The sequence below is a fragment of the Tachypleus tridentatus genome, chromosome 4, assembly GCF_004210375.1.
Source record: "Tachypleus tridentatus isolate NWPU-2018 chromosome 4, ASM421037v1, whole genome shotgun sequence".
NCBI lineage: Eukaryota > Metazoa > Arthropoda > Merostomata > Xiphosura > Limulidae > Tachypleus > Tachypleus tridentatus.
The window spans coordinates 8,868,008-8,940,096 of NC_134828.1; the positions used below are offsets into that span (position 1 = coordinate 8,868,008).

General features: G+C 34.7%; 1 protein-coding gene across 3 annotated transcripts; it reads left to right on the forward strand.

Annotated features, from left to right (window-relative positions):
- Positions 1 to 1,188: 1,188 nt before the first annotated feature.
- LOC143248534 (3',5'-cyclic-AMP phosphodiesterase-like) lies at positions 1,189 to 58,994 on the forward strand. Of its 3 annotated transcripts, XM_076496957.1 has the most exons (14): positions 1,189 to 1,775; positions 11,587 to 11,766; positions 29,891 to 29,992; positions 31,685 to 31,740; positions 33,850 to 33,974; positions 38,952 to 39,045; positions 40,824 to 41,020; positions 43,606 to 43,704; positions 45,749 to 45,910; positions 47,478 to 47,577; positions 49,270 to 49,424; positions 52,970 to 53,092; positions 55,473 to 55,655; positions 57,367 to 58,994. In XM_076496957.1, exons 1-14 carry the CDS (start codon positions 1,612 to 1,614, stop codon positions 57,685 to 57,687), a joined length of 2,061 nt encoding a protein of 686 aa, XP_076353072.1. In that variant the 5' UTR covers positions 1,189 to 1,611; the 3' UTR covers positions 57,688 to 58,994. The 3 variants fall into 3 exon arrangements, with proteins under 3 accessions (XP_076353072.1, XP_076353073.1, XP_076353074.1); XM_076496958.1 differs by lacking the exons at positions 1,189 to 1,775; positions 11,587 to 11,766 and adding an exon at positions 19,937 to 20,174 and having other exon boundaries at positions 57,367 to 58,992; XM_076496959.1 differs by lacking the exons at positions 1,189 to 1,775; positions 11,587 to 11,766 and adding an exon at positions 28,349 to 28,487 and having other exon boundaries at positions 57,367 to 58,992.
- The last annotated feature ends 13,095 nt before the right edge of the window (positions 58,995 to 72,089 follow it).

Below are 72,089 nucleotides of genomic sequence, written 5' to 3' on the forward strand. Positions count from 1 at the left end.
CCCCCATGGCTGAAAGGGCGAGCATGTTTGGCGCGACGGGGATGTGAACCCGCGACCCTCAAATTACGAGTCGCACGCCTTAACACGCTTGGCCATGCCGGGCCGAGTTACTATCTAATTTCATGTTTAATTTTACATATTTGGTAAGTAAACCAGAAATGTTCAAAAACATACTTAGAAATGTGACTCATAAACTTCTACAGTTTACACTCTCACTTTATCTATTCCTAAACTATGTGAGTGCAAATGCGAGAATTCATGGTTCGCGACCCTTTTCCGAAGGGGTGAAAAAGCGCTCTGCACTTTGTGTGCCTTGTAAAGAGTGTAGTTAAATCGCACTATTCAATAAGCAAAGCGCATCTCGAAAGTTGGCGGTGGGTAATTTTGACTAGCTGCCTTCCCTCTAGTTTATCAGCTGAAGTTACATTGGATATTGCTTTATGAAAAACCGATTTTGTTTTATCTATAATCTCATTTAACCAACATAGGATTCTATGCGCAACTTTTAATTTTCTTACACTCCTAAAATATAACGGTTTTGAGTAAATACGACTTACTTTCCGTTTCGGTTTGCTCGTGGTACTAACACGTTCTCACAAGTAATTAAATCGTATAATTTGTTTCTTGTTATTTTGCTTCAGTGGTGTTACTTCGTAGCTTTAGTTTTTCGTTACGCAACCTGTTATAGCAACAGCGATAATTATGTATCATTTACAAAAGACTGAATGGGGTGTTAAACGCGTAAACGTGAATTTCTCTGGCAGGAAAATACAATTTCAGACCGTACACACAGCTGAATCCAGTTGGATGCATTTAGTCAGAGATTGATTAAACGAGGAGGAGAAACGTTACCCCAGTGAGGGGTGATCCTATTCCTCTCATGTCTCGTGTGTCTAGGGTCGTCCGTTAAGTTCCTTAAGGGTTTGCAGGGGTGAATTAACGACGCGTTCGTTTATTTCCTAACCAATTTCTTATTTTGTCAGAAGTGCCATAGACTAGTTGTTAAGGTATTACGCAAAGCTGTATTCAAGAACCCACGTTTTATAGGGTGCGGTCGGAAATAGAAAGGCCTCTTCTCAAGAAGGACTTATTACAGAACCACCCCGCTGACGACATGGTAGTCATCCACAGGCAGTCAATAGAGTACCGTGAAGAATACATACAGAAACAGTGTGCCCTGGAGGACTGGGGCGCGCGCCATCAGACCGACTTCTCTCTTCTGTCTCTTGATGCTTGTAAGTCTCGTATTATGACAGAACAAAATAATGGTGGTAAATTATTAAATTGGTACAAACTGCAGATCGCATAGTGAATATTATGTAACCTTCTGCTGAACCTCTCACTGGATAATAGGAAAAAATGGGTGTTCGTTATCCCCCCCTGGATACAAGATTTTTTACACACCCTCTTTACATATGTAACGTAAACCGGTTGTACAATTTGTCAACAATACTCGAGGATGGAAAACACTTGAAATTTATCAACGATCCCTGATGACGGAAAACACTTGCAAGTTATCGACAGTCCCCGATGGTAGAAAAACATTTGCAATCTATTAACAATCCCCGATGAAGGAAAAACACCGTACCTCGGATCCTTGCTTGTGATGCTATGCTCACTTTAGTAGCCCTATTTTTTTCGTACTTTCGCTCCTTGTGTCCGCGAGAGCACGTGACTATCCATGAGAGGGAGGTACACTATTCCCCCGGTCTTCACTCCAGAAAGCGTTCTTCCCAACGGAGTTCGTCTTCTTACATCGATAGACCTTATGCCAGGTATCAGTGCCGTTAGTTTGAATGTGTTCATTTCTTTTTTATACGCGTGTCAATGGTACCTACCATTGGTTTAAGAAAAAAAACAACTTTATTTTATATTATAAAACATAATAGAAAACTGGTAAGAAAACTTGTTATCTATTTCTTAGTTTTCTCTTAGTTTGGCAAAAACGTTTCATTCCAACGTTTCGTAGCCGTCACAATGAATAATGAATAATAAGTCGTACCACGTCTGGCAAAATGATTTTTTTCCTAACAGAATATTACTCTCTCTCTCCCTCTCTTTCAGACATGCGCATAAAAAAAAGAGAATTTCGTTTTAAAATATGTCTCTCGTTTCGTCTGGCTTGTAGAATAAAAACTTGAAACTAACTACACACTGTCGATAGTCGGCCTTTTTTGCTTTAAAGGGTATGCCAACTATTGAACGGCAGCCAATTATAGTAAACTGTTGGGCCAATCTTGTCTGATTGGAACGTAAGATTTAAACATTCTTACGGTGGACTCGCAGCCCCTAAGAATGGCATCACCGCCCGACCCTGCACAACTTGTTCAGTGTTTAGACGAAGTTAATTACTACAATCTGAAACCTAAAATATTTTCCTCTTCTAACGTTCACATCTTTAACTTCTTGTTCGCTAACAACAAATAAAACTTTATATTTGTTTGTTTGTTTGTTTTGAATTTCGCGCAAAGCTACTCGAGGGCTATCTGTGCTAGCTGTCCCTAATTTAGTAGTGTAAGACTAGAGGGAAGGCAACTAGTCATCACCACCCACCGTCAACTCTTGGTCTACTCTTTTACCAACGAATAGTGGGATTGACCGTCACATTATAACGCCCTCACACGGCTGAAGGGGCGAGCATGTTTGGCGCGACGGGGATTCGAACTCTCAACCCTCAGATTACGAGCCGAACGCCTTAACACGCTTGTTGCTTTTCCTCTAGTCTTACACTGCTAAATTAGGGACGGCTAGCGCAGATAGCCCTCGTGTAGGTTTGCGCGAAATTCAAAACAAACATTTCTAAAGACTTAACGTATGCCATCAGTGTTATATAGTTTGTATAGTTTGACATGTATAACTAGTCCGAATAGACGTAATCTGTTGATTTTTCCGCTAGGGATAAATTGTGTGTGTGTATTCATATAGCACAGCCACCTCGGGCTATCTACTGAGTCCACCGAGGAGAATCGAACTCCTGATTTTAGAAGGATAAATTATAAAACTTACATCAATAATTTTCACTTTTTGATATTTAGTATGAGAAGTTTGTGTTTTAACTAATAATAAAATTTGTTCAGATCTTCAGTTTATAATTGGACGCGATATGACGTGTCACATTGTTAGCTTTAAGCATATTAAAATATGCAACAAAAGACATTAACTGACAATCAGGACTTAATCTCATTTCTTACAATACATTTAAAATAAACCAGTGCGTGCAGTTATGGAAGGATGAATAATAAGTGGCTACGGTTGCTACACAGTAGAGCAGTTCTAAGCACCAGATAAAGCACAAGTTTTTCCTCCTTTAAATTATGGAGTCCTGTTGCAGCACGTTTGTTAGTGCGCCGTCATAATTTCGAACCACCGGCCACAGAGTTGTAACAATATTACAAATATGATACATTACTGTTAATTTATTTATTTTTACTTTATTTAATTTGTTATTATTATTATTATGCATCATTTTTTTACGCCACACAGGTATTTAATTACAAAAAGTGGACTTCGATAAGGTAGAAACAAGGCAAACAAACGTAAGCCTAATGTATAATTATTAACCTGGTTTATAATTGTTTAAACTAAGCAAATTAATCCTATTAAACTACTGTACTCTCTGTTTATGTATACATTGAATAGGGTATTTAGAGTTATGTGTTTGCTAAGCTTATTCATGTTACTTGTTACTAGAGCTTTAACAGCGACTCTTGACTGGGAGCTAATTCCGTTTAAAGCACTCTTATGTTTACATCCCCTCTCATATACTCAGTTTAGTGTAGTTAAGACATTATTATTTCTTGATAACATGTTTTACTATCTAGTGTGAGTATAACTGAGTTGAATTGGAAAACCTAATTAATTATAATATTTGTTTGTTTTGGAATTTCGCGCAAAGCTACACGAGGGCTATCTGCACTAGCCGTCCCTAATTTAGTAGTGTAAGACTAGAGGGAAGGCAGCTAGTCATCACCACCTACCGCCAACTCCTGAGCTACTCTTTTACCAACGAATAGTGGGATTGACCGTAACTTTATAACGCTCCCACGGCTGAAAGGGCGAGCATGTTTGGTGCGACGGCGATTCGAACCCGTTACCCTCAGATTACGAGTCGAACGCCTTAACCCATCTGGCCATGCAGGGCCTATTATAATATTTATATGAAATTACGAATAATATTTTCATTTAGAGTCGGTCCGAACAAAGATTGAATTACCCATGTTTGGTTTGTTTCGAATTTCGCAAGAGGGCTATCTGCGCCAGCTAATTCAGCAGTGATCGCCACTCACCGCCAACTCTTGGGCTACTTTTTTACAAACGAATAGTGGAATTGATCGTTACCTGATAACGCCCCCACAACTGAAAGGGCGAGCATGTTTGGTGTAACGGAAATTCGAACAAGCGAATCTCAGATTGCGATGCGTGATTTAAGAGCCCCCAGACTTGCTATCTTAATATTTAATATAAAATAGATAAAATAATTTGATATCATTTTTTATTTTGAATATAGTAAAATTACGTATCTGGTCTAACTATTGTTACATTTGGCTGTCTTTCTGGACGTTAATGTCTTAATAGTTAACAAAAAGCCTATTAATTTACTGTCTGATCGACACTATACCAACCTGCCAAACGAAAGCCTAACATAGTTTTAATAATTTGACATAAAATCGCGCAGCCCAAATGAACTGATCCAAGTTGACTATTCTGTTTACAAGAAAACTCGAAATTAATTTGAATATTTATAAGAAAACAAAATAAAACAGGATTGCAAAGGCTTTGCTTACAATCCTTTTTAACCAGCCTTTGTTCCTCAGTTCTTCTTGTGGTAATAGCCACACAGACATCGAGAAGAAATGTACACATACTTGTATGGTTTTAGGTGCATTGGTAGGACGTAAAATCGCGACGTGATTGTGCGTCTTTCAACCCATATACTGCGAGGATTTCCTGTTGCTCCATATTCACTTGTTTCCACTCTGTGTGATTATTGGTGGTGTTCCTTACCTATTTCACCCGTGTTTGTTCTATGTGTTTGAACACTGTATCTAATCATAGTCTCCGTCTTATTTCATCATTTCTTATTTTGTCTTTTCTTCTTTTCGACAGCTGCCTTTGATGAATCCATAACATAGTAGAGAAGTAAACATCTAAACTTAACCCCTGTACATGGGTTTTCTTTGCTGGACAAACCTACCTGACAGGTAAAGCACATAGCTGGTACGTTGTTGTTGGATGCCCTGCCCACCATGAATATCGAAATCTGGATTCTAGCGTTGTAATTCCAAAACATACAGCTATGCTAGTGGGGAGCTAGCTAGTATAAACTGAGAAAATAAATATAATACTTGATAGGCCGGATGGAGCTTCATAGATAACGTGCGGAGATGAAAATCAGAAGGTCCAAGGTTTGATGCGTGATATGCTGCTGAACACAGTCTACACTTTCAGTAGCGAGCACCTTCCAAGGTTATTCGGTTACGAGTATCGGCATACGTGATAGGTGCTGCAGACCAGCTGCCCTCTGGTCACTAGTTCTAAATTAATAACAGCTTCCCTCGATGGTCCAAGTGACTCCGACCTGGTCATTTGGACCATCGAATAAGTCGCCATTTGTATTCAAAACACTAAGCACCACACGATCGTCTATCATTATCACAAAATATTATTAAAGACCGCTAGCTCAGAGGTAAACTTGATAGCCTATAGTGCTAAAATACGAGGTTCGAGTTCTGTCATGTGCAGAGCACGATAGCATATTTGGCAACTACGTGTTTAACGACAAATAAAAATATATTTTTAATGCTGTAATCCTATAAGAGAATGAAATTTAAGCTTTTCATTATAACAATAAACTGCTGGCATTAATAACTACCACTCGACTCTTAATCCGTAATGATTAAGGCATTCAACTCGTAATCTGAGGGTCGCAGGTTCGAATCCCCGTCACACCAAACATACTCTCCCTTTCAGCAATGGGAGCATTATAATGTGACTTTCAATCCCACTATTCGTTGGTAAAATAGTAGCCCAAGAGTTGGCGGTTGGTGATGATGACTAGCTGCCTTCCCTCTGGTCGTACACTGCTAAATTAGGGACGACTAGCGCAGATAGTTCATGTATAGCATTGCGCGAAATTCCAAAAACAAACTAATAAGTACGGAATGATTGTAAAGAAACCCTCGTGTTTAGAAACGATGTAAAAAAGGTAATTGCTCGAGATGAAATGGATCTCGCCAGTGGCAGATTTAGAATAGTACAAGGTGTTCCAAAGCCTCTCTCAGGTGCTTAGTGTGATTATCACCTCTTGTAATATTCTCCACACTAAGAGATATTTTATTTAAATGAACGTTCTCATGTCTTGTAAAAGTAAGAAGTTGATTAGAAAAAGAAACAATAGCAATTATAGTGGAACAATGTGTTTGTTTGTTGTTAAGCGGAACAATGTGTTTGTTTGTTGTTAAGCGGAACAATGTGTTTGTTTGTTGTTAAGCGGAACAATGTGTTTGTTTGTTGTTAAGCGGAACAATGTGTTTGTTTGTTGCTAAGCGGAACAACCTGTTTGTTTGTTGTTAAGTTTGTTTGTTGCTAAGGAACAACCTGTTTGTTTGTTGTTAAGTGGAACAATCTGTTTGTTTGTTGTTAAGCGGAACAATCTGTTTGTTTGTTGTTAAGTGGAACAATCTGTTTGTTTGTTGTTAAGCGGAACAATCTGTTTGTTTGTTGTTAAGTGGAACAATGTGTTTGTTTGTTGTTAAGTGAAACAATGTGTTTGTTTGTTGTTAAGTGGAACAATGTGTTTGTTTGTTGTTAAGTGGAACAATGTGTTTGTTTGTTGTTAAGGGAACCCTGTTTGTTTGTTGTTAAGTGTTTGTTTGTTGTTAAGTGGAACAACCTGTTTGTTTGTTGTTAAGGAACAACCTGTTTGTTTGTTGTTAAGTGGAACAATGTGTTTGTTGTTAAGTGGAACAATGTGTTTGTTGTTAAGTGGAACAATCTGCTTGTTTGTTGTTAAGTGGAACAATGTGTTTGTTGTTAAGCGGAACAATCTGCTTGTTTGTTGTTAAGTGGAACAATGTGTTTGTTTGTTGTTAAGTGGAACAATATGTTTGCTGTCAAGCAGATAGCTATACACGAGACTGTCTATGCTATGCTTACCAGGGGTATCGAAACACAATTATTTAGCGTTATAAATCTTCATTTGTTTCTGAATCACTAGGTGGCGCTACTGTGCGAGAAAAGCTATTAAATTACGTATTATTATCATTTTGAATCTCTCTTTACCACATTTAGGCTTTCCTAAACAAAACTTTTCACTTCTGTATATCTGTTGTGAAATTTAATTCATTTAGAACATAGAGTGTCTGAGATGTTCTCTTTTTAAAATATTTGTATACTCTAAAGACTGATTACAAAGTTTCAGAAAATGTCAGCTGAACGTCTAGAACCTATTTTCCAGCATATGCACTTAGATACATAAAGCCGAGTACTTTTTAGTCTAGGTTTACGCAGACAATAATTAACAATATTAGGCCTTATATCATCAAACTGTTGAAGTAATTTGTATACATAACGCGTGTATGTGTGAATATTATGTAACATTTTAGGATTGTGGGTTGAAACAGGACTGATACAGTGATGGGATAACGTTTATCAAAAGTCTTCCAGTTTCCAAAGTACAAGTTAACTTAACGAAACAAATCTGAAAAGAGCTTTGTTATAGTGATTTTAAACCGAACTTTGTCACCAGTCTAAACTAAGACACATTTTTAATGTCATATCCTCTGTTGCACGTGGCAAGAACGTTCTAGTAAAAGGCTCAATGTTCCATTGATTCTTCATCTTATATATTCCTGGGTTAAACCAATACTCCAACAAACCGTTCTTACCAAATACGAGTCATAATGTTACATTTAGTAACACAATAAACTCTTTAAATCGATATTCCAGATAATCGACCGTAATAAGCATGAGTCGTGATGTTACGTAGAGTAAATGAATAGATAATATAACATTCTACAAGAACGCTCAGAAACGAAAATGATGAAACAGTGGATAAAGTTTGGATTATATTTAATATTGAACTGGTTAGACTTCTGCACCATTTGACTGAAAAGGAGGAACACACATGTTACTGAATGTTAACACTTGTAACAGCACACATTGAAATAACGGCTCTTTGTTTGTTTATCTTGTAACATATAACAACAGGACATTGGAACTGCAAAGTGACATATCTGTGAGCAAACTGCTGATAATGTTGTCATTCACCGCTAAGAATCATCGATATATGTGCCTATATTTTTATAACGCCATTTATATATACTAAATGTATATATAAGGTTGCTACATATGTATATACTAGAGGTTTGTTTAGTTCTTTTATATATGTATGCTAACTGTACATTTATACTAAAGGTTTGTATAATGTTATACACATATATACTAAGTGTTTATGTAATGCTGCGCGATATATATATATTAATGTGTGCGTGCGTTACACTCAATTTCACTATTCGGGGCCCGGCATGGCCAGGTGGGTTGAGGCATTTGGCTCGTAGTATGAGGGTCGCGGGTTCGAATCCCCGTCGCACCAAAATACTCGCCCTTTCAGCCGTTGGGACTTTATATACCTACGATCAATCCCACTATTCGTTGGTAAAAGAGTAGCCCAAGAGTTGGCGGTGGGTGGTGATGACTAGATGCCTTCCCTCTAGTCTTACACTAATAAATTAGGGACGGCTAGCGCAGATAGTCCTCGTGTAGCTTTATGCGAAATTCAAAACACAAACAAAACAAATTCAGTATTCGGTCATTGACCTAAAAAAATTATAATTTGACGATTTGACCATGTTAGAAATATTACAGACCAAAATCGTATTTAGATAAACTACAATTCTAAAACTACAGTGCCTTCAATCACAACTTGCAGAACCACTGATATATTTTCGGTGAACAATGCAATCGTGAGATTACTATAACATATATATCTAATATTAGATGTTAGGTTAGCCTGTTCCAGAGTATGACATATATATTTAATATTAGATGTGAGGTTAGCTTGTTCCAAAGTATGACATACATATTTTATATTAGATGTGAGGTCACCTTGTTCCAGAGTATGACATACGTATTTAATAGTAGATGTGAGGTCAGCTTGTTCCAGAGTATGACATATATATTTAATATCAGATGTGAGGTCAGCTTGTTCCAGAGTATGACATATATATTTAATATCAGATGTGAGGTCAGCTTGTTCCAGAGTATGACATACGTATTTAATATTAGATGTGAGGTTAGCTTGTTCCAGAGTATGACATACGTATTTTATATTAGATGTGAGGTTAGCTTGTTCCAGAGTATGACATACATATTTAATATTAGATGTGAGGTCAGCTTGTTCCAGAGTATGACATACATATTTAATATTAAATATGAGGTCAGCTTGTTCCAGAGTATGACGTACGTATTTAATATTAGATGTGAGGTAAGCTTGTTACAGAGTATGACATATATATTTAATATTAGATGTGAGGTCAGCTTGTTACAGAGTATGACATATATATTTAATATTAGATTGGAGGTAGGCTTGTTCCAGAGTATGACATATATATTTAATATTAGATGTGAGGTTAGCTTGTTCCAGAGTATGACATATATATTTAATAGTAGATGTGAGGTCAGCTTGTTACAGAGTATGACATATATATTTAATATCAGATGTGAGGTCAGCTTGTTCCAGAGTATGACATATATATTTAATATTAGATGTGAGGTCAGCTTGTTCCAGAGTATGACATACGTATTTAATAGTAGATGTGAGGTCAGCTTGTTACAGAGTATGACATATATATTTAATATTAGATGTGAGGTCAGCTTGTTCCAGAGTATGACATATATATTTAATATCAAATGTGAGGTCAGCTTGTTCCATAGTATGACATACGTATTTAATAGTAGATGTGAGGTCACCTTGTTACAGAGTATGACATATATATTTAATATTAGATGTGAGGTCAGCTTGTTCCAGAGTATGACATATATATTTAATAATGGATGTGAGGTTAGCTTGTTCCATAGTATGACATACATATTTAATATTAGATGTGAGGTCAGCTTGTTACAGAGTATGACATATATATTTAATATTAGATGTGAGGTCAGCTTGTTCCAGAGTATGACATACATATTTAATATTAGATGTGAGGTCAGCTTGTTCCAGAGTATGACATACATATTTAATATTAAATATGAGGTCAGCTTGTTCCAGAGTATGACATACGTATTTAATATTAGATGTGAGGTCAGCTTGTTCCAGAGTATGACATATATATTTAATATCAGATGTGAGGTCAGCTTGTTCCAGAGTATGACATATATATTTAATATCAGATGTGAGGTCAGCTTGTTCCAGAGTATGACATACGTATTTAATATTAGATGTGAGGTTAGCTTGTTCCAGAGTATGACATAGATATTTAATATTTAGATGTGAGGTTAGCTTGTTCCAGAGTATGACATATATATTTAATATTAGATGTGAGATCAGCTTGTTCCAGAGTATGACATATATATATTTATATATTTAATATTAGATGCGAGGTTAGCTTGTTCCAAAGTATGACATATATATTTAATATTAGATGCGAGGTTGGCTTATTCCAGAGTATGACATATATATTTAACATTAGGTGTGAGGTTAGACAGTTCCAGAGTATGACATATATATATTTATATATTTAATATTAAATATGAGGTCAGCTTGTTCCAAAGAATGACATATATATTTAATATTAGATGTGAGGTCAGCTTGTTCCATATTTAGACCATCGAGACGGTCCATTCGTTGCTATGCATTGCCATTTTCTAGATTTCATGATTGAGTTCTAACAGAACAAGAAGGTGAAAATGAGTAAGAAAGGGAACATTTCTTTTAGTCCAGTGTGGGTAGATATCCCTGTAATATAACAATCTAGTCCAGTGTGGGTAGATATTCCTGTAATATAACAATCTTATTTCAATATTGGTCTTACTATATTCACATTTCTTTAGTGTTTGTTTGATTTGAAATTCGCGTTAAGCCACACATGAGATATCTGTGTTAGCCGCCCCTAATTTAGCAGTGTAAGACTAGAGGGAAGGCAGGTTGTCTTTATCACACACTGCCAACGCTTGGGCTAATCTTTCATCAACGAATAGTAAGAATGACCGTCTCATTTTTACTGTCCCGAGGCTGAAAGAGCAAGCATGTTTGGTGCGAAGGAGATTCGAATTCGCGACCCTCAGATTACGAGTCGAGCGCCCAAACCAGCTGGCCATGCCAGGCCTTGTACCACATGGAGTATACACGTATATATAAATTATTGACAAATGTTATGGACTTTTCTAATATTGAAAATACCCGCTTTGTTGAAAATTTATAAGAGTTATTAACAGCACTTTTCCCTGGCGGGTCAGTGTTAATTTAACGGACCGACAACACTAACACGTGCAATAATGTGATAAAATTATAGGAGTAACTCTTTAATGTTTATTTCATCGTGTATGTTAAATCAATTTCAAGACGCTTTTCTGTATCTTTCAAATCAGCTTTGACGTTGACGATGGCAACTCCCAAAATAGAACTCTTTTGGATGCCACAAGTCCGTCTTCAGGCCTGGTTCTTCAGTCCATGCCACAACGCAGAGAGTCGTTTCTGTACAGGTCCGACAGCGAATTCGAGATGTTTCCCAAGTCAGTGTCACGGCATTCCTCAATTGGCAGTGAATCGTAAGTAACAATCTGTTTTTCTTAAAATTAATTCCTTAGTTTACAAGTGGTTCATCTGTTTTTCTTAAAATTAACTTCTTAGCTTACAAGTGTTTCATCTATTTTCTAATATTTATTTTCTTAGCTTAAAATGGTTTCTCTGTTTTTCTTAAAATTAATTTCTTAGCTTACAAGTGGTTCATCTATTTTCTAATATTTATTTTCTTAGCTTAAAATGGTTAATCTGTTTTTCTTAAAATTAATTTCCTAGCTTACAAGTGGTTCGTCTGTTTTCTAATATTTATTTTCTTAGCTTAAAGTGGTTCGTCTGTTTTTCTTAAAATTAATTTCTTAGCTTACAAGTGGTTCATCTGTTTTCTAATATTTATTTTCTTAGCTTAAAGTGGTTCGTCTGTTTTACTTAAAATTAATTTCTTAGCATAATGTGGTTCGTCTGTTTTCTAATATTTATTTTCTTAGCTTAAAGTGGTTCATCTGTTTTCTAATATTTATTTTCGTAGCTGAAAGTGGTTGGTCTATTTTTCTTTTTACTTTATTGTGAATGTGAAAAAAAAACATGAAAAAAAAAAAATCTTAATACCAAAAAGAAAGCAACAAAATAAACACGTAGGTTCATAAACCTGGAAACACATAACTCTAGCGCCACCTAGAAACACATAACTCTAGCGCTACCTTAAGGAAAAGGATGAGTTCTGTTTACCAAAAGCGCTGGGCCTGGCATGGCCGCGTGGTTAAGACGCTCGACTCGTAATCCGAGGGTCACTGGTTCGAATCCCGGTGGCATCAAACATGCTCGCCCTTTCAGCCGTGGGGGCGTTATAATGTGGCGGTCAATCCCACTATTCGTTGGTAAAAGAGTTGGCAGTGGGTGATGATGACTAGCTGCTTTCCCTGTAATCTTACGCTGCAAATTAGGGACAGCTAGCGCAGATAGCCCTCGTGTAGTTTTACGCGAACTTCAAAACAAACAAACATTACCTTCAAGGTGATTATGCAAACTGTGGTGGTGAAAACACAAGTCCCCAACTCTATCCACCCAAGTTGACCAAATGCGCTTAGAACTAAATTATTCAAAATCGTTATTTTATCGCGGCCGTAACAGGGATAGTGCGCGCGGTGCGCCTGCGCAGGGCACGGACCCATACAGGAAAACGTTGGGTCGTTACCAGTTAACTGATATGATTGAGTTGTTATTTCGAATTAAGCACAAAGATATACAATGAGCTATCTGTGCTCTGCCCACCACGCGTGTCGACACCCGGTTTCAAGCGATGCGAGTCTAAAGACACGCCGCTGTGCCACTGTAGGGTCACTAATATGCGTACGGTCTTAATGTATAATTAGCAGTTAATAAAAAGATATAACACTATATTATCTTGTAAATCATTGGATAAATTATATATTTCTGGTTGGATCAACGATCGATACTTCCTACATTTTGTACAAGAAACGAAACATTAACATTTCTATTTGCGAAATAAATATTAATATTTATTTCCGTCTAAGTAGCAGAGGGCCTCAACTTGTAGGCTTTTTTCAGTGTTTGTGTGTTTTCATAGAAAAGCCAAATCTAACTATCTGTTGTGTCCGCCCAGGGGAATCGAACCCCTCATTTTTAGCGTTGTAAATACCACGTTCTTCCTATTTTGTTTATGATTGTGAATGTTATTAGCCCGAAAGCTGAAGTTTATTAAGAATGTCATTCTATTATTTTTATCATTTCATTCAAATTTTGTCCTTGGTGTATAATTTTTATTATTGTTGTCACTTTCGATTTAATTTTGTTAGCTTACATATATATGGTTTTCTCTCACATATTATATGGAAGACAAATTTTTCTTACAAGTCTGACGACATCGAAGTCGGAGACTGGCGGTTTCTGATATACTGATGAGATCATTTTACGTAATCGATTTCAAAGCTTTATGAAAAGCAACCTAAATAGTGCTTTAAATTAACAGTACTTCACACAAGACAAACAAGAGCTGATGCAGCACAAATGAGTGAAAATGTGGCTCAGTTTTAGCGCTAGGGTATAAGCTGATCTCGACCTTCATTGTTGGCCAAAACCTAAATAACATCTATGCGATTTTTCACGTTGACTGTTCCCTGTCCTCACTAAGAGAATTATATGAATTTTCCTCGTATCTCAAGTGAAACATGAATCGTTCTCTAGGATCTGTTTGATTGTTGCTCTGAACTAATGTTTCTTTTGGTAAAAGCAGGCAAAGCTATAGTGGTTCTACCTGCACTAACAATCCTGAAATTTAAACCAGGGAGGGGTAATCAATTTTCTGGATGTTGGTCAACAGTCTTAGAGGTTAGTAAACAGTTTAGAGAGTGATCAACAGACTAGATGGCCAGGTATGACCAGATGGTTAGGAAGCACAACTCGTAATCTGAGAGTCGCGGGTTCGAATCTCTGTCACATCAAACATTCTCGCCCTTTCAATCGTGGGGGCGTTATGATGTGACGGTCAATCCGACTGTTCGTTGGTAAAAGAGTAGCCCAAGAGTTAGCGGTGGGTGGTGCTGGCTAGTTGCCTTTCTTCCCTCTAGTCTTACATGGCTAAATCAGGGATGGCTAGCGCAGATAGTACTCGTGTAGCTGTGCGTGAAATTCAAAACAAACAAAAAACAGGCTGGAAGTGAAACAATAGTCTAGACGGAAGACAACAGTTTAGAGGATGGTCAACAGAGTAGAAGGTAAACAATAGTCTAAAAGGAAGTCCACAGTTTAGAGGATGGTCAGTTGACCAGACGGTAAACAGAAATTCAGATAGTAGACAACACTCTAAAGTGTAATAAATAGACCAGAAGGTAGACAACAGCATTCATTACCAATTCAAATGAATAATGCGATTGGGTTTGTAATGCTATAATACACCCGTGACCTTGAAGTACATAGTGCAATTATGAGTCAAAGAGACGCGAATCATGAATCCAGTATCAACAGTCTAGAACACTTATTGCTCTTAAACTAATGATCTTACAATTTATGGGCACATAATATATCTCAAGAACGTTTCTGGATATAGGAATGCTGCCTTTTAAATAATTAAACCCAAAATACTTTTAAATAAATAGATTTTTTGCTAATTTGTTGTTAAATAACACAATGTGCTATCTGCGCTCTGCCTACAGAGACAGAAAAACAAGTATATTGACGTTTAGAAACGCGAATATTGATTTGCTTTGAATTTCACGCAAACTACAGGAACCAGCCGTTCCTAATGTGGCAGCAAAAGACTAGAAGTAAGGCAACCAGTCTTCCACCGACCACCACCAACTGTTGGGCTACTCTTTTACCAACGAACAGTGGAACTTACCGTGCCATTATAACGCCCCCAGAGCTGAAAGGTGCGAGAATGTTTAGTGGGTTGGAGATTCAAATCCGCCACTCTCAGATAACGAGTCAATCGTCATAACCACCTGGCCAAGGAAAAACTAATTCTTGAAACTACAGGATATTATATGAATAAAATAGTATCTATAGTATCTATATTTTCAAGAAATTTTCAATCACATAATTCGTTTTTAGTGAATTTTAATACCGAGATACGATATATAATTTAGCTGTTAATAAAAAAATGAATTGATATTTTGTCCATTAACTTATACTACAGTGTAATAACTAAAAATATATTCCATAACATTCACGGAAAGATGTGAACACAGTTATGGAAGACCCGCTTACATGTATAAACACCGATTTTAACTTGTTTTTTAAATGTAAATAAAGTCAAAGTCTCGTGCACGCGGTTTCCAGACAGTTTTTAATCTACTCTGCATTCTATATAACACACGATTGCTATAAAGGTGGCTCGATAGTTTCTAACCAATTCGTTCCATTTCAGACACGTTTATTCGAAACGTTGCGTTCTGTAAGGTAATTATTCCTGACATCAAAATAAAAACGAAATTACATACACACTTTTAAAGGTCGAAGTTCAGCTTCGAACTTACCATTTGTTTGGGATTTCGCACAAAGCTACTCGAGGGCTATCTGTGCTAGCCGTCCCTAATTTAGCAGTGTAAGACTAGAGGGAAGGCAGCTAGTCATCACCACCCACCGCCAACTCTTGGGCTACTCTTTTACCAACAAAAGTGGAATTGACCGTCACATTATACACCCCCACGGCTGGGAGGGCGAGCATGTTTAGCGCGACGCAGGCGCGAACCCGCGACCCTCGGATTACGAGTCGCACGCCTTAACGCGCTAGGCCATGTAGCTTCGAACTAAAGATTCATATTAATAAGAACAGACTAATGAACGAGGGCACGCCTCCGGGACTCCTGAGGTATTTTTCGTTGTACATGAACAATGAATAAATCGTTACATATTTCTGAGCGTCTACCATGACGGAAATTTTCCGTGGGGAATAAATACGCAAACCAAACACTCGTGAAAACTGGTAATGTTTGTATCTGTGCGTCGCATGATATTCAAACAGAGCTAAAGTCAGTTTCCATAGACACATTGGTGAACAAGATTTAACATATGTCTTGTATGTATGCAGTTAAATTTAACAAGACGTTAATAGCAATATAGAACTGGTATATACAATGAGTATAATAGCGGATAAATAACCGTGTTTAACACTTTCTCGTATAAAATATAAAAAAAGTGTTTTCTCGCGCCTTATGTTTACACAACAAAGATACACATGAAGATAACATTAATTGTTTTTGTTATGACATTTGCTTTAGTATAAACTTATAAAAATAGTAAACCTCTTTGTTATCCTGAAGGGTCCGGCATGGCCAAGCGTGTTAAGGCGTGCGACTCGTAATCTGAGGGTCGCGGGTTCGCATCCCGGTCGCGCCAAACATGCTCGTCCTTTCAGCCGTGGGGGCGTTACAAGTTACGGTCAATCCCACTATTCGTTGGTAAAAGAGTAGCCCAAGAGTTGGCGGTAGGTGGTGATGACTAGCTGCCTTCCCTCTAGTCTTACACTGCTAAATTAGGGACGGCTAGCACAGATAGCCCTCGAGTAGCTTTGTGCGAAATTCCAAAACAAAACATTAACCTGAAGATGACCTAAGAAGGTCGAAACGTTGTTCTGTATTTGGTTTGGGTAAAAATGTTAATACCCATACCAGCCGTCCAGAAATACATTTTTACTTCAGGTGGCTTCTTGTCATCGCAAATTTAAAAAATAGTCACTTGTTATTGAACAGTTTTAAATAAGAAATAGCATTTGGAAATTTCGTTTTTTTTACCTAAGTTTGGTGACAAATCACATTCCTGAAGTCCTTTATATTATTAATTATGTACCGAAGACAACAGCAGTAACATAGTGTCAGAATGTATTACACAATATTATGATTTTTCTTCACTCAACTTGGATGACCGTAGTTGCTATTATTAAAAGTAAGCGAAGAAATAATCGTAAATCCAGTAACCAAATGGCTGTATTACCTATTAGCGTGGTCCGGCATGGCCAGGTTGGTTAAGGTGTTCAACTCGTAATTTGAGAGTCGTGGGTTCGAATCCTTGTCGCACCAAACATGCTCACCTTTTCAGCCTTGGGGGTGTTCTAATGTGACGGTCAATCCCACTATTCGTTGGTAAAAGAGTAGCCCAAGAGTTGGCTGTCGGTAGTGATGACTAGCTGCCTTCCCTATAGTCTGACACTGCTAAATTAGGGACGGCTAGTGCAGATAGCCCTCGTGTAGCTTGGCGCGAAATTAAAAAAAACAAAACCCAACAACAAGACAAACAACCTGTTAGCGATTTATAATAAATCTACATTTGTTAAGTAGTTAACAGCTGATTTCAGAACTAGCATACTTCGTAGCTGTTTGACAGTCTTAAACGTTTTCAGGAATAGCTGTAACAACTTCTGCTTAGTGCGTTTGGTGTTTTATGGTGCAAAGCAACCAGGCTATCTGCGCCAAGAAGTTCTACTTATGCACTGTTATACTGGTGTTACGTTGTTCAAAAAAACAGTAAATTTACTATAGTACTTGAAGTTAATAGTTAATTTTGTGCCCCCTAAGTAAAGTTTAATTGTTTTATTTTTCTAGTATTATTTTATCAATTGCATTCTTTAGAATCTGTACAAATATAATTGTACATGTTTTTGTCTGTTTAGCAATGAAAACAATAGGATAAACGGTCATAAATTCATGTTTTGACAGTATTACATTTTATAGAGGGTGGTTGGTTTCTGGAATGAGCTTTCTTCAAGGGTGATGAAGACAGAAAGATTAGATGAATACATGAATAATAAGGGTAAGGGGTAGTTGGGAGCTGGAAGGGACATACTTGATGTGCTGATAATCTTTTTTTTTTCATCTAAAATTTTTTTATGAATTTAACTGGAAACAAACCTATATTTCCAAAGTTTAATGTTATATCCTATTATTTTCAGAGTGCTGCTCAAACAAAAATTGGAGGTTTTATCCTAGCAAATCCCTACAGAGTCTTGTAAACAGCAATACTTTTTTTTATCTAGAGAAGATATATTAAGAGATGTTAACCTGTTCGTATAAAATAACACGTTCATTCCCAGAATCCTACACGAATCTCTTCTCTGAATCCTTTCCAGTAAGTCAATATTCATAGCTGTTTAAGGAGACCAGAACTTTACCCAGTATTTCAACTGAGGCTTAACTACTGCAGTGGTGTAAGGAGTTACAAAGTGGGGGGTGCTCGACTAGACATTTAGATTTTACAATGAGAGACTAAACGTATAAGGAGCTGCTAAAAGCAGCTCAATCCATGAGAGTTTGCGAGCATGCCCTCCCCCCCCAGGAAATTAATATAATAATATAACTTACGGGTGCTATAAAAGTCAAATATACAAATGTAAGGGTGTTACAGCACCACCAATTCGTATGCCTTTATAGTGATTTGTATCTACAATCTGTAACCATGTCTGTAAATACACTCTTACAATTCTATTAGTTGTACTAATAGCATCAGAGCTCGAGTGACCTATCCACCACTTCTTCAATGATGCTATTTAGTGGATACCAATCCATATTAAATATATGATCCAAATTATGATAATTAAAATTCATTACCTTACACGTGTTATGACATTTGACATAGAACATAGATCAGTTGGTAAGTTAAATAACTTAACATCCTAAATACAATTAAAAGTACCACAAAGCTCAAAGCCATTAATTATCTTTAGTAATTTATTAATTATGCTCATATCAATGTTATTACTGCAAATAAGTAAAAAAAAAGCCAAAGCCATAACCTCTGACCCCTGATGCACTCCACTAGTTAAAAACAACAACAAAACACAGTCTGATTGGACTCCATTAATAATGACCTTTTACCTTCTGACATCTAACCAAACAGCCAGTCTCTTCCTAACTAGTTAGGCCCGGCATGGCCAGGTGGGTTAAGGCGTTCGACTCGCAATCTGAGGGTCGCGGGCTCGAATCCCAATAGCACTAAATATGTTCACCCTTTCAGCTGTGGGTGCGTTATAATTTGACGGCTAATCCCACTATTCGTTGGTAAAACAGTAGTATAAGAGTTGGCGGGGAGTGGTTATGACTAACTACCTTTCCTCTAGTCTTGAACGGGCAGAGCCTATCTGTAATCTCGCGGGTTCCTGTCGCGCCAAACATGCTCGCCCTTTCAGCCATGGGGGCGTTATAATGTGACTGTCAATCCCACTATTCGTTAGTAAAAGAGTAGCCCAAGAGTTGGCGGTGGGTGGTGATGACTATTTGCTTTCCTTCTAGTCTTACACTGCTTAATTAGGGACGGCTAGCGCAGATAGTCCTCGAGTAGCTTTGCGCGAAATTCAAAACAAACAAACGTAACTAGTTTAAATCTTTATGGGTGTTTATGAATATTACATTATAAAATGCATAGTTATTCAGTAGAATGAGGGTTGATATATGAATAATGCCTGATTAGAAAACAAAGTAAATTTTGATTCATGGGTAGAATTGAAGACCAAAAAATGAGGTGAAAAATGGTAAGGGCTATTTATCTCCCCGGTAACCCCATCTATGTTTTATTTAAATAAGAAACTTTTATGGTTGCCTACCTGTACAGTAATCCTATCCGTGGATAATTTTCTGCTTATAGGCTGGTACACTGCATATATATGATATCTGAAAACAAATTGGAAGCCATCCAGAATAGTCTAGGTATCGAGAACATAATTCGTTGTGTTACTTCTGCTATGTAACCTTGGAAGTAAACGGTACTTACCTGTGTATGAGTATTGCAATAGATGGCTTAAATGCCAGTTAGTAGACTTAGTGGTAGCGTCAAGGTCTGCTGTTCTTCGTGTGTGCACGGCTTTATTCAGAATGGCTGAAGGTGATCAGATGAAGACAATTCCACGTAACTATAGTACGAGTGTCTTGCGAGTGAAAGATCGCTTGTCCTTCTGGGAGAAACTCTTCCAATTGTCAGGGAGCCCTAGGTATACTGTTTGCTATTTATTGTTCTTAAAACTAAAAGTGTTTCTGTAATTTACAAGCTCGGTGTTTAACGTTTAATTCGATCTGACCAAACATATGATTTCTTCATAGTTTACTTAATTTATCAGAAGTGTTGGTATATGTGTGTGTGTTACGGAATTTTATGCTCTAGGTACGACAGCCATCTTACTGTTGTGAGCTATATTTTCAGTTTTAATGTAAAAAGAAGGAACGCAAAACGCTAAATTTGTGAAATTTTAAATAATATGTGGAAACAGTTGCAGTAGTTATACATACGAGTATGATGCTCAGTATATTGAGATTTCAATTATTTATTGATTGATTAAGTGAAGCTGTTTAATAGGACATAAGCAGGTAAGCAGTAAACTTACGAAACAAAAATACCAAGTTTATTTCGAATTGGTATTTGTAATTATTTAAGTATTTTTATGAGTACTTCGGATTGTTATTTGTAATTTGTTAAGTATTGTTATGAGTATTTCGGATTGTTATTTGTAATTTGTTAAGTATTGTTATGAGTATTTCGGATTGTTATTTGTAATTATTTATGTATTTTTATAAGTATTTCGGATTGGTATTTGTAATTATTTATGTATTTTTATGAGTACTTCGGATTGTTATTTGTAATTTGTTAAGTATTGTTATGAGTATTTCGGATTGTTATTCGTAATTATTTAAGTATTGTTATGAGTATTTCGGATTGTTATTTGAATTATTTAAGTATTGTTATGAGTATTTTGGATTGTTATTTGTAATTATTTATGTATTTTTATGAGTATTTCGGATTGTTATTCGTAATTATTTAAGTATTGTTATGAGTATTTCGGATTGTTATTTGTAATTATTTAAGTATTGTTATGAGTATTTCGGATTGTTATTTGTAATTATTTAAGTATTGTTATGAGTATTTCGAATTGTTATTTGTAATTATTTAAGTATTGTTATGAGTATTTCGAATTGTTATTTGTAATTATTTAAGTATTTTTATGAGTATTTCGGTTTGATATTTGTAATTAGTTAAGTATTTTTATGAGTATTTCGGATTGTTATTTGTAATTAGTTAAGTATTGTTATGAGTATTTCCAATTGTTATTTGTAATTAGTTAAGTATTGTTATGAGTATTTCCAATTGTTATTTGTAATTAGTTAAGTATTGTTATGAGTATTTCCAATTGTTATTTGTAATTATTTAAGTATTGTTATGAGAATTGCGGATTGTTATTTGTAATTATTTAAGTATTGTTATGAGGATTTCGGATTGCTATTTGTAATTATTTAAGAATTTTGGATGTAAGTAAATATTTAACATAATACCGTGTCCAAACCAACCTGAATTTTATCAGAATATTGAAGCTCAGTTTTTGTATGTAAGTACAAAGCTACACAATGGACCGTCTGTGCTCTGTCCACCACGGGTATCGAAATCCACTTTCCAGCGTTGTAAGTCCGCAGACATTCCGCTATGCTACTGGGGTTCCCAAGCTTAGTGACTTACAGCGAATCTTCTCTCATATAGAGAAACGAAACCACAAGTAACTTTATATGAATAAGTTATAATTGCATTTGTACTGAAATCAACCAAATGTCGCATATATATATACTCGTAATTACGTAAATACTTCTAGATGTAGTACCTCACATTTCAAAAATTACAAATATATATATATAAAGTTAATCACTTTACACCCGATTTTAAGTGTCTCTCATAACTGTACTATGGCTGTTCGTGACTTATGCTATTCACTGGTAGAGCTTTCTCAAACCGTTCAGGAAATACTCTGCCACTCGTCGTACACCAGGTGATAGCCCTGAATGAAGAACAGGTGTCAGAACGTTAAAACGGTGATATGTTTTGTCATATGAACATCTGGTTATTAAAACTCATGATTGAGATATTAAAATAATGAATAAAATATTCATTTTGCAATTATTCTCTGTATTTAAAACGCACATACTTTAAAGAAGGCTTATAATTTGCAACAAAAGTCGCTTTATCGGTCCTGCATGGTCAGGTGGGCTAAGACGTTTCACTCGAAATATGAGGGTTGTGGGCTCGAATCCCGGTCGCACCAAACATTCTCGCCTTTTCAGCCGTGGGAGCGTTATAATGTGACGGTCAATCCCACTATTCGTTGATAAACGAGTAGCCCAAGAATTGGCGGTGGATGGTGATGATTAGCTGCCTTCCCTGTAGTCTTACACTGCAAAATTAGGGACGACTAGCGCAGATAGCCCTCGAGTAGCTTTGCGCGAAATTCAAAATCAAACAAACAGGTTGTTTTTTATTTAGTTATTCGTATTAGCGGGACGGGAAATGTCCGAAGTGTTGTAAAATTCAAAGTTGTTGACACTGTAGTGCAACTAGAAATATAGTAAAGTAATAAGCTTGTGTTTTTTGAAATTTCGCACAAAGCCACACGAGGGCTATCTGCGCTAGCCATCCCTAATTTAGCAGTGTAAGACTAGAGAGAAGGCAGCTAGTCATCACCACCTACCGCCAACTCTTGGGCTACTCTTTTACCAACAAATAGTGGAATTGACTGTTACATTACAACGCCTTCACGACTGAAAGGGCGAGCATGTTTGGTGTAAGGGAGATTCAAACCCGCGACCCTCAGATTGCGAGTTGATCTCCCTAACCACTTTGCCATGCCAGGCAAATTAATAAGATATGAGTTTTAACATTGATTTAATCTAAGTTATTTTTACATGGCATCCAGTTGTTGTTATGCTTTGTCCGTTGCTACTTAACTTGAAAGACCAGTCACTCGGTAAACTATGTGTATTCAACTTAGAACTAATGTAAGTAGTTTCAAATAATTAATGTTGCTTATATTTCCCTTATAATGAACTCACAAAAATATAGTATTAGATTTTTAATACCAGAATGAAATTTTTTATCCTTATTGTAACAGCGCACATCTGGCAAATGTTTGAAAAGCTCCGGTCCGGTAATGTGCAAACGTTGTTCTAATAAACAGAGTTTGCTTGTTTTGAAACTAAGCACAAAGCTACACAGTGGGCTATCTGTGCTCTGGCCACCACAGGTATCAAAACCCAGTTTCTAGCGGTGTGAGTTCGAAGACATACTGCTGTGTCACTAAGGGGCAACAAAAGTGATGGTTTATCGATTTACCATCTTCAGTAGCTCGTACTTTACTAATCCAAACCATCACATATTGTCAGTAGATGTGCGCTACTGCTGTCCTACTTCTTGTACCTAATTTCAAGGCGATCCAATAAGAAACACCAGAAGAAATAACATCTGCATTTTTTACTAAATTTCGTTTCGTTTTATTCTTTTCTTTACATGAAAAATACCGAAACTGTTATCTGATAAAAAACATATTTAACTTTAATGGATTTTTTGTTTGTTTGTTTGTTTTTTTAAATTTGGTACAACTGGAAGTCTCATTTGGTGCAAATGTAAGGAACATGTGCAAAGTTATTCATCAAAAACGCTCAAATTTCTCGATTTGGAGCAGCAAAATTATAGGATGAAAGGAAAGGACGTGCAGATATATAAGTATTAGTTAGGGCCAGCAAATTAGGTTATCAGTTTCTAGCTCAAGTTTTTCAAACTAATCACACGGGTGGACGGCCATTATTGATTATTCGTTGTCAGCTTTTTAGCATACATTTTCTAAATTTTACGAAATTATCTTAATTAAAGACAGTTTAGCTTCACGTTATATTAGCTTACGCAATTAGCATAAGTATTGATTGTATGAAGTGATGACAAGAAACTGTTCATTTAAATTCCGTGGCGTTACTATAAAGGAAGTTATTAACACTGTTTTCGAGAAGGTAAAGCTACAACATATATTTTAAAGAATAATCTTGTTTGTTCTGTAAAGTACAGGTCTGTTTCGTACAATAGGTTTACGATCTTAAAGCTAGTGTTGAATGTAAAAAGTAATGATGTATAATGAAAAACACCTTAGGTGTTAAAAACAGAGATGCGGCCAAAACATAATTCAAAGTGCATCTTAAAGAAGTTAAATCAAAATTGGCAGCCAAACTAGTTGCTACACTTATGGCATTGGTGAGAAATTTGTAGCAAATATTCATTAATTAGTTAGCTAGTCTGCCTATTTTGTTTTACTCACAGTGGCGGCGCCTGGGGGAGGGCTTGAGCCCCCCAATATTGTTACCTACGTATATTCATAAAATATGGAAAACACAATCGTCGTTGTAGCTTAACAATTAACATCAAAGAGACATAGATCTGCGGAACTCAACGTCTTAATTAAGATGAAAGATAGTTAGCCTGATAGTGACCTTACTTTTCCTCAGAGTGTATTAACTTCACATGGGATAATTCGTTTCTGCTTTGTAAACTATGTCTTTATGTTATATTTCTTTTGATTTGTAGCTTTACTCTTAATGGTATATGTTCAATCTAAGCTGATCTTGATTTTCTCTATTATTATGTATTACCTTGGGTGGAATTTAGGTGAGCTTCCTCTTTTACATATACGTATATTTTCATAAACAGATTATTTCTAATTTGTAATAATGAATTATTAATCAGAGTATGAGTTTCCAATGAAAACTACATTGAAAACGCAGTTCAAAATAGCACACCTTTCTGAAATGTACCTTGGTATTTACATTATTATAATTTACCATCTATACTTCATATTGATGGCATTTTGGGAAGCCCCCACCTCCCAACTAAAGTATACTGGCGCCGCCACTGTCTCAACTTGAACAATGCCGGAATGGTAAATCGATTTTTTTTTTCTCACTTAGGGTGTTTTTGATTAAAGTTGAGCTACACCACTGCCCTTATGTAAAAGGTCAAACTAAATAGAAAAGGGCACTTTAGTATCCTTGGTATTTTGATGACCCACCCTGTGTTCACCGTAAGCCTAAACGGTGTTGTGATGATCAGTTAGCTTATGAGAAATTATATTTTATAACTTATTATTGTCGGATATACAAGCCTGTTTAGTTTAAAGAGTTGCTATTTAGTGACCTAACATTCAATGACTATTTAGTTCTCATAATAAGATGTTTAAAGTTAATTATGTTGAATGACAAATTCGTAACGTGTTGTACTTTGTGTGTGTGTGGTTCAATTGTTGCAGGTTGACGTCGTATTACTCAAACCTTTTCTGTTTTGCTCCTTACCTTGAGTATTGTTTTGTTACGTCATACCATATCGTAAAGTTCTCGCCCTCTTGTGGGCAATATATATATATATATGTTAGTTTCGCTATAACGGGCAATATTTAAAGTAGGTTTCACAATTTAACAGAAATAAGGAGAATAGTTTGGCTTGTGAAAAGGTGTAATAAAATAATTAAACTCACCTGTGTGGATTTTTTGAGAGAAAAAGGAGACAACTATTTAAAGTTCTGGACACAACTGTGGTGACCCACAGCGTAACGTAAGTAAACTTATCACAGATTGTACAGTAAGAAATAGAGTAGAGAACAATAATTCGTCTTGTCTGTTGAATCACTGTGTGTGTGTGTGTTTCTTATAGCAAAGCCACATTGGGCTGTATGCTGAGTTTACCAAGGGAAATCGAGCCCCTGATTTTAGAATTGAATCAGCCAGAGTGGACATTTGACAAGAAAATATTTTTAGAGTTTTAGATACAAGTGTGATATCTCCTAGAGTAAACAATTTTTGCTCAAGTATTTCACTTTTTTGAATATATTATTTTAAAACAAGTGGAATGTATGCTGTTCGTTTATTATTCGACTTTATTGCTAACAAATCACAGACACCTATTGTAAAAGAATCCCAGTCCAAACATAAAACCTGACAATTACTTATAAACCCGTTGCGAGAAGGGCTTCACGCTAGTAATTTTCCCGTTTAGAAGTCAATTAAGTGAGTGAGACAAATCGCGTGTAGAGTCATATCTTGTATCGATCATTCATAATCTATTACTTGCACACGTAGCTCATTTATAGGGTTGCAGCCGATATTTGAAAAAAAATGAACGTAAAAGCAATTACACATTTGGCCTGTTTATTTATATTTTTTATTACATGAACAGTAGCATGTGTATAATGTCATATCAAGGACATAAGCCAATAACATTTTGATATATATTTATAACCATTCCAGAGACCTGCTTTGTCATTGCCCATAACGAAAATTTTCTAGTCTGTTGAAACGATATGTCAAAATCCTAATAATAATAAAAAATTCTATAGTAACAAGATGAAACATTAAATAACATTAAAGAGAATAAATTGACCTTCAATACCAGTGGCCGAAATTTTTCGGAATATCGGTCTGTTTTGTTTTTTTTCAGTTTCAAGTGTTTTTTGTATAGATGGTGTATCTTTTTTTGTTGTTGCTGTTGACCCCACAGTGGTTCACTAATATCTGTGGACTTATGTTAAAAACCAGTTTCGATACCCGTAATGTGTTCAGCACCTCTAGTTCATTGTGTAACTTTGTGCTTAACAAAAAAAAACTCTTCGTTAATAATCTATTTTAAAATTTAGTGCATGTTCAAGTAAGCTGGTACAAATAAATTCATAGTTTGATAAAAAAAATCCTTGTATAATTGTTATTCACAAAACAATAAACTGTCAACTACTCATATCACCATTATAAGAGGCCTAAGTGTAGCTCTTTGGTTTGCGGGAAGGGGAACATTGTTCATAAAAATAATCAAAACAAGCCGGCGACCACATTGTCATACACGAGTGCTCCTTTCACCTACCTCAGTATAAAGCTGAAAAGTCGTACAGTAATACATCCCTCGTCCAGTCCCGTCTTCCCTTACATCCATCATCAGAAAGAACCACCCAGAAACAACAATCTTTACCCCACCACGCACTGCACCCTCCAATTTAATCCGAACACCCAAAATTCACGGACTAATTCCATCCATGAACCAAGACAACACAAGATCCCCTGGAAACCAAGAATAAGTTAACCGTGACAGACCATAAACAACTGTAACAGTTAAGACCATTCAAACCAAGCCATATGATAGGAGAAAAGCTACCCACATCCAACTGCCTTCACAGCCCACCAACATTTCCACGGATAACATCTTCCAACGTCTCTTCCCGCCTTTCCATTACGAATCTTCCACTGACTGCCTTCTTTTTGATTCGCTAGCCTCCCAACCCACAGAGCAGATAGATACCACCGAATCCAGACCACATTGCTCTAATCAATACTTCTTCTGTTGCTCCTGACCCGGCATGGCGAGGTGGGGTAAGCCGTTCGACTCGTAATCTGAGGGTTGCGGGTTCGAACTCCCGTCGCACAAATCATGCTCGCTCTATCAGCCGTAGGGACGTTATAACGTGACGGTCAATCCCACTATTCTTTGGTAAAAAAGTAGCCCAAGAGTTGGCGGTGGGTGGTAATGATTAGCTGCCTTCCCTGTAGTCTTACACTGCAAAATTAGGGACTAGGGCAGATAGCCTTCGTGTAGCTTTGCGCGAAATTAAAAAAACAAACAAAGAATCCATAGCTCCTCCATCAGCGAAGAAGACTTGAAGCAAGATATGACCACACCTAGCTAACTACAATCCTTCAACCGCCTCCATACCAAAAAAAAAATTCCTGCTCCACTAGCCAATCAACGACAATAACTCCTACGCTTATAACTTCTCTCTTTTTCATGCCACTTCTATATCGAGCACTGGTCATTTGAGTTATTCGGCGCCTGCTTAGTGAAGGCAGGTTTTCTCGCTTCCACTCAATATCTAAGTTTCTAGAAATTAGATTTTTAGATTCCCGCCGCCACGAAGGACAGCAAAACCGATAATGGCCGTGTTTTTTAGATAAAACGAGCTCACGTATGATATATTTCATAATTTTCCGTGCATATCCCCTTACTCGAATCTCGAGAGGGGTGAAGAAAAGCAATCGCATTTCCCTCACAAGAATATAAATAAAAAAACCTGCAGTGTAAAATAAAAACTTTGGTTTGATGACTCAGTCTGTGCTGATTGGCATTGAACAGCCATAAGTTCAATCCAAGGCAGAGGTCCGACAGATGAAAGAATATATTAAAACTCTAACATCACAGATTATATTTTTAATTATTTTTCTGTTGAGAATTAAAGAGGTTGTATCGTAATAATTAACTAGAACGTTGACGAAAAGTAGATCATCGCCGATTTCACGTTAGGCCTACTTTCTGAAAACGCTCTAGTTATCGCGTTATTTGTTTCGTATGTTATTAGTTTGTATCTCAGTGTAATAGTTGGTGCATAGAGGAATGTCTGTTGTTTTATTGTGTTTATACGTAAGCAAATCAAATAAAAATCACAACATTCAAAGGAATAACGAAAAACCATGGTGTGAGCTATGTTTAGAAAATTTTAGTAGAATGATAATATATCTCCTGCTGAAAGATAATAAATATTACACACATTGAGGATTAAGAAGTCACGCTTCTGAAACTGGTATCTTTAGGTCATTTCAAGTTTGTAGGTTGTACATTATTGAAATGCCTATTGGTATAGTGTATGCATTCTCTCATATTTTTATATTTTAATTCTTTAACTACTCATTATGGATTTACAAAAAAAAAAAAGAAATGCTAAGTAGGACAAAGTTACCATTTTAGCCATGGGACAATCTTCTGATTTGTGTCAACGTATATATATAATTTTTATTTTGGCATTGGTGTCAGCGCAATTGTTAATAAAGTGCTATTAGTTTGAACTGAATAATATACATGTATAAAAAACAAAAAAAGCTTAAAGAACCTTCTCTGTCATAAATGAAAGACTTGCTAACTTAATCTTTAACAGGTTTTAAGTTACATGATATACTGTATACCACATAATATTTCAGTTTTACCAGTAGGTAAAACCTTGCATACAAGGCCATTAAAACATAACAATTTGTTGGATTGATGTTGTGGCAAATCTATACACCTAAGATGAAAATGAGTTCATTATATATAAACATTTTTAATTACCCAGTATACAATGTATTTTGTACATTGTAAGTGCACGTGATTGTGTTCAGATAATGTAAACACCCATAGGTTTTTATTGTAACATGATCTTGTTCACACATGTACTATATGTAATGTTGGCTCTTGATTGTAACAATGATGTTGCTTAAATAGGAGCCGTATGTAGGTACTAAGTGCTGCATGACTTTTAGTCATGTATGTACAGGGTGTGTGAAAAGTCAGGAACCATAGGCATTTTAACTAAGTTTACAGAAAGTGTTCCACATACTGGCCTTGTAATACAATACAAGTTTAGAAACAGTCATTTCATTATATTTTAACAGTGTGAAGATGTTCATATCATTGTCAATTGTCCACAATGCCATTCTCCCTGAACATAACCAGAAAGTTCCCTACAGTACTGTGAGTGATGTTTTTCTCTGGATGGTTTGTAATAAATTAGGCAGAAACTGTAAACTATGACCAATATTCTTTGCCACACAGCAGGATTAACTTGACCACATCATCCTTTGACAGCACCACAATCGGTCACACATATGAATTAAAAGAAAAGTTACAAGTCACTCATGTGGTTTTTGACTTTTCAGACACCCTGTACCATATGTAATGTTTACATCTGTATATTTTAAGTTCACACAACTGTTTGTAAGAGTCAGTATTGCTTACATTTTAATCACTGTTTTAGTTTGTCAATTCTTAGAGGAAACATTGATTCATTTGCAAAGAAATAAAACAAAGGAAAACAAATTTTGTATAATATCTGTGTTTGTATTCCAGATATGGGGAAGACCTGATTGTTACTCCATTTGCACAAGTTTTGCAGAGTCTGAGGAATGTTCGAAATAATTACATACGCATCACCAATGTTCCTGCAAATAAGTAAGTGTAGCTTGGGGTTTATAGGTTTCATGTACGAGGTAAAAATTAAAAGAAAAAATTTAATAGGTGGCTTTTGATGGCATGATTTACATCAGGAGAGATGTTCTAAATGTGATTAATTTTATGTATATAGAATAAAAATATAAACACACACATATTAATTTTCTTTTCTGATAAAATATAGCATGGATGTTCTTTGTAAGCACTGATCTATCCTCAAGTTTAAAATTTGTTAATTAAAGCAAAATAACCTTCAAGCAAAAATAGCATTAAAACTGATATAGCAAAGATGGAGCTGTCTTTGTACTGGCAACGTAATAAATTATACAGAAATTGTTCTATGGTGAACTCTGGTGTGCTCTGAGTTCTGATTGATTCAAAACTGGAGAAGCTGCAAATCTTTGTCCAGGGCAATATTTTACTTTCAAATAGTTCTCCATGTTTGCATGAATGTATTGGTGGACCAGTCTGCTGTGCACCAGAGGGATCTTCTCAGAGTAAGTTATGATATAACTTATGCAGCAGCTAGCTCATCCGTTAATTAACTTTGCTTTTATGACCTTGATACGTGACAACAAACTTGTTTATCTTTTGGGAAGGTGCAGTTAATGAGGTTTAAAATTTTCATCTTGCTTGGAATGTACAGTTAGTTATAGTTGTTTCAGGTTAACAGGAGGATGTATGAAACATGGTGAATTACAATTTTTGATATCCTTTACTGTGTATCTAGGTATATCTGGAGAAACTGGAATTACTTTTGTTGTTTTTATATTTACATTAAGACTTAGTTAAGCAAATAACTTGTAATATTCTAGTTTAGTGAAACTAAAGTTACATGAACACACTTCAGATTTTTTTTATTACAAAATAATATCATATTTTGATAATTGTACATCCATTTACAATGAATTCCACACTATAATGCTGCGGGTATGTTAAGTCTTTCTTATTTACATTTTGAATATCTGTGTGCATCAGTTTTCTGTACTTTACTCAACTCTGCTTGCACTAAGTGACTTGTGATAATACATAGATGATTTTAAGAAGTGAAAACTTCTCAATATGTTGTAAGTAAATAGCCTTGCACAAACCCAACTTTCTTACATAGTAAGATATTAGACTGTTACACAAATTTTTAAAGTAATCTATGATTTTCAACAACAGTCAATAAATGGGAAGTTTTTAGTGTCAAGATAGCTTTTATGAAACATTGCATAGCTGATTGTTGCCTATATTCAAATATTGTGGACAGTTATGTATATATTTGATTATTCTTAAAGAAAATCAGGACAATTTAAACCTTGACATGATTTAGTACCTACGGTTTATTTTTAAAGTAGTTTGTTTAATAATAATTAGTCATTTTATTACTTTGAAACTGATGTTAATGTGGGCACTTTTTTATTGTTTTTGTGAAATTTGACCAATTAAAAATCCTGTCTTAAGTAAGAAGAAGCTTTGAAGATCACAGATTGTTTTTATGGGAATTTATGTTCGGTGTGAGGTCTTCAAAACACCAATTCCAAAGGGTGTCATGGTACATATCACCAGCAAGCTTATTTTATAGGTTTATCCAACTTTCAGTTTGTTCCATGAGTTAAATAGTGTGACTGTTAGTTCTAATAATGCACGTGTTCCATTCAAACACGAGAAGGCCTTGAAAGGTTAACCATTATTACTGATTTGTTTCAGATCAAGACGGTCATCAGGAACATCCAGTTCACCTTCAACCTCAAACAAGTTGTCTGGTGAGATGAAAACCTGTAGAATAACTAGTGTGCATACATGTGCAGATTAACATTGGAAACGTGTAGATGTACACACATGTGTAGATTAACATTGGAAACCTGTAGATTAGTGTACATACATGTGCAGATTAACATTGGAAACGTGTAGATGTACACACATGTGTAGATTAACATTGGAAATCTGGAGACTAGAGTATATATGAGTATATTAGCAGTATAAACCTCCAGACTGGTGTAAAAGTGTATAGATTTATATATATTCAAGCTTGTAGGCTAGTTTAGATACAAGGACATTAACAGTGAAGACAGTGTAAATTTACTTTTAAATGCTGGAAACTAGTGTAGATATGTGTATATTATTAGTGAGAATGTGTGTACACGTGTGTGTGTGTGTAGATGACCATTAAAAATCTGTAGACTTCTGTATGTATGTATAGGTTAACAATGAAAAACTGTAGACCAGTGTAGATAAGAGTATATTAGCAGTGAAAACCCTTAGAGTAGTGTATATATTAGTAAATTAGTATCAGACTTGACTATATGCCAATATATTAGCAGTGAAAATCTGTAGTCTAGTGTACATACATGTAGAATAGCAGTGTAAACCTGGAGACTAGTGTAGGTTTGCAGCTAAATAACTTTTAAGTAATGTGTACACCTGCAGATTAGTAAATTCTGTAAAATATTTACAGGATCATTTGCATTAAGTTCATTTTCATTGTTGCTTTTTTAATTCGATTGATTTTTTTTACATGCTTTGTCTGATATCACAAACCAAATTATATCGTACTCTAACATGAAATGTGTGATACATGTTTGGATATCATTTAAATTAAAGATAGCTGTAGTTGTTAAACTACTTTCAAAATTAAAATTTTGACCATGGATTTCATATCATTATATCCCGTAATACCTGATTAATCTAGAAAGCAAAGATCAGAATTGTGACGTACAACATTATTTTCGTAAGCCAACTGTTGAGAGTATCTAGTTCACTGTAGTTCTAAAGAAGTAGCTATTACAGTAACAGGACAGTTTTTACTTCCTATTAACTTACAATGATCTGTTCACATGGAGAAAAAGCTTTTTTTTTGTATTAAGCATAAAGATTAGCCTGTAAAGTACATGTGTGGTGAATAGAAGGCCATGGGTACTAGGATGTATTGAGGGTGTGGCAGCACTCCCTTCCTTACAGTTCCAAATCTCCCTGGCAGTCATTTAGGTTTAAAATCTTGCACACCCTGGGGGTTTGCATGACAACCTGGGGTGCTTAGAAACTTTTTTTCTCTTCAACCCTGCATATTTTGTATAGTTGAGTGTTACAGTTGTATTGTGGGTTTGGCACCTGGCGAGCTTGATGTAGGTCACGTGTCGAGAAGAGCTGGGAAGCATGGTTTGGAGAGACCAGAACTCAAAGTGCAGACCTGTGGACAATGAACCCAGCGATCTCGAGATATGAAGTTTGAGCAGTAAGTCTAGTAATGTAGTTTGAAGGAGAGAGGGTGAAGGTAGCTGGATAAGACTAAAAGATAGGCATAAGTAATACTCTGAACTGGTGTACTTGGTCACAGCCTTAGTCCCTTCAGAGATGGCATATTTGGCCAACTCTCTAGTCAAAATCCAGGATGAAATGAGGGTGTGGCAGCACTTCCTTCCTTGATGTGGTTCCTGTTGCTTATAGGGACTACAGTTTTGTTACCTGATTTTCAGCATCTCCACAAAAATAAACTGTTTCAGCATCAGTGAATGAATATTGTGGTATTCAGGTCGTTTGGTTACTGTTGGGTTTGATATAAGATTATAATGTTGTGTAGAGTGGTGGGTATTTATATATGTAAAAAACAAGAACCATTCATTTAATAAAATATATTCATCCTAAATAGAGGGTTAAAACAGTTAATATGCAGGTTAAAAATACTTCTCTAAAATATTTTTTATAATTCTTAATGATAAATTGGTTGATTTGATAATGTTATATATAAAAGGAGATATATTTACCACTGTTATTTATTGACAAAACCCTGAAATTATGTTATATCAAATGTTTCAGAATACAATGTTTTGATGGGAACAGAACAAGAATTAACATTTTGTTTTAAACTCCTTAAGAAATAATTTTAGATGGACAGTATTTACATATGGCAGTGGACACACTGGATGAACTGGACTGGTGTCTGGATCAGTTGGAAACAATCCAGTCTCACAGATCTGTTGGAGACATGGCATCAAGCAAGGTTCGTAAAACACAAGAGATATGAAATACACACACACACATTCATGTTGCTACATGTTGAAACTGAGGATAAAATATAATTAATTTGAGATTTTCTAATCTGGTTTGGTTTGTTTTGTTTTGAATTTTGTGCAAAGCTACACAAGGGCTATCTCTGCTAGCTGCCCCTAATTTAGTAGTGTAAGACTAAAAGGAAGTCTTCACCACCAGCTAGTCATCACCACCCACCATTAACTCTTGGACTACTCTTTTACCAACGAAAAGTGGGGTTGACCATAACATTATAACACCCCCATGGTTGAAAGGGCGAGTATGTTTGGTGTGACGGGGATTTGAACACGAGACGCCATGCTGTGAATTATTTAATGAATTAATCAGGTATATTTTCTTAAAAAATACACTTGATTATTATTGTAATTTTTAAAAATAAATGTATCTTATTTACAAATTATTATGTATCTTAATATTTACATATTTTGTCAGAATGAATATAAGTAGTTCACTGAATCTTTATATATATATATAAAGCACAAACATATGTGTGTCTGTCTGTGTGTCCATTATCTAACTACAACTTCATTACTGAGCCAAGCTCAACCAAACCTTGTGGGATGACAGGTTAAAACAACCCCTCTATCCCCTGTTATTGCTGTTATTGAGCATTTATTAACTTTGACGTAAGCTAACGTTAACTATGTTTACAGATGGTGCTCCAACCATACACAAAAAAAATATTAAATTTTCTATACCACAACTTATACGGACATGGTGGTAGGTCACAGAAACATCTCATTTATCTCAGAGAGTGAACTAACACTTTCCATGAAACAGTGCAATAAAAACATATGACTGCCACTATTGCAATGATGCATAAAGTCAGCTTATGTTCTGCTCCAATAGCCACCATAAGGCTGATATGAAGAGCCATTTCTTTGGTTATACTCACTTTCTACTGTACCAGGCGACTTCTAAACTTCAGCCCGTAAGGTATGTCTGCAGCCAATGACTGTCAATTAATTAGTCATATGAAACACTATGGAAGGACATAAGTTGTGTGTTGAAAGAAGGTAACAGAAAACACCACTACTTTGATGTAACCTCATAATACAAAGTCATTCTGACCATTACAAGTGTATACCATGTTTGAAATATATACATATTGAGTTTTTATACCTTATACAGTGTTTGGTGAGGTAATAATGAATAGTGTAATAATATGTTATGTTATAAATGAATCATTTTTTATATTCATCATAGCATCTAACTCCATAGTTTTGTAAGTTCATAACCTGGACAAACGATGAATACATCATTTTGTCTTACATACAACACTTATCTTGAAAATTGTAAGATATTAAGGACCCTGAACTTGTTTTCTCTGTCTTCTGTAGAGACCCTGAACTTGTAATCTCTGCCTTATGTAGAGACCCTGAATTTGTTAACCCTGTCTTAAGTAAAGACCCAGAAATTATTTTCTCTTTCTTATGTAGAGACCCTGAACTTATTTTCTCTGTCTTCTATGGAGAACCTGAACTTGTTTTCTCTCTCTTATGTAGAGACCTTGAACTTGTTTTCTCTTTCTTATGTAGAGACCCTGAACTTGTTTTCTCTGTCTTATGTAGAGACCCTGAACTTGTTTTCTATGTCTTATGTTGAGACCTTGAACTTGTCATCTCTGTCTTATGTAGAGACCCTGAACTTGTTTTCTCTGTCTTCTATGGAGAACCTGAACTTGTTTTCTCTCTCTTATGTAGAGACCCTGAACTTGTCATCTCTGTCTTATGTAGAGACCCTGAACTTGTTTTCTCTGTCTTATGTAGAGACCATGGACTTGTTATCTCTGTCTTATGTAGAGACCCTGAACTTGTAATCTCTGTCTTATGTAGAGACCCTGAACTTGTCATCTCTGTCTTATGTAGAGACCCTGAACTTGTTTTCTCTCTCTTATGTAGAGACCTTGAACTTGTTTTCTCTCTCTTATGTAGAGACCTTGAACTTGTTTTCCCTGTCTTATGTAGAGACCCTGAACTTGTTTTCCCTGTCTTATGTAGAGACCCTGAACTTGTTTTCTATGTCTTATGTTGAGACCTTGAACTTGTCATCTCTGTCTTATGTAGAGACCCTAAACTTGTTTTCTCTGTCTTATGTAGAGACCATGGACTTGTTATCTCTGTCTTATGTAGAGACCCTGAACTTGTAATCTCTGTCTTATGTAGAGACCCTGAACTTGTCATCTCTGTCTTATGTAGAGACCCTGAACTTGTTTTCTCTCTCTTATGTAGAGACCTTGAACTTGTTTTCCCTGTCTTATGTAGAGACCCTGAACTTGTTTTCCCTGTCTTATGTAGAGACCCTGAACTTGTTTTCTATGTCTTCTATGGAGAACCTGAACTTGTTTTCTATGTCTTATGTTGAGACCTTGAACTTGTCATCTCTGTCTTATGTAGAGACCCTGAACTTGTAATCTCTGTCTTATGTAGAGACTCTGAACTTGTCATCTCTGTCTTATGTAGAGACCCTGAGCTTGTTTTCTCTGTCTTATGTAGAGACCATGGACTTGTTATCTCTGTCTTATGTAGAGACCCTGAACTTGTAATCTCTGTCTTATGTAGAGACCCTGAACTTGTCATCTCTGTCTTATGTAGAGACCATGGACTTGTTATCTCTGTCTTATGTAGAGACTCTGAACTTGTAATCTCTGTCTTATGTAGAGACCCTGAACTTGTCATCTCTGTCTTATGTAGAGACCCTGAACTTGTTTTCTCTCTCTTATGTAGAGACCCTGAACTTGTTTTCCCTGTCTTATGTAGAGACCCTGAACTTGTTTTCTCTCTCTTATGTAGAGACCTTGAACTTGTTTTCTCTGTCTTCTATGGAGAACCTGAACTTGTTTTCTCTCTCTTATGTAGAGACCCTGAACTTGTCATCTCTGTCTTATGTAGAGACCATGGACTTGTTATCTCTGTCTTATGTAGAGACTCTGAACTTGTAATCTCTGTCTTATGTAGAGACCCTGAACTTGTCATCTCTGTCTTATGTAGAGACCCTGAACTTGTTTTCTCTCTCTTATGTAGAGACCCTGAACTTGTTTTCCCTGTCTTATGTAGAGACCCTGAACTTGTTTTCTCTCTCTTATGTAGAGACCTTGAACTTGTTTTCTCTGTCTTCTATGGAGAACCTGAACTTGTTTTCTCTCTCTTATGTAGAGACCTTGAACTTGTTTTCCCTGTCTTATGTAGAGACCCTGAACTTGTTTTCTATGTCTTATGTTGAGACCTTGAACTTGTCATCTCTGTCTTATGTAGAGACCCTGAACTTGTTTTCTCTGTCTTATGTAGAGACCATGGACTTGTTATCTCTGTCTTATGTAGAGACTCTGAACTTGTAATCTCTGTCTTATGTAGAGACCCTGAACTTGTCATCTCTGTCTTATGTAGAGACCCTGAACTTGTTTTCTCTCTCTTATGTAGAGACCCTGAACTTGTTTTCTCTGTCTTATGTAGAGACCCTGAACTTGTTTTCTCTGTCTTCTATGGAGAACCTGAACTTGTTTTCTCTCTCTTATGTAGAGACCCTGAACTTGTAATCTCTGTCTTATGTAGAGACCCTGAACTTGTTTTCTCTGTCTTCTATGGAGAACCTGAACTTGTAATCTCTGTCTTATGTAGAGACCATGGACTTGTTATCTCTGTCTTATGTAGAGACCCTGAACTTGTCATCTCTGTCTTATGTAGAGACCCTGAACTTGTTTTCTCTGTCTTATGTAGAGACCATGGACTTGTTATCTCTGTCTTATGTAGAGACCCTGAACTTGTAATCTCTGTCTTATGTAGAGACCCTGAACTTGTCATCTCTGTCTTATGTAGAGACCCTGAACTTGTAATCTCTGTCTTATGTAGAGACCCTGAACTTGTCATCTCTGTCTTATGTAGAGACCCTGAACTTGTCATCTCTCTCTTATGTAGAGACCCTGAACTTGTCATCTCTCTCTTATGTAGAGACCCTGAACTTGTCATCTCTGTTTTATGTAGAGACCCTGAACTTGTAATCTCTGTCTTATGTAGAGACGATGGACTTGTCATCTCTGTCTTATGTAGAGACCCTGAACTTGTTTTCTCTCTCTTATGTAGAGACCCTGAACTTGTCATCTCTGTCTTATGTAGAGACCCTGAACTTGTCATCTCTGTCTTATGTAGAGACCCTGAACTTGTCATCTCTGTCTTATGTAGAGACCCTGAACTTGTTTTATTCATCTTCTGTAAGGACCCTCAAAGTGTAAAATTTATTTAAATCAAAACTTTACTTGATAGCTATAAACAAAACCAAAGTAAGTTCTTTTATTACGTGTATAATATTTCAGTGACTGGTTTGGCCAACTGTGAAGTTTGCAACCACAACATCCTATATTATGTTAAAACTTGGATCACAGGAAACTTAAACCTAGGGCCTTTGCTTTACATTAAACATCTTATGTTTTAATATATTAATGTATTATTTCAAAAGAAGTCTGCTAGAATATGTTGGTCTTGTTTACATGTGACATGTGTGCCTTTACCAATCACAAAGTGCTTCAGCTGTTCTAAATTGGAAAGGAATAATGCATTTATGAAAGTATTAAGTTATTTTGAAATATGTAAGTAGCTTGTTTGTGTAATAATTGACAAAATTATTTGGAGAGGTGATATTTGTAAGGATGTGTAATCTCAGAAATAAAAATTCATCATATACAAGTGTACATGCAACCTTAAGTTTCAAAGCTTCAAGATTATCTAACCATATGATACAGATTTTTTATAGAGGATGTTGGTATCTTCCTCTCGAGTGGCTCAGTTGTAAGCTTGAAGACGTGAACTGGTCACAGTGCAGCTAGCTTGTTGTGTAACTTTATGCTTAGTAACAAAACAAACAGGTTGAAATAATTTCAGCAATTTTTTTTAAACTGATTTATTAAAATTTTCATTTTGAATCACTTTTGTAGTTCAAGCGAATGCTGAACAAAGAATTATCAAGCCACTTCTCAGAGTCAAAGTCAGGCCATCAAATCTCAGAATTCATCTGCAGTACTTTTCTAGGTAAAATAAGGCTTATTATTTGTGTTAGTTCATCTATAGAATTTAGTGAAGGGTGCCTTCATTGTAAAAAAATATTAATAGGCAAAATATACAATAAGTTGTAAATTTTGCACTTTTTACTCCATTAACTGTTTTGTTAATTAATGTGAGACATCCATTATGGGAATCATTAGAATAACTTAGAAAAAAAGTAAAGGTTATATATAAAAATAGTGTTATATAATTTCTTTTATAATGTACATTTAGAAAGCAAACTACAAAGAGAATTGTTTTTGTGTGGTATACAACTCCTACATTTTGATGTCCTTAACAAACCTGCTCGTTTTTTATGCAGAGATGTTTGTTGATGTTTAAAATTTCTTCATTGTGTTCTGTTATTTACAATGAATATTGCATATTTTCGTAATTGTCATATCTATAAATGAACAATGATAAAAATAATGTCAAACACTTGTTCTTAAAACGACAATATTCTCAGTATATGTACATATACATGTACAATAATTTATAAAAAATATTTAGAAATGCATCTTGTTGAATTCCTATACAATATGTTTAATTTCAAGCATAATTGTAACATAAAGAGTGCTTCAAAATGTATCTGAGAATGGCTGGTATGGGTATCAACACTTTTATTGACAAGCAGAGAACAACGTTTAGACCTTTGTAGGTCGTCTGCAGGCTAGCAAGAAAGAGTGATTCAACTAGACTGTTTCTTCAGGTTAGCTACACTTAGTGAAGGTGCTCATTTGACATTTAAATACAGTCTTGTTTGATGGTACACAGTATGTTGGCATTTCACGAAAAGTTTAGAGAAGGGTGTGTTTTCTAATTAAGATAACTTAATTTGAATATACGTTAGCTTTAAAAGCTTTAAGTCTAGAAAAAACAAGAATGTGCAAAAATATGAAATAAAAGGATTTATGAATAATATGTAATTATAAAGCTGACATAAATATGGATTTGAAATGCATAAGAATTACATAATAAATATTATTAAACTTTCTACAATATCAGTTCCAATATTCTTTGTTTAAAAGTTTAAACATTTAGTAGTCAATTTATTTTTTAAAATACCAACTAAAAATTTGAAATATGAAATTCAGTTTTTAATGACTTGTCAGAAAATATGAAGAATATCCAAAGAGATTGTTTGTTTGTTTGTTTTCGTTTCTATTTATAATTTTGCGCAAAACTACTTGAGGGCTATCTGTGCTAGCCGTCCCTAATTTAGCAATGTAAGACTAGAGGTAAGGCAGCTAGTCATCACCACCCACTGCCAACTCTTGGGCTACTCTTTTACCAACGATTTGTGGGATTGACTGTCACAGTATAATGCCCCCACGTTCTGAAAGGGCGAGCATGTTTGGTGTGACATGGATTTGAACCCGCTATCATTGAATTAGAGCCGAGTGCCTTAACCACCTGGCCAATTCAAAGAGCTACTTATAAACAGTGTTTTATGCAGAATTACTCAGATATTTGGAATGATTCTAATTTGTTGATGAAATGAACTTTAGGATTTATCAAAATAGGATTTTGTTTTTGATAATGTTAAATATGCCAATCTTCTTACACCTCTTCTCTTTATTATTCTGCATTCTGTACATTGTTTATTATGTTAGATTTTTCAGTTGTTTTACAAAGTGTTTTGTTTTGGATATGGTAAGTAGTTCTACATGCATGTGTGCATGTCATATGTCAATTAAACGTAACTGATTGTTCTTTTCATGTGTTTAAAAGTACAGATTTTACTAACTTCAGTTTATTGTTTACAGAGAAACAACAAGATTTGGATCTAACAAACTACAGATCCGAGGATGGGCACTATCCACAAGCTAATAAAGGTCGTTACAAACCTGGTCAAACAATGTCCCAGATTTCAGGAGTGAAGAAACCTCTGTGTCATACAAATAGCTTGGCCAAACTCCCAAAACATGGAGTGGATACTTTGATGGAAGAAGAGCTAGGACAGGTAAGTTAGTGAAGAAAACTGGTTATAATTTATTGTACATGTTTTATGTATATATCCTGACTAAATATTAACTTGTGAAACTGGTTATTATGTTATTGTACACATGTTTTATGTATATATCCTGACTAAATATTAACTTGTGAAACTGGTTATTATGTTATTGTACATGTTTTATGTATATATCCTGACTAAATATTAACTTGTGAAACTGGTTATTATGTTATTGTACATGTTTTATGTATATATCCTGACTAAATATTAACTTGTGAAACTGGTTATTATGTTATTGTACACGTGTTTTATGTATATATCCTGACTAAATATTAACTTGTGAAACTGGTTATTATGTTATTGTACACGTTTTATGTATATATCCTGACTAAATATTAACTTGTGAAACTGGTTATTATGTTATTGTACATGTTTTATGTATATATCCTGACTAAATATTAACTTGTGAAACTGGTTATTATGTTATTGTACACGTTTTATGTATATATCCTGACTAAATATTAACTTGTGAAACTGGTTATTATGTTATTGTACACAACATGTTTTATGTATATATCCTGACTAAATATTAACTTGTGAAACTGGTTTGTGTTATTTTGAATTTCATTTTTACATTCAATTGTTGCAGAATTAGAATATCTAATAAACTACAGTAGTTGCACAACACTGTTTAGGAGAAAACGTAACTAAAATCATTAAAAGTTGAGATATTTATGAAATCCAATGTCAAACTTAGGATTTAAGATCATGTTTGAATAGACTATATTGAGTACGTACTATACTAAAAACATATACTTTTATATATTTTTCTGTTATCTAATAAAAGATTTAATAAATTAATAACATTTTCAAGGGGGTCCACTTTTTTATCTGCCCCTGTATATGTTTTACTTTTGTAATTAAAATAAGTTCAAATTTAGAATGTCAAAATCATTGTAGCGAACGTAAACCCATACACTTTTGTTATAATGTAAGTTATTCGTATTAGGAATGCCTCCTTTGTTGAGATTTCATGATGAGGGTTAGTTAGTTATTTTAGCAAAGTGTTTATCTATTCCATCTGTTCTTCTGTGTTACGAATCTTTATGAGATGATAAAAACAATATGTAAACATGACCACTGTTTGCAAGACAGCTTGGTTTACAAGCAGAATATCTGATGTGATAAGCCTTCTAAGTCTTGTTGTTATGACATATTCCTTGTTTCACCACGTCTTTGTGTACAGACCAGCACATGGTGTTTGTGCACTTCTAGCCAGAGGAAATGTGTGATAGTCATATTATTTCTGGTGGTTTTTTTCTTCCTTGTGTTTGTTTAAAGCTTCATTGAATGTGTAAGTTAAAAGTGTAATAGTTAAGTAATAGTGATTTTGTATATCTTAAGTTTGATTCTAAAGGTCAGTAAACTTTGTTTCTTTAATGCAGTAAACAACTATTCAGGCTAATGGCTCAAGTTGTTGTGAAAAAAGATTTGATTTTTTTGTATGTTAAAAATATAGTAACTATGTTTGATGTTTGTGTGTTTAAACAACATGAACATTAGGCCTACTAGCTGCTATGTAAGTCAACAGAAGAACTATCAGTCATTCTGTGGCAACATATTTTATATAGAAGTGGTGTTTGTAAGTAAACTGTCTTCCTGACAGACATCAGACAGGCAAACACACTAGTAACAGTAGATTCAATCAACAAATAAGGAGAGTGTTCTGTAGTTGATAACATGAATCAATTTTAAATTCTGTGAGGAAACAAATAGATTAGGTATATTTAATTGGTGGTGAAAACAATGTTACTTAGGCACAACTTAAAAAAACGTTTTCTGCATCCACGTAGAAAAGTGCACATTACTCTCTACAGGATCAGTAAATGGCTCACCAGCTTTGTGTTTTTCAAGACGAATCTCTGCTGAACCAGTTGTGATGAAATCCAAGTAGAACTGAACAAAGAAACTGTGTGTGTGGATTTAAACATTGCTTTCTTTGTCGTGTGGATGATGTCACCTGTTTCTCAAGAACATCGGTCATCTACAAGTATTAGGCAATGCCATGGTTTGGTCAGCTAAGGATATTCCAGTTTTAAATAGTTTGACCCAGGCTTAAGATATAGCTCTAAAATATCCTTGAGGATAGAGGATGTCATCTAACAAAAGAACAAAAGGCTGAAGAAATTACAAAGGATAATTTTAGACACCATGAGCCATGTGTTGCTGTTATGACAGTGCAGAAATGAAATAATTCTATGCTACTATAGAATGCAATGGAACGTGATATGCCCCTGCATACCATCTGAAAACTGTATAGACCCAACTGAGATGGTATTAAAATGTCATGAAACAAGTTTCACCTTAATCATCCCAAAATAGATTAATTTACCTTGGACATTTAATCTATCTTGATTAAATATAAGACTATTAGTGCAGTATCTCATTTCAAGCTCAGTTAAATGAAACATGTAACTCAGTGTTTTAAAATTAAAATTTTATCATACAGATCACTGTTGAAAATGTGTTAAGGTGCTGTAATTGAGGATAGTGATTTTAAATATATTTTTAACTTTGTCGTATTTTTCATGTAGCAACTGGAACATGTGGATAAATGGGGTGTGGATGTCTTCAAGATAGGAGAGTACTCAAATAACCGACCTCTAACTGCAGTTACGTATACAATATGGATGGTTAGTAACCTCTTATTCTTGTAATCAGTTATGATATTTTGCATTTATAACAGCTATTAACATTATTTGTATTCTATTATGAATAGTTTTAACTGTTCATTACCCACTATTTTTCACCTTGTTCAGTTTTTATTAAATTCTGAAAAGTGATTTTACTTTATAACTTGGATATAATGTCTAAATGTATTATAACACTTTAACAATTGTAATTTTATCAGCTTTCAACACAAAATAGTTATTGATTTACCATATAAATTAACTTATAGGTTAATCTTACAGGGGTCTTTCATGGTATCACTAACAGGTTAGTATATTTGAAGTGTTGTATCTGTGCATTTCCTCAAAGTCTTTGATGTAATTTCATACTGTTTTTCTAGAAGCTGTGCCCAGAGGCTTTCTTTTAGTACACTATGTAGTTTTGTTAAGCAAAACTACATTATTTTTGTACTGTGGGGTTAAGGTGTGGAACTTGTGATGACAATTCTATTTGCTGCAGATCTGCTGAACTTTCTTTGCTAAATAAGCTTGAAAATGTGCTAAGGGTCATTATCTTCATGAATTATGGAATTCTTCCCAATCAGTTTCTTTTCAGCAGAGAAGATGGATTAATATGCTGTGGTGATCCATGATTCCATCAATTTTGTGAAGATGGCAAACATAGCACCCAAAACCACTGTTTAGCCTCTTGCATGCCTTGACCATTGCCATAAGACACTCCTTCTGCAATCTCTCATTGGCTCTTAGCCAAACATGTACATGCTGGTTGGAGTCAGACAGTTTAAATTTAGACTAATCTATCCAAAGCACCATGTGCCAATGCCGCAAAGACCTGGATGTATATTTTTTTGCAAAAGCTTGTCTCTTTGTGCCTTAAGGACTTTGTTGCTACTCTAGTCTTTCCCAAAGGAAGTATTTCTGCAGCATCCTTGCTCAAGCATGATATAAAGTTTCCTCAAAGGATGTTAATCTTCTGTCTGTATTTGATCTGTTACTTGCTGTACTGGACAAAGTACTTGAAATATCATTCCCTACATGTTGGAGAAGGAGTTAAGACGGTACTGTTTGTAGTTGTCATTCACATGATCCCATTCAGCTGATGTACAACTGAAAATGTGATTTCAACTTTTGTATTTTTTTGAAGAACTTTGGTCACAGTTACAGTTTGAACTTTTTGTGTTGACAAAGTAGATACTTCGGGAAGTTCAGTTCCTACTGGCTTCAGAGAATGTGGAGTTCCAGACAGCCAGATATGACATAAAATTAACTAACTTTCATGTGATTCTACTATAACCTTTGGTTGTAACTTACATTATTACCTCACGTTATTAACTACATTCATTTATCCCAGATAATGTGCAACTTGCATATGATATGTGGCTTTTCCAAAATTCATTATAAAACAGAGTTCATTTTAAAACCTTTTGTTTTTATTTAAGACATTCATCTTAGTTGGTGAAAACCACATTCAAAATTGAGATGGCCATCTTATCCGACTTTTCCCTATCTGCATGAAAAATTCAGAATATGAAAATATTACATTTCTTTCATTGGTGATGACGAGAAACCCACCTCAAGTGAAGATATATCACAGGACGGCTGGTATGGGTATTAACACTTTTACTAATAAATCAGTTAATAGCAATACCAGCCATCCTGTGATATATTTCTTTCATTGATAAATTTGAAGAAACTGAAAGCAATATTGGAATTAGTTGTATTTATATCTTAAACGATTTTTAAATAATTTACTGCTCAAAATCATGTGCAATTTTGTGTTGATTTTCTCTTACAGTTTTGAATCAGTTAAATGTGTAGTGTATTAAAAACATAAAGTGAGAAAATAGATTACATTTCTTTCCAACATTTTAAACTACAATAGTTTTACGTCATACTTACAGCCGCAAGAAGTCAAGACTGCAGGAGCTTTACTCAACTAACACACTGTTGTTGATTCATTTTCTTTAACACATTGAATGGTTCATGGAAAATGTGGTTAATAAATTTGCTTAAAAACTAAAACTACAACTTTTTTTTTTTTTTCTAGAATAGGGAGATCCTAAAAACATTTGATATTCCTTCTAAGACAGCTATTAATTACCTCATGACATTGGAAGATCATTACCTTAAGATACCATACCACAACAGTTCTCACGCTAGTGATGTTACCCAATGTGTTCATGTTCTTCTTTTTTCTCCAGCTCTTGATGTAAGTTCTCTCACTGTATTTTTTATTCAATAAATTACAGGATATCTTGTTAGAAAATGCTAAGCATCGTAAACGGAATAAACAGTTGCAGATGGATTAGACAGTTTTAAGCGATTGGTTTTGGGTTTATGTCCAAAGGAAGTTTTTTTTTTTACTTTAAGTTTAACTTTAGCAAATAACAAATAAAGCAAAAAAATTACCAAAAGCAAGTCTAATTTAATTCAAAACACATAAATTAAATAATACTGAAAATGAAACAAAAAATTAAAAACTTTTGTGTACAAATGAACTCTTGTTTTGAGTGTGCAAATATTAATCTTTTTATTTTGTTTGTCTGGATGGTTTGTTTGTAAAGTAGTACATAGTTATCTTTTGATTTTGTTTGTCTGAATGATTTGTTTGTTAGGAGACACATTTTTGTTTTTTATTTGGTATGCTTAGGTGGTTTGTTTGTTAGGAGACACATTTTTATTTTTTATTTGGTATGCTTAGGTGGTTTGTTTGTTAAGTGGCACATATTCATTTTTTTATTTTGTTTGTCTGGATGATTAATTTGTTAGGTGGCACATGTTCATTTTTAGACTTGGTTTGTTTTGATGGTTTATTTATTAATAGACACATTTATATTTTCATGTGGTTTGTTTAGCTCGTTTGTTTATTAAGTGGTGTGTCTTTTTTCTTTGATTGGGTTTGTGTTGTTTGTGAAGTGGAACACTTTCATTTTTTCACTTATATTTTTCTTGATGGTTTATTTGTTAAATGGCACATCTTCATTCTTTGACTTGGTTTGTGTTGTTTGTTAAGTGGAACACTTTCATCTTTTGATTTGCTTTGTCTTGATAGTTTATTTGTTAAGTGGCACATCTTCATTCTTTGACTTGGTTTATGTTGTTTGTGAAGTGGAACAATTTCATGTTTTGATTTGGTTTGTCTTGATAGTTTATTTGTTAAGAGGCACATCTTCATTCTTTGACTTGATTTGTGTTGTTTGTTAAGTGGAATATTTTAATCTTTTGATTTGGTTTGTCTAGGCTTTGTGGAAAGGACAGTTAATGCGTGAATATATTTAAGATAATTATGTTTCAAATAATGATATTTTGAATATCTTTTATTTTGTGTTCCTGTATGACACAGAAACTTTACCTATGTATTTTTTGAATAATAACATTCTGACTAAAATAATAAATAATTCATAATACAAGAAATGTTTTTTCATGCAACTTCCATCTAACTTGTATATGGTTGTCTTACTTATTGTAACACAGAAAGGTTATTATTGATTATGCATTAAATATATTTCATCTACGAACTTTGAATCAAAGTACTGCAGATAAGACGTATCTTATGATATGACTTTTATATGCAACAATCATCTATTAATGTATATTTAAAAAAATACCTTAAAGTCACTGTAATTGGTAACTAAAGAAAATAAAGTAAATTAACTTAGCTGGTTCGATCTTATAAAACAGAATATCATGATATTGAACTGAATCAAATGAAATAAACTGGCACATCGATTTTTTGGTTATGAAGAATTCTGAGGTTAGCTTGTTAAATTTTTCAGTCAGTTTTCACGGACTTGGAAATTTTTGCTGCACTGTTTGCAGCAGCTATTCATGACGTTGACCATCCTGGAGTTACAAACCAGTACTTAGTCAATTCTAGTAAGTACTCTAGTGTAAAAAAGAACACCATTTGCATTTCACAGTCTGTGCTTGGCATAAGAAAATGTCTGGGGCTGGCTATTGAAATGAATTATGGTTTTTAATAAATTCACTAATATTTTCAGTTTTGAAACTATTTATTCTGTATACAGATGTCTTTACTGTTTTAAATCTCTTGATCTAGTGGCATGTTACAATAATTTCTTTATTGAGATAGAAAGAAAACTGTTAGAAGGTTTCTTCCTAATACAGCATTATACTGTAATTGTACTCATGAATTCCATTTTACAGACATAAATGGTTAGATATTATTGAGAGTACTCGAATTTAAAAACTAAAGTGAATGTAAGTAAAGAGCAGAAAAAAGTGCACTTACTATCTGATATACTATAGTTATCTATTGATAAGCCTGAACTACAAAAATGAAACCTGCAATCGCTCATCAAGGAAATGGAGTTATCATGTTTGCAAGTGCAATTATAATAATTATAATTATAAGGACCCAAAGCCATTAATCTGTAGCACACCTACAGAAATATAACATTCCTTGTGGAAATATCAGATCTGCAACAGTACAATATTATATTATCAGATTGTATATTTTAAATGGTAATATGATGCAGTAGATAAGTTATTAAGGATGATGGAAAGCTAATGGTGAGACGTCTGGAGTAAGTTTCTAATTTATATTATAGAACTTCTTAACTGCAGATAAGATGTTATTAGAAATTTTAAAATTTAAAGAATTACTTGACATTTCAGTGTTCCAATGCCAGATATTTGTGACTTTATTTTGAATACAAAAGCAGAGCCAGGTGACAGTAATTAGCTTGAAAAACTGTTCTATTGTTTTATTGCTTGTAATACCAAAGACTAAACTGTGTTTCTTTAAACCAAACTAGAAAATTAATCTCACAGTATTCTTAGTTGTAGTTGCATATTTCAAAGCAATATTGTGAGAAAAAACGTATTTAAGTTTCTCTTAGCCATTGGAAGATAAATTTAACCAGATTTATGTTATCAATATTGCAAAATAATGAAATTCAATATCACTTCTTCTGTTTTAGTAATGTAGTTTATTAATTCATAGAAGGGATAAAAGCATGTAAGGATATAGAATTTTGTTTCTGACAACCCTCAATGTAGACTCTTAGCAAAGCAGTTTAGGGTAATGGTTGAGAATCATAGTAGATTTTGAGAATTTTCTTCCTGTATTCCACACATCCTAGGTCTTGCATTTGCATGGTGGTACTGCATGATGCCAGATCTTGCATGATGGTACTACATGATGCCAGATCTTGCATGTCTGTACCATATGAGGACATATATTCTTAAGTTTAATACTATTTCAAGTATTTAAATATCCATTTCAAAACCAGAAGCCCCCTAGTGGCTCAGCAGTATATCTGCAGACTTACAATGCTAAAATCTGGGTTTCGATACCTGTGGTGGGCAGAGCACAGATAGCCCATTGTGTAGCTTTGTGCTTAATTAAAGAAAAACAACAAATAGAACCAGAAATTCGTTTATTTCATTCATTCATGATAACCGTTAGTATACAACTTTTACACTGTATATGATTAGTTACCTTCTTTTTTGTTTATTACAAAATGAGCCTTCAGTGTTTTCACAAAAGACCCCTGCCAATCACACTTTGTGCAGATACATGTATATTTTTATTTTCTGTGGTAGGTTCTGAGTTGGCCATCATGTACAATGATGAATCTGTTCTCGAAAATCACTCCTTGGCAGTTGCTTTCAAAATTCTTCAGGATGAAAACTGTAACATTTTTGTAAACCTTAACAAAAAACAGAGGCAGACACTTCGTAAGATTGCCATTGATATGGTAAGTTTAATTTGATCATTTTTATTGTTTTGCCATTCAGACGGGAACTCGAAACCAGTATGGCTATCTTTAATAATAATGTTAGTTTAAAGGGTTTCATTATGTATCTACCTCTTATATAAAAATATACTCTCATAAGTAGTGTTAATTTTACTTATATAGAGTTAACATAATAATCAATTTTATAATAAATTTCTTGGATAGAAACGATTATAGACACCAGGCAGTTGTAGTATTAGACATTTATAAGTCTCACAATTCATGACAATCGTAAGTATTTTTTACCGATGATATCTGAACATATATATTTTGTGTGATAAAACCAAGCTGAAGATATGTATTTTCAGTGACAAAACCAAGCAACATACATGAAAATAATACTGACTACACTGACTTGATAAATATTTATGATAAACACAAAGGTCTATAAAGTAACTACTCCAAAAGATAGTTGTTTAATTTTAAGTTTCTTCTGCATAGATAACACTTGAATTGCAGAACCAAAAACTGCATGGGTTCTTTTTGTAGTATAAAGCAATTAAAAATTAAATAATTATGCAATTTTAAGTAAACTACTTTCTTGATTCTTGTGTTATGAAACTAAGTATTAAACTGTGTTGTTAAAAATCTGTGTATTCTTCTCATACTGACCATTGTGTTATGAAACTAAGTATTAAACTGTGTTGTTAAAACTGTACATTCTTCTCATACTGACCATTGTGTTATGAAACTAAGTATTAAACTGTGTTGTTAAAACTGTACATTCTTCTCATACTGACCATTGTGTTATGAAACTAAGTATTAAACTGTGTTGTTAAAACTGTACATTCTTCTCATACTGACCATTGTGTTATGAAACTAAGTATTAAACTGTGTTGTTAAAACTGTATAGTCATCTCATACTGACTCTTGTGTTATGAAACTAAGTATTAAACTGTGTTGTTAAAACTGTATATTCTTCTCATACTGACTCTTGTGTTATGAAACTAAGTATTAAACTGTGTTGTTAAAACTGTACATTCTTCTCATACTGACCATTGTGTTATGAAACTAAGTATTAAACTGTGTTGTTAAAACTGTACATTCTTCTCATACTGACCATTGTGTTATGAAACTAAGTATTAAACTGTGTTGTTAAAACTGTACATTCTTCTCATACTGACCATTGTGTTATGAAACTAAGTATTAATCTGTGTTGTTAAAACTGTACATTCTTCTCATACTGACCATTGTGTTATGAAACTAAGTATTAAACTGTGTTGTTAAAACTGTACATTCTTCTCATACTGACCATTGTGTTATGAAACTAAGTATTAAACTGTGTTGTTAAAACTGTATAGTCATCTCATACTGACTCTTGTGTTATGAAACTAAGTATTAAACTGTTGTTAAAACTGTACATTCTTCTCATACTGATCCTTGTGTTATGAAACTAAGTATTAAACTGTGTTGCTAAAACTGTATAGTCATCTTATACTGACTCTTGTGTTATGAAACTAAGTATTAAACTGTGTTGCTAAAACTGTATAGTCATCTCATACTGACTCTTGTGTTATGAAACTAAGTATTAAACTGTGTTGCTAAAACTGTATAGTCATCTCATACTGACTCTTGTGTTATGAAACTAAGTATTAAACTGTGTTGTTAAAACTCTGTATATTCTTCTCATACTGACTCTTGTGTTATGAAACTAAGTATTAAACTGTGTTGTTAAAACTGTATAGTCATCACATACTGACTCTTGTGTTATGAAACTAAGTATTAAACTGTGTTGTTAAAACTGTATAGTCATCACATACTGACTCTTGTGTTATGAAACTAAGTATTAAACTGTGTTGTTAAAACTGTATAGTCATCACATACTGACTCTTGTGTTATGAAACTAAGTATTAAACTGTGTTGTTAAAACTGTATAGTCTTCTCATACTGACTCTTGTGTTATGAAACTAAGTATTAAACTGTGTTGTTAAAACTGTATAGTCTTCTCATACTGACTCTTGTGTTATGAAACTAAGTATTAAACTGTGTTGTTAAAACTGTACATTCTTCTCATACTGACCATTGTGTTATGAAACTAAGTATTAAACTGTGTTGTTAAAACTGTATAGTCTTCTCATACTGACTCTTGTGTTATGAAACTAAGTATTAAACTGTGTTGTTAAAACTGTATAGTCTTCTCATACTGACTCTTGTGTTATGAAACTAAGTATTAAACTGTGTTGTTAAAACTGTATATTCTTCTCATACTGACCTTGTGTTATGAAACTAAGTATTAAACTGTGTTGTTAAAACTGTACATTCTTCTCATACTGACCATTGTGTTATGAAACTAAGTATTAAACTGTGTTGTTAAAACTGTATAGTCATCTCATACTGACTCTTGTGTTATGAAACTAAGTATTAAACTGTGTTGTTAAAACTGTATATTCTTCTCATACTGACTCTTGTGTTATGAAACTAAGTATTAAACTGTGTTGTTAAAACTGTATAGTCATCACATACTGACTCTTGTGTTATGAAACTAAGTATTAAACTGTGTTGTTAAAACTGTATAGTCTTCTCATACTGACTCTTGTGTTATGAAACTAAGTATTAAACTGTGTTGTTAAAACTGTATAGTCTTCTCATACTGACTCTTGTGTTATGAAACTAAGTATTAAACTGTGTTGTTAAAACTGTATAGTCTTCTCATACTGACCCTTGTGTTATGAAACTAAGTATTAAACTGTGTTGTTAAAACTGTATAGTCATCTCATACTGACTCTTGTGTTATGAAACTAAGTATTAAACTGTGTTGTTAAAACTCTGTATATTCTTCTCATACTATCCTTCATTGTTCATATTTATAATGGATCTCTTGCTCTTCCATTGTTCCTTCTGATAATTAATCCCTTTCATACATCTACTTCACTGTTTCCCTGATCTGCATATAATTCCACACTTTCCATTGATCTGTCTGTAATCCATATTTTCTTTGTTTTTCTGTGTTACAACACTGTTTTTCAATGAAAAGTTGCAGATTCTGTTATGTTTTACAATCACTTTGTGACAGGAACTTGAATAGGACAGCAAGTTGTCTTTTTTTACTGGCCTTACTGTAAAAAATGTTTATCAAGACAGTAAGTCTGTTCTGAAACTGAAAAACAAACATTTTGTTTAATTGGTCTAAACATTTTGCATATCTCTGCTAGTACTATGTGTAAATACAGTGTGGTTTTATACTTTAAAGGTTTTGAAATAGCTTTTCAGATTTTTCCTAAACAACCATAATAAGTAAATAAAAGATTATTTTATATAATATTCATGTAATTTCAAACCTGTAGTCTTAGGGAATTTCATGTACTTCCATGATAAATTCAAGTTTAAATACTTTTGATATCAAAGAACAGGTGCAAAGGTTTTCATTGTTAATAGACCTTTTTACAAATGCAATTGGACCTGAGTACATATTATTATTAACCATAAACACGTGAATGATATTATGTCTGTAATTCCAACAACAGTCGCTCCTAACCGACGAAACTAATTAGTTGTTTGAACTTTAGGTTATAGCAACAGATATGTCAAAACACATGAGTTTATTAGCTGACCTGAAGACAATGGTGGAGACGAAAAAGGTGGCTGGATCAGGTGTGCTTCTACTAGACAATTATACAGAAAGAATTCAGGTAATAAAGACCACACTTCTTACCACAGTAGTATTAGTATTATGATGTTGAAATTATACTTTCTATTTTGTCTCAGTTCCTATACTGCTACGTATATTTTATAAGATCTATTATATCTTATCTCAGAAAATGAGGATATATCACCCATCTGGAGGTGATAGTTATTGTGATCAAAGGTCAAGAATGTGATCAAACTTTTTAGTGTCTGTAGAAAACACCAATATTTTTTACTGTATTAGAAGGACTTGTTAACTGTGTACACCAATATTTTTTGCTGTATTAGAAGGACTTGTTAACTGTGTTCACCAATATTTTTTATTGTATTTGAAAGACCAGTTAACTGTGTACACAAATATTTGTTACTGTATTAGAAGGACTTGTTAACTGTATACACCAATATTTTTTACTGTCTTAGAAGGACTTGTTAACTGTGTACACCAATATTTATTATTGTATTTGAAAGACCAGTTAACTGTGTACACAAATATTTGTTACTGTATTAGAAGGACTTGTTAACTGCGTACACAAATATTTGTTACTGTATTAGAAGGACTTGTTAACTGCGTACACAAATATTTGTTACTGTATTAGAAGGACTTGTTAACTGTGTACACAAATACATTTTACTGTATTAGAAGGACTTGTTACCTGTGTACACCAATACTTTTTACTGTATTAGAAGGACTTGTTAACTGTGTACACCAATACTTTTTACTGTAGTAGAAGGACTTGTTACCTGTGTACACAAATATTTGTTGCTGTATTAGAAGGACTTGTTAACTGTGTACACCAATACTTTTTACTGTAGTAGAAGGACTTGTTAACTGTGTACACCAATACTTTTTACTGTATTAGAAGGACTTGTTAACTGTGTACACCAATACTTTTTACTGTATTAGAAGGACTTGCTAACTGTGTACACCAATATTTTTTACTGTATTAGAAGGACTTGCTAACTGTGTACACCAATACTTTTTACTATATTAGAAGGACTTGCTAACTGTGTACACCAATACTTTTTACTGTATTAGAAGGACTTGTTAACTGTGTACACAAATATTTGTTACTGTATTAGAAGGACTTGTTAACTGTGTACACCAATATTTTTTACTGTATTAGAAGGACTTGTTAACTGTGTACACCAATATTTTTTACTGTATTAGAAGGACTTGTTAACTGTGTACACAAATACATTTTACTGTATTAGAAGGACTTGTTACCTGTGTACACAAATATTTGTTACTGTATTAGAAGGACTTGTTAACTGTGTACACAAATATTTGTTACTGTATTAGAAGGAAATGTTAACTGTGTACACCAATACTTTTTACTGTATTAGAAGGACTTGTTAACTGTGTACACCAATACTTTTTGCTGTAGTAGAACTTCGTGATTCATGGTGATGAGAAACCGAATTGAAGTAAAAAAAATGTATTCTCAAGACGACTGGTGTGGGTATTAAAACTTAAATAAACCTTTGTAAACCTGAAGATGATCTGAGAAGGTCGAAACATTGTTCTGTACTTTACTTCCATTAAAGTCTTGAGAATACATTTGTAGTATGACTTGTTAACTGTATACATCAATTTTTTTTTCTGTACATAAATCAGACTTCATTTGCTTCAGGGATATCATTTTATTGGTTGTTTGCTATGTATTCAAAAGTCACAAATCCAAATCATTGCTTCCTTATTTCTATAGCTTTGATATACCAAGTAGCTAGCATGGCGTACTGTTGACCTGTGGGAACGTCATTCATGCCCTATTATCGTATAACATGTTTGATCTGTAATTTGGGGCTTTGGGCATGATATAAGATAATGGTCACATTCTGCTATTCAGAGAGATAAGTGTAACCCAATTGTTGGTGATACATGTGCTGTTAACTAGCTTTTTCTGTCTTTCAGAGCTCATAATTAGAAATGACTTGAACACATAATCCTACAGTAGCCTTGAATTAATATCTGAAAAACATAAGCAAGGTCTTCAGTCAAAAGAGTACTTGTTTTTGTTTTTTTAATGTGCTACTTGTAGGATATTGAGATAAATGAAAAACCAGCTTAATATATTAATATCTATTTTAAGATTGTGAAATTAGGAAAAGTAATAAGTAATTTTATACAAAACTGAAAAAAAGTTAAACAGTTGAGTCTTTTGAGGAATTGTGTAGGTGTGTTTAAAACATTTACAAGACTAATGTATTAATTTCCATCAGCTAAATATAAGAACACAATGATCTTTTTAATTTACTTTTATTACAAAAGTATTGTTATTGTTAATGTTGAAATACATTAAAGTTTTATGTAGTTTATATATTTATAACCTACATTTGTATCTTCCTGTTGTATTTGAACTCCTGTGGTTTTTGTGTGTACTAAAGGTTCTGCAGAACATGATCCACTGTGCTGATTTGAGTAGTCCAACCAAACCTTTAGACATTTACAAAAAGTGGGTGGACCTTCTAATGGAGGAATTTTTCCAGCAAGGAGACAAGGAAAGAGAGCAGGGTCTAGACATTAGTCCTATGTGTGATAGATATAATGCTACCATTGAAAAATCACAGGTGTGTGGTAGGCATGATAATATATATATATATTTATTTATTTATTATTATACAAGTGTAGTGAGGACTTATGTGTCTATTCTTGTTTGCTTGTGTACTCTAAAAAGTACTGAATATTAGTACTCAAATTAAGAAAAATTGCCAAACTAATCAGATTTTCTTTGAAATTACCTATCACCAGATGGTGCTCTTAAACCAGTTTCTGTGGTTCATGGTAAGCCTTTGTCCCTTTTCTTTCACACTTTTGTTTATTATGCCTCCCAGTGGTACAGCAGTATGTCTGCAGACTTGCAATGCTAGAAACCAGGTTTTGATACCCTTGGTGGGCAGAGCACAAATATCCAATTCTTTAGCTTTGTACTAGTGGCCTGGCATGTCCAAGCATGTTAAGGTGTGCGACTCGTAATCTGAGAGTCGCAGGTTCGCATCCCCGTCGCGCCAAACATGCTCATCTTTTCAGCCATGGGGGCATCATAATGTGATGGTCAATCCCACTATTCGTTGGTAAAAGAGTAGCCCAAGAGTTTGCGGTGGGCGGTGATGACTAGCTGCCTTCCCTCTAGTCTTACACTACTAAATTAGGGATGGCTAGCGCAGATAGCTTTGTGCGAAAAATTCAAAAAAACAAAAACAAGCTTTGTACTAAATTACAAGCAAACTTATCTTATTAAGAATGACTATAGTCTTGTTTAAGATACCTTTTTCAAGACTACCAAAGTTTGATTTCCCTTTTATAGTCTTCTGTTGTTGGTCTTCATGTCATATTTATGATCTGTGGTATTTTGTTACTGATAAAGCAACTGTGGCATTTTAATAGAGGCTTCTGTTTCCATTAACATAGAACTGAAAGAGTTTCTTGAGGATCCAGTAATAACTTTCTTTTCCTCAACTTTGTGAGAAAGAATTTAGTAAACAATTCCTCAATAAATAATTAGTTGTATTTTGATTTTATAGAAATATGTCTGTATTTTTAAAAGTCTACATGTGTTCAGAAATTATCACTCAAGTAGAATGAATAAAAAAAACGACTTAGAATTATTATTTTTAAATAGAAATGTGATTTATTTTATACTGAGAGCACGTGTTGGTTTAGTAGTTTAATAAGTGCTTCTTGTATGTGATACTTAACAAGCATAGTTATTGGTCCTGGAATTTAATATGTTATTGTTGAATATCTGAAAAGGTATGCTGTAGAGGTTACATGAATGTTTCAATAGAAAGTGATGTTTTCTGTATTGACCATGAAGAAAATAAATATGTTTGTTAGAAAAAACACAAACATTTGACCCAAACTGGGGCAGCTATGTTTCAGCAGAAAGGTACATTAGATTTACATATGTTCTAAGTGAATGTATTATTTGCTTCTTGAAGTGTTTTATTTTATTTTATGAAAATCTCACTTAAAGTTATAGTTGGTTTTCTGTGGAACATGATATATATAATGCAATAACTAGGAACACTCATCAGTTCTGAGTTTTCTAAAAACATGCATCTTGAATTTCAAAAGTGTCTTTTAGATTTCTCTTTCCCTCAAGTTGTTTAACTGCAGTTTGCTAATTTATTGTTTTATGCCATCTCTCACGAGAGGTTTCCCTAAGATGGCCACTGTAGGAGTGCAACAAGAGTCTTTGGTAATTATTTCTTTTCTAGTACATAAGTTAAGCATACATTCTGAGAACTCAAGTATAACATATTTACACATTAATCACAGGTGGGCTTCATTGACTACATAGTTCACCCCTTGTGGGAAACCTGGGCAGATCTTGTCTATCCTGATGCACAAGAAATTTTAGATACATTAGAAGAAAACAGGGATTGGTACCAGAACATGGTTCCCATCAGCCCAACCGACAGCAACCAAGATTTTGATCACCAAAGACGCTTCAGCGGGTCGTCACAAGAAGAGTACAGTGAAGAGTATGACATGCCCCCTTCACAGTTAGCTGCAGCAGCAGACAAAATAAAGTTCCAAATTACAATTGAAGAGCCAGAGGAAGCAGATGAGAACGACAGTCAAAGTGTGAAAGACTAGTGCCGATAGAAACATTTCTGTGATGCTTTTTGGTTTTTTTCTTCTTTTTTTGGGCCTTCCATGTTGGTGTGTTTACTTTATTTGTAAATATGTGGAAGTGACACACTTCATGTATTTTTAATTTCCACTACAAATGAAAAGAATGTCGTTGCTACATGAAAATGAATGCTTGGTCAAGGTCCCGTGCATTTTGTTTAATATGATGCCTCGTGAGACAATGTTAACGGAGGATAAGACAAGATCCTTTTAAAAATCATCTCTGGAATAAAGGAGTGAATACTCAAAACAATGGTGCTCTTGAGGTTGGTATGTCTTACACTTGTGCAACAGTTTACAATTATTTTTTGTTTAGTGTCATGGTGTGAGAGAATGTATTAAAATATTTGACCATTCTTGTTGGGCACTGCAAGTTTTGTTGCTTGTTTCTGTCATCTGCATATGTTTATACACATATCATAAGAATGAAAGAAACTGACCATATTCTTTACCAGCCTAAATTCTGATGTGTTGTAAGAGTGAAAGTGAAAACTTTCTCTATTAACACATGAAAGGGAAAGTGAACACTTATTCTATTAACACAAGTTTTTACATGTGTCGTGAAATGGAAAGTGAGCACTTATTCTATTAACACAAGTTTTTACATGTGTTGTGAAGGGAAAGTGAGCACTTTTTCTATTAACACAAGTTTTTACATGTGTCGTGAAATGGAAAGTGAACACTTTTTCTATTAACACAAGTTTTTACATGTGTTGTGAAGGGAAAGTGAGCACTTATTCTATTAACACAAGTTTTTACATGTGTTGTGAAGGGAAAGTGAGCACTTTTTCTATTAACACAAGTTTTTACATGTGTCGTGAAATGGAAAGTGAGCACTTATTCTATTAACACAAGTTTTTACATGTGTTGTGAAATGGAAAGTGAGCACTTTTTCTATTAACACAAGTTTTTACATGTGTTGTGAAATGGAAAGTGAACACTTATTCTATTAACACAAGTTTTTACATGTGTTGTGAAGGGAAAGTGAGCACTTTTTCTATTAACACAAGTTTTTACATGTGTCGTGAAATGGAAAGTGAACACTTTTTCTATTAACACAAGTTTTTACATGTGTTGTGAAGGGAAAGTGAGCACTTTTTCTATTAACACAAGTTTTTACATGTGTCGTGAAATGGAAAGTGAACACTTATTCTATTAACACAAGTTTTTACATGTGTCGTGAAATGGAAAGTGAACACTTTTTCTATTAACACAAGTTTTTACATGTGTTGTGAAAGAGAAAGTGAGCACTTTTTCTATTAACACAAGTTTTTACATGTGTTGTGAAGGAAAGTGAGCACTTTTCATTAACACAAGTTTTTACATGTGTTGTGAAGGAAAGTGAGCACTTTTTCTATTAACACAAGTTTTTACATGTGTTGTGAAGGGAAAGTGAGCACTTTTTCTATTAACACAAGTTTTTACATGTGTTGTGAAATGGAAAGTGAGCACTTATTCTATTAACACAAGTTTTTACATGTGTCGTGAAATGGAAAGTGAGCACTTTTTCTATTAACACAAGTTTTAACATGTGTTGTGAAGGGAAAGTGAGCACTTATTCTATTAACACAAGTTTTTACATGTGTCGTGAAGGGAAAGTGAACACTTATTCTATTAACACAAGTTTTTACATGTGTTGTGAAGGGAAAGTGAACACTTTTTCTACCAACAATGCTACATGTGTAGTGCCAGCTATTTAAAATGTTCTGTAAATTTGATGACAGATAAGCAAAACTATCAAATCTTTGAGATATTTGATGCAACACTTTTATGGTAAGTAAACAAATTAAAGGATTATGAGTGAAATTTGTATTTTACAAAAAAACAAAACAGTGTACAACTAGTTACTAGCATTAAGGCTTTCAGGTAGATATGTAAATTTCTTTGTATTGTGTATGTAAATGTATATTTAACATGAAAGTCTCAGCTATGATATTTCTTCGTGTTTGTTTTGGTTTGAAAACTGTGTATAAGTGAATGTAGAAAAACTATATTTTTATAAGATTTGTTATTTGGGCATTTTTTGTTCTCTTTAAACGAAAAGCATTGGGCATTCTCAACCTCTGAAACCAAAACGCAGGTCATAATAAAATGCATTTACTTGGACAATCAGGATTTACTGTTTTAAAAAGATATTAGTTTAATTTTTTTCTCGGATTATTTATAGTCTTCAGTATTATACTTTCACAATGTCGCTCTAAGTTTGTTAATTAATGTTTTTTTTTTTGTGACTTCTCTTAAACATGTATCTGAACAAGTTACAAAGGAAACAACAGTGATATGAAATGTTGGGTTTGGGGAACGTATTTTGCAAGTGTGGTAACACACGTGTATCTTAAAAACGATAAAGATGCATATTTTATAAAGAGGACAGCAAAACCTGTTGTTGTCTGCTTAAGTTTCACAAACTATTTGCAGGTAAATCTTATAAGGAAACTGTCCTCACACAAGACTCTTTTATATCTTAGTATTTTAAAGTCTACGTTTTATTATTAGTGTTAGAACTGACTTTGAAAATTAAACTTACTGTAAACAATGTAAAGGTGTTATTTTAGTTGGTAGACTTCATTACTCTGGAGTGAGTTGCTTTTCAGTTTGTAGAATGTTTGTATTTTATTTTACTATGTGCTTAAGTGAACAAGAGGAAAGGATATTTTCTGGTGTGTTTTTTTTTTTTCAATTCTAATCAACTAATGCGACTAGAAAGTATTTTTTTACCTAATTACAGTGCCATCTGTTAGACGAAAGTAGAGTTTCATAACATATGTTAGAGTATGAACTAAGTGTTGAAAACTTACAGAATTAAACTCATTTGCTGGTATATATATTTACACATACACAAATATATACGGATCTTGTTTTCATGTACAGTTTCCTTGCTATAAACTCAAGTTCTACTTCTTCTTTGTTCTATACATTGAACGTATGAAAAGCATCCGAAATTGATGTGAATAACGTAAATTATTTGATAAAGATTTAATAAAAAATAAACAACAAATTATTTAAGGTAACCTCGTGGCAGAAACCTAAAACCAAATTGAATTAAACACATTTTAGAAAGTAAAATTGCCTTTTTAAACAACTGTATATTTTGACACACACACACACACAATCATATATGCCAAATCATACGTACAGTATTGTATATAAAGGTGAATTGGATTAGATTGCGTTTTAATTCATATGACTGATATTGAAATGTGTTCTGATTAAAATGTACTAATAATGATGTTTATCTGTTTATATCCAAGTTAAATTTATCCATTCGTCTTTGAAATAATTTGTTGGACATCGATACACTCAAAAGATTTGTTCTTTATACCACCTACCTATTTTAACGAACTAAATAGCTGACATTATGTGAATGGTATTTATTATCTTTCTGCAGTATTTCGTTGTTATCAAGACCTTAATTCGAAGGTTGAATTGTGAAATAACGGAGAAAACGGTTTCCGTCAAATAACTATCGTCAGGGTTCCTGTGTTCGAGAATAACAGCCGAATATGGGCCTTTTTTTTTGGCCAATGATAATTCTTCTTTAGAGTACTGAAAAACTTTCAACCATTTTGTTTTTGCCCTGTTTGCTTTGTATTACTTTACATTGTATCAGCAATCATCTGTACCAAGTTAGTCGCACGTTATTACAATATATAAACTTAAGAAATGTAGCAAGTATTATAGAGGATTTTTAACGCATTTTTAAACTAATCTTTTGCAAATCCTTCCTTTTTATTTTTTCATACATCAAATGAACTAAAAATGAGCCTACACGAATTTAAAATACAGAACATAGACAGTTATAACTATTAAATCCACCGTGGTTCCTTGCCACGTGCTTGGAGCAACAAATGGTGTTTATCAAAGTGTGTTGGATGGTACATTGAAAACAAACTTGCTCCGTCTGTTTACACTGTTTACATGTGACTTTCTGCATTCAGATGTAAAGTATTTTGAACTGTGTTAGATATGACAGTGAACCAGTGGCGTAGGAACTTTCTGCTTTTTGACAACGAACCTGAAACTGTCGAATATTACGTACTCGATATATTGTGAGTTATACTATATATTTTTTGTTTGTTTGGCGAATGACAATTTGGAATTTCAAAATGGAAATCGCTTTGTTAGTTCGATACATTTAGGAATTATTCTACTATTGTGCTCCTATCTGCTTTTACCACACGCATCTAAGGGGAGTTATCGCTCCTTTTGCACATCCCGGTTCCTGTGTCACCGAGGTGAACTCTATTTCAGGAAAAACTCCCATCTGTACCATTGCTTGCCTGAAAAAAGAAATAGTTCTTGAATTTTTCCTATGATTATAATTATTTACCTTCCAGTAGTTAGGGATGACGTATCAAACATTCTCTCGTGGTAATATTGTTGTATGATGTTGTTTTTTATTGGGTTTTTCACATTGTTCAATCAGCAATATCTAAACATTGTTATTAAAACTGTGTCAATGTTATCGTAATTGAGCACTTGTAATTCATAACCCGTGTACTTCAATTATTCAAAAATATTATAAGTAGATTAATATTAAAAGGTGTTACCTAAGCCGTGGTAGGAAGTAGTTGCTTCAATCGAAACGTAAAGAGCATTGAAAGCCAAGAACCTGTGTATTTTAAAAGTTAAAGCTCATGTCAGAAAGTACGCTGTGCTCTTTTGACCGGTTTAGTTTTTTATGAAACATGTGCTTCATATTAGTGTTGTACAAAAATAAATGTTGTGAAGGAACAAGAATAGTGTCCTGAATTAAATTATTTCGCTACATATAATACTTAACTTTCCCCAATATTGTCTGGTTGTTTAACTACATCGTTAGCACTACTAACAGATATCACTGATGTCAGTCACACATGCGACACATAGCTGTTTAACAATATTGTTAATATTTGTAACAAATATCACTGATGTGAGACACACACGTGACACATAGCTGTTTAACTATATCGTTAATATTTGTAACAAATATCACTGATGTAAGACACATACTTGTTTAACTAGTGTTAATATTTGTAACAAATATCACTGATGTGAGACACACACGTGACACATAGCTGTTTAACTATATTGTTAATATTTGTAACAGATATCACTGATGTAAGACATACTTGTTTAACTACATTGTTAGTATCTGTAATAGGTATCACTGATGCGAGACACACGTGACACATAATTGTTTAACTACATTCTAAGTAATTGCAAAAAAAAGTATCGCTGATGTGAGACACACGTGGCACATACTCGTTTAACTATACAGTTAGTAGTTGCAACAAGTATCACTGATGTGAGAAACACACGCGACACATGTTCAACTATATTGTTGGTATTTGTAACAGGTATCACTGATGTGAGTCATACACATGCCACATACTTGTTTCTGGGAACAACGTACTTATTGTTTTTAACAGGTATCACTGGTGTGAAACAAATACACAAATGACATTTGTTTAAATAGTTGTACAGCATTTGTTAAACGATATCACTAATGCCAGACATATAATTTCGGGAAGGATATTAAAGTGTCGTAAAACCTAAACCTATAGGAATCAAAGGTTGCTGGTTCGCCAACGCTTCTGGATGTTAATCAGTAAATGTTAATAATGAAACATAAATAAATTCGTGTTAGTGACTCACATACATCTAATTCGAAACCCAGATTCTAGAGTTGTAAGACTGCAGACTTACCGCTGTGTCACTAAGAGGCGGATATAGAAGAAATAGTGGTTTGGTTTGTTTTGAATTTCGCGCAAAGCTACACGAAAGCTAACCGTCCCTAATTTGGAAGTGTAAGGCTAGAGGGAAGGCAGCTAGTCATCACCACCCACCGTGAACTCTTGGGCTACTCTTTTACCAACGAATAGTGTGATTGGCCGTCACATTACAACGCCGCCACGATTGAAAGGGCGATCATGTTTGGTGTGAAAAGAATAGTGAGGTTGACATATTATTATACACTCTTTGCTTGATTTACAAGTTCTTATAATTTCGTATAATCTAAATTACTGCAGGGAAACACGCAATAATTTACGTATCCCATGCCCTGTGTTTATGAGGTAGACTCCTGGCCAAAAATAATTTGTGAGAGGAACAGCTTAAAATGTAAAAATCACTGATCGCGTGGTCTACCTTTATTATTTTTGAAAGTTATGGGTCCAGTGCTCGATCCCTTTGTAGCGACTTTTTTATGGTGGGCCGAACCCTCGTTCCCGCTTCAATGACTAGCATTTCTTAACGGGTTATACCATAAATTAAGCCACATTCACACTTCAAGTACGGCAGTACATGAGAACTGTGTGATCAGTGTTCATTAACACGGTTAACTAAACCTGAGACACGTATACACTTAACACCTGGTGTCTACTTAAAACCACGTGGTTGTTGTCAATTTCCTGATATAAGTAGTGTCTCAACCCAGTGGCGGAGTTAAAGTTGTGTGGGCCCAGGAGCTAATCATTTTTGTGGGCTCTACATCCCATGTAATTTTACATACAATAAAATTATCAATGGGCCCTGGGAGAGAGCCCCCTCTAGCCCCTCCCTAAATACGCCACTATATCAACCACTACTGTGTCCGGCCGACCTGAAAACTCTTAGTATTGGCGGAAAGGCCTCGTCAGTGCTGGATATAGCAGTTATGTTGTATTTGACATACTATTATAAAATATTCTTTACTTTAATTTAGAAGTTCCCAAACTGGTTTCTCCCGGAATTGTGAGAGCATACTTGATACATATCAACTATAAATAGTTAAGTTAATGTTTGTTAACAGGTTTAATCATATTACGAGTGACACACTTGCACGAAATCGTTTCTGTAATCAACATGTTTACAGGTTTTACTGTAACGATAAGGACACGCTCTTGACATAAAGTTAAACCTTAGTGTAAGCGAAAATTACTTGTTTGCTTTATAGATAATACGAGAAACGACTTTTTATTTCTCTTTATAATACGATGTATTCGCAGACGAACTTACTGGCAGGTAAAACAAATCAATACAAACAGTGAGTTGGACTTTAGGGTCGACCCAGTAAAAAACTAGACCAATATTTACTTGTTCACGGTGTTTCGAGTTAGTTTCTATTGAGTCATCATTTACGTGTGAGGTGATTTTGTATTTATTTTAGCCTTAATTTTACACTACTGATCAGAGGAACAGGAAACAGTCAGCAGCATCTTACTACCCCTGATTCACGCTGAGGAATTGATTGTCGCTCTTATCACGCACCTACAGCTATAAGTGCGGAGAAGATCCTACTGCGTATATTTGTAAGTTATAGTTCATTTTAGATACTTTTTAATATTAGTTGTAATTACTGAGACACATTCTAACAACATATTAGTACAATGAACTTGAAACAGTAGTGATAAAAATTAACAGTCGTTAAATTATGTCAGTGTTTAGTAATTGGAAGATCATCTGTTCGTGCAAAGCTCCACGAGGGCTGCCTGCACGAGTCGTTTAGTAACTTTACAACCAGTAGATTAAATTAGTAGCTCTCAAACGTTTTTGTTCTCGGATATTCCACCCACTCACCCCCAATTTTTTTTTTGTATCTCAATGAACCACGTTAACCATTTTTTTTTCTTTCCATAATTATCAAACTTTCCATGAACTGTTTAAAAGGAACATTTGATCTATGGATTGAAAACAAACCGCTGAACCAGAACGAAGGAAACCAGTCGACGCCACTCACCGTTGCTAAACCTTATCATACGGAATGGCCAGGTGTTTGAGACACTCGACTCGTAATCTGAGGGTCGCGGGTTCGTATCACCGTCACACCAAACATGCTTGTCCTTTCAGCCGTGGGGGCGTTACAATGTGACCGTCAACCCCACTAGTCACTGGTAAAAGAGTAGCCCAAGAGTTGGCGATGGGTGGTGATGACTAGCTGCCTTCCTTCTAGTCTTACACTGCTAAATTAGGGACGGCTAGCTCAGACAGCCCTCGAGTAGCTGTGCGCGAAATTCAAAACAAACCAAGCCTCAACTAATCTCTGTTGGAGTCGCCTGTGCATCTTGCAGAGAAACTGGGTGTTTCACACAGTGTTTGACTGGTTCTTTACACAGTTTTACACCGAGTGTTGTAACAGGAAAGGTACGAAATGTGGTTTACATTTACAGTGGATGGCACAGAAACAAGTTTGTAATTTGAGGTTTAATGGTGCATTGAGCAGGCTCAAAGTTGACCTCCTTTAGTCAAGTGAATGCTATATTAAGACGTCGTAATTATAGAGTATCGACTTGAACATAATGTATTATGTTAAATACTTGGTTTCACTTACTTCAGAACAGATTCTGCTAAAATAAAGTTTTCTTGTCGGATCAGGAAAATATTTATTAAAATGAACACAAAATGAGTGGTACGTTAGAAGGTTCATAGCAAAATCAACCTAAGTAATATACAACTTAAAAATTAGCTGTTGGCCAAGAGATAAAACATCCTTCCAGATAAGCTCAATAACTACCGACTTTCCGTAATTACTTCAAGATAAACTCCAATGCTACCGGATCTCTGCATTCTAGTCTCCTCAAGATATACTCCATTACTTCTGAGTCTTTGTACACTGGTTTACTCAAGATAAACTCCATTACTTCTGAGTCTCTGTACACTAGTTTCTTCAAGATATACTCCATTACTTCTGAGTCTTTGTACACTGGTTTACTCAAGATATACTCCATTACTTCTGAGTCTTTGTACACTGGTTTCCTCAAGATATACTCCATTACTTCTGAGTCTCTGTACACTAGTTTCTTAAAGATAAACTCCATTACTTCTGAGTCTCTGTACACTAGTTTCTTCAAGATAAACTCCATTACTTCTGAGTCTCTGTACACTAGTTTCTTCAAGATAAACTCCATTACTTCTGAGTCTCTGTACACTAGTTTCTTCAAGATATACTCCATTACTTCTGAGTCTTTGTACACTGGTTTACTCAAGATATACTCCATTACTTCTGAGTCTTTGTACACTGGTTTCCTCAAGATATACTCCATTACTTCTGAGTCTCTGTACACTAGTTTCTTAAAGATAAACTCCATTACTTCTGAGTCTCTGTACACTAGTTTCTTCAAGATAAACTCCATTACTTCTGAGTCTCTGTACACTAGTTTCTTCAAGATAAACTCCATTACTTCTGAGTCTCTGTACACTAGTTTCTTCAAGATAAACTCCATTACTCTGAGTTTCCATATACTGATTTCCTCAAAATAAAGTCTTAAACCACAATAGTTCCATCTTTCTTAACGGATTTGACCACGATATTTTCATGTTCTTGTATTCTTCGTACAACAGAACGTTTCTATAAATATATTTTAAACACAACCTAATTGTAATATCTGTATTTCAGTAGGTTAGTTCGTGGGCTCAGTACAATGATCAGGTTAAAATGCTAGCTAACCATAACGAATTTCAACGTGATTCATTTTATATTACTGAACTTGTTTTGTTATACTAGCACATACGTGGAGCACACTGAAGCCTGAGTTAGTGTTCCATATTAATAAATGGAAAATTGAACTATATTTCTTTAAATTTATTTATAATTCTTTTTGATAGTCTCAGCGAACAAAAGGGAGCCCTGACGTCTTTCACATAATAGTAGTAATATATTGCAGTCATAATATTGAATTTAACAAGTCCATCCATTGTTTTTATAAGGATCTTTGGCTATATGGACTAAGATTTTACCTTAAACATATTACCATCCTTCAATCTGGCAAAAAAATATTTAATATTATGCCCTGATGAGATGCGCGTTCCGTTACTTTATCCAAAATAAAATGTTCACGTCACAATTATTTTGTTTTTTTATCTGCATTTTTTCAGTGGATATCTTCATTGAATGATGTAATAATGTTTATTTCAAAATTTAACTTTGCTCTTTAAAAACTGAAACGAAAATGAAATTTCCGGAGGCACTGGTTGATCCTTTAATAGATCTCCGGAATTTGGAGCTGGCCAACCGGATTCGAATTTTTACTTTGCCACAAAAATCTTTCTCGCACTTTAAGCTGAGGGTTCGTCATAAGAGTGAACGTCGTTCCCTTAGTATGATGGCGTGCCATTGGCTGCATTCCTTTGCTTCAGTCAGTAGTTCAAGGTTAGATAACACAAATGCACATGAAGTTTTAAATTTTGGGTGTTTCGAACTAACGACTTAGGATATTCTGGCCTCAACTTTTTGAAATGTTACCACACATTATTTGAACTTCTCAGACTACAGTAAACCTCAGTTAAGGTTTATCGAACAACACGAGCATTGCCAGAAACATTGACGAGAGTAACCGCATTTATTCTCTGGAATTATTTTTCTTACCGGTATTAACGGATGAACATAACCATAAAAACATTGAGTTGCGCATGCGTTGTAAAATTAAGCAAATCTGAGATCGAACGGTTTTGCTGATAGGTAAGTTCGGTGACTTTCGGCCCATAACGCTACTTTAAACCATTACTTGACAACATCTCGGAGAAAGTATCCGCTTAAAAGTGGCGAACTCCTGGACCGATTGTCATCAAGCTTGACATATACACCTTTAGAGCTCCAAAGAATTTTATTACCCCTATATCACCCCCGAAGGTTTCTATGCCATCCCCGAGTATTGTAGGGAGCGCCATCTAGTTACACTGATATAATGTAACCGGTTTTTTGTTGTTGTTTTTTTTGTTGTTCTTCAGTACTTTTGTTCAATGGAAACTCCAACTATTCAAACATTATGTGAATGACCGCGTTTGGTCTACATTTAAAATCCTTAAAACTTGGCTTTCAACCGTTTCGTGTTCCAATTCCCCAAAGAGTTTTTTTTTTTTAATAGAGTTTCAGTTGGTCATCGGGAATAAACATAAAGAAGAACTGATTTAGCGTTTCGGTTTGGTTTGTTTTGAATTTCGCGCAAAGCCACTCGAGAGCTATCTGCGCTAGCAATCCATAATTTAGCAGTGTAAGACTAGAAGGAAAGTCATCACTACCCACCGTCAACTCTTGGGCTTCTCTTTTACCTACGAATAGTGGGATTGACCACACATTATAACGTCCCCACGGCTAAAAGGGGCGAATATGTTTGGAGTGATAGGGATTCGAACCCGCGGCCCTCGGATTGCGAGTTGAGTGCCTTAACCACCTGGCCATGCCGGAGCCTTAGAGTTTCGGATAAACATCACATAAGCTGCAGATATATGAATATATGGATATTACATTTCTAATAAATATAAATTGCCCCTTTCAGGACCCAAATTAGAGCTATAACAAGAGGTTAACTTCATATTACTGTGCCTCTCAAATATCAATGTTCATATATGGTCACTTTTATAACCAACACTCAGTTCGATATTGGTAACCTGTTTAGGTTGATATATCTTAACTCGCGGAAATATGCCACGCATAAAACCCCATTACGAAACATTGGATATAGTTAAACTTACTACTTTATGTTACAACCGGTTTGACCCAGAATAAAAGGCGGAAATTGCGGTGTGCAAAACTAAAAGGGTGTTTGTAATTTTTAATAAAGAATATTTTCAAAATTACCATATATATGTATATAATTTTCGAGTTATTTATATAAAGAAAATAACGAAATATGTTACTGGTGTATTCATTCTACATATTGAAACTCAAGTAACTTTTCCTCTAATACTATGTTTCTACCTTTCTACTACATATAATAACGCTAACGATGAACAATATTTCAGAAAAAAATTCAGATCTATCAATTTGATAAGAAGTTATCCCTTAACCACCGGTCCGATACAACCGAATTGCCGGTTCGTGATTTTTGTTGTTTGTTTTTTTTTTTTCAATTTTGCGCAAAGCTGCACAACAGCTATTTGTTCTAGTCGTCCGTAATCAGCAGTGTAAGACTAGAGAGAAGGCAGCTAGTCATCACCACTCACCGTCAACTCGTCTGTCCACATTTGCAACACTTACTACCGAGTTCCAAACTGACTCTCAAAGCAATGTCAGCACAGGAGCTGTTCGTCGGTAGCTTCATGAAATGGGTTTCCATGGTGGAACACAAAGCAAGATCCATAAAGACACGATTTGCCAAGGTTGGTGTGGAAGGACTTGACTAGTCTGCACAGAGCCCATACCTCAACCCCATCGAACACCTTTGGGATGAATTAGAACGCCGACTGCGAGCCAGGTCTTCTTGCTTGACATTAGTGCCCGACCTCACTAATGCTCTTGTGGCTGAATGGGAGCGAATCCCTGCAGCCCTGTTCCAAAATCTAGTGAAAAGCCTTCCCAGAAGAGTGGAGACTATTATAGCAGCAAAGGGGGGACCAACTCCATATTAATACCCACGGTTTTGGAATGAGATGTTCAACAAGCACATATGGGTGTGACGGTCGAGTGTCCACATACTTTTGGCCATGTAGTATATACTTAAAAATACGATAGCATTTTACAATCAGGATAAGTAACGAATAACTGATATTATTCTTGTATACACTAATTTTATGCTCTTAAATTCATACAACATTACTGATACCTTGCAGTCTTTTCTTCTTCTGGGGAGCCAGTAATGAATTAGTGGATAACGTAAGAAGTGTCTATCAGAAAGTCCAAAGTTCGAAACACTGTATTCCGTTTTATCTTGGTTTTCGTTTTAGCGAAAGTAGGGGGGCGTGCTGTTTGTAGAGAAACTACAAAATTTTCATTTATAGAAATAAAATATTATGTTTAAATCAACATAAACTTAGATCGGGGAATATAGTCCTAGCTTAAGTTATATGGCCCGGCATGGCCAAGTGTGTTGAGGCGTGCGACTCGTAATCTGAGGGTTGCGGGTTAGCATCCCCGTCGCGCCAAACATGCTCGCCCTTTCAGCCGTGGGGGCATTATAATGTTACGGTCAATCCCACTATTCGTTGGTAAAAAGAGAAGCCCAAGAGTTGGCGGTGGGTGGTGATGACTAGCTGCCTTCCCTCTAGTCTTACACTGCTAAATTAGGGACGGCTAGCACAGATAGGACTCGAGTTGCTTTGTGTGAATTTCAAAAACAAACAAACTATAGTTATGATCTTAACAGTCCTATTTTTAGATATCAGGACCTCCAATCCTATCTTAACTTATGGGAAAGTATAATTAGAGAATAAATTACCGTTTATCTGTAAAGATTTTGTTGGTTTGTTGTTACACATAAAGCTACGAGATCAGGTATCTCATCCCACCACGGTATGAAGCTCCTGTTTATAGTGTTATACGTCTTACAAGTCGAACGCCTTAACCCACCTGGCCATGCGGGTTTGTTTGTTCGTTTGTTTTGAATTTCGCGCAAAGCTACACGAGGGCTATCTGCACTAGCCGTCTCTAATTTAGCAGTGTAAGTCCAGAGGGAAGGCAGCTTGTCATCACCACCCACCGCCAACTCTTGGGCTACTCTTTTACCAACGAATAGTAAAATTGACCGTCACATTATAACGCCCCCACGGCTGAAAGGGCGAGCATGTTTGGTGCGACCAGGATTCGAACCCGCGAACCTCGGATTACGAGTCGAATACCTTAACGCGCTTGGCCATGCCGGGCCGGGGCCATGCGGGCCGGTTTACTATTATTTAGGCTTACAATATTATTTCGTATAGACTGGATACATTTAAGCAGATATGTTTTATTTTTGAGAAAGAAATATTAGTTCTATATACCGACGAAGTCAAGTTTCAACACATTAAGAACAAAGAGTGAATAATTACGTAAGAGCTGTTTTGATTGAGTCAGTACACGATTTTCAATGAGAATTTTAATTGAGAGGATGGTTTTGCAACAATAGGAACCCTAAAAAGATATATTTGCGTTTTCTCCTTGAAGTATAAGCTTCTTTCCAGTCCGATAGTTAATATAATTCAAAGTCATTACCTTGCAAAGTCTGGTTTAGGTGCCTGGTGCTTAAGTGTTATCTACTGGATGATTGATTTACGATGGCAGTTATATACTATTATCTTTGGCCTTTCTAACACCTAACAGTTCACTTTTAGCGTATGAATACGAACATTGCGCAATATATATCCATAACACTACCGTACATATGGCAATCCATTGGAATGCCCTCGACTCAATAAAACAACTTTATGATTTGTTGAGATGTGTTTAATGTTTGTTGTTGTTAAACATATTCTTTTCATTCTTTTAATGGCTAAAAAAAATCACACACATTTTAACATGCATTCTGATGTTTAGAGTTATCATGTCTTTATCCAAATATCAACGCCCATTTAACAGCTTATTTGTGTGTAAAACGTATTAATCTGAACATTATACGATACTACATATCAAACCAATTTACTGAGTTCAATGTATGTTGCACTTTCGGTGTCTCATCTCAGCAAGTCTGGGGGTTTATAACGTTCAAAATCGGGTT

What these genes read in the sequence shown, in the direction of transcription:
- LOC143248534 (XM_076496957.1), top strand. Translation starts at nt 1,612, where the DNA reads ATGCTCACTTTAGTAGCCCTATTTTTTTCGTACTTTCGCTCCTTGTGT. An exon ending in TGGAAGAAGAGCTAGGACAG is followed by an intron (nt 41,021 to 43,605) that starts GTAAGTTAGTGA and finishes TTTTTCATGTAG; the next exon opens with CAACTGGAACATGTGGATAA. An exon ending in CCAGTACTTAGTCAATTCTA is followed by an intron (nt 47,578 to 49,269) that starts GTAAGTACTCTA and finishes TTTCTGTGGTAG; the next exon opens with GTTCTGAGTTGGCCATCATG.